This window comes from Uloborus diversus, chromosome 6, assembly GCF_026930045.1.
Source record: "Uloborus diversus isolate 005 chromosome 6, Udiv.v.3.1, whole genome shotgun sequence".
Taxonomy (NCBI): domain Eukaryota; kingdom Metazoa; phylum Arthropoda; class Arachnida; order Araneae; family Uloboridae; genus Uloborus; species Uloborus diversus.
In genome coordinates, this window is record NC_072736.1 from 8,360,926 (window position 1) to 8,433,014 (window position 72,089).

The following is a 72,089-nucleotide window of genomic DNA, read 5'->3' on the forward strand; positions in this document are numbered from 1 at the left end:
TTTTTTTTGAATAAAAAGTTGAATATATTCAACCACCATGCTATTATTTCAGTTATTATTAATTCGTATTTATTTTCCCTTATTTATTTAGAAATTTGTGTTTCGTTTTTTTACCCTGTGGTGAAATTATCAAGATATTAATGTTCTTTTCCAAATAATCAGTGCTCGCTCGTTTGTAATGTTTTATTTTCATACAGGGAAAACACAGGCAATTTTTTTTCCAAAATTGAGTGGCAACCCTGTGAAAGCTTTCGTTTGCCTTGATTGATTATATATACATATATATATATATATCTATTGACATGAGACTGAGCAGCAGAAACTCGGTGAACAGATATTTCACTAAATATAAATCATTTTTTGTAAATGCTTTTTTTTTCCTTTTTAGAAAAGCAGGTTAGTGGAAGACTTCCTGATTCCTGCGCTCAACTACAAGACATATGGTGATCTTTTAATGTGGGATCCTTTAAACCCTTCATGTTTTTTACTCAGTTGGACACACAAAGCTGCTTCTGCTTGGAATCTGGAACAAGCCGCTGTTTTTGCTGTAAGTTGTGCTTTTTACTGGGATCTTTGTGAAATTCAAGAAACTAGCTAGTTTAAAATCTCTCATTAAATTACTTAAGCAAAGGTTAAGTGAAGTTGTTAGCAAACTGAACTAATAGCATAAAAAGTATCCTAAATATTGATCTGTGAATTTTTTGAAAAGGTTTTATGTCGTTATTGTTTTGTGTATCACTTTTACAGTTTTATGTTTTTACTTATAGGCTTGGGATGAAATTAAAGGACGACCAGTACCAAAGAATAGATTGGACTTCGTTTATTCTAAACAACGCATGAGAGCAGCTTTGAAAGCGGCAAAAAATATCGAAGGTGTCAAAGGCTTCGGCGGATATCGCAGATACAAAATTTTAAGTATGTTAAAAAATATTTGAAGTTTAAACTTACTATACTGCCTCAATTTGCAAAAAGAGAAGTTGTCCTAATTTTCCTAAAATTCCTAATTTGTTTAAAAATTCTTAAAGTTCCTAATATTTTGAATCTTGTCCAAAATATCTTAAAATGTTCATTATTTTACCTCGCATTTTGTCAGAAAAGTGAAATGCGAATGAAATTGATTCAATTTTTTCTACTAGTTTTGTTTACTTATATATTAATTTACATCTTGCAAAGTAGCGTACCAAATGGCAAATGGTAGATTTGAAAATTCAAATTTTTAGCCAGTGCCCAATTCACTTTTGAGCCACTTTTATATTCACAGTAACCATTTTGTCAGGGACTTCTATTTTTTAATGAAAGCAACAAGGCAATCTCAAATCACTACAATAAGTGGTATGATATGGCAAAAAGTATTGCATCATATGAGACTAGTTACTACGGCCTTACCCAGTCAACCTCGAAATGGAAAACCCCTGGAACCCCCATTTGTTGCCCCACATTATGGAGTGAATACCATATTTTCCTGCGTATAATCTGCAGCTTATCTGCTAAGAAAGGCAAAGTTTATGAGGTGCGGATTATACGCAACCGCGGATTATCTGTGATTTTTTTTCCCTTAACACCAACGCATTGAACCTCAATATTTTTACAGTAGGATTCACCGATCAAGATCGATCGTTTGATCGATCGTACGCCGACTGAATGTTGTTTATTTTACGAAGCATGCATGTTCTTCGCTGCCTGCCTGTATGTTGGTTATTTTACGTTGCTTGAATGTTCCTCTTGACGATTCAGGTCATGTAAAATAAGCAAGATTACCGTGAAATAGGTAGCCATTTGCACAAGATTAGACTGTTTCTCCTTTGTCTCGACTCTTTGTTTTTCAAGTAATTAGTGTACTATAATCAAGATTTCAAGAAGAAATAATTATAGTTTCGATTATATTCCAGATTAATTTTGATTATGCCTTCAAAGTAATTACTTTTTCACGTTTTTAGTTTAGTTGCTCAAAAGGTATGTTAAATTCAAACTTTATCTTTTTACATCGTATTATCCGCGGATTATACGCCGCCGTGGATTATACAAAGCTTTTTTTTTCTTCAGGCCGATTTTAGGACCTGCGGATTATAGGCCGCCCCGCGGATAATACGCACGAAAAATACGGTACTATACTCAGGATTTTGGTTCATATTCTCAATACTTAGACCTTGTAGTGACTTCCTCTTATACCAAAAAACTGAATCCATTGTCTTTCCAAGTGTTTGAGATATGTTTGAATTAATCGCAGGGCCAGGCTTCTCGATGGCCTGCGCATTTGCATCAAGGACAAGTTATATAAAAAGCATTCATAGTTTTTATTTCTCTTTTGTACACTAGCCCATTTAAACTTTCGTTATAACACAAATGTAGCTTTTTCTGAAAATGCATGAATTTCATGTTTACATAGAATATTTAAAAATTTGTATGTATGTGTGTTGTAGAGGGGAGGAGGGGGAGTGACACCACAAAGTACAGCCCCAGGTTTCACCCATACTAGATGGTACACCATTGATGTATTGATGGTAAAAAGTTATCTCGCAAATAAATTTTTATTGAATTGAAGCAGTCCCACATTGAAACGTTTAAGTTATTTTTGAAAATGTGATTGTGAGATTCAACTCTCTTAAAATGAAACTATAAAAGCTGATTTAAAAATATTTTGGTTTCGTGGTTATGTCTTTAAGTAGTAAGATGTTTATAAATCTTAAGTATGAAGTTAATTTGTCTTTAGCAGCATCCTGATTCTGCTAACCTAAGGTATTCTGCTGATCAAATTTTTTCTCTACAGATTTAGATAATTATGAAGTACAACAGGATTTTGAATTCAAATGCCCAAGTACTGGAGATGAAAATGTTCCCAACAATACACAGCTTGTTTCAAAAGAGGATTTGATTTTTGAAGATTATCATGATACTGCTGGCAGTCCAGAACCACCTGAAACTGAGAAGAGGAAGCAAAATGTAAGGGTTCATAAATATTTTATTGCCTAAGAAGTGAATAATCTTGACCTCATACTTTATTATTAAACCAATTTGCGCAGTTGGAACAAACTTTGGTTTTTGGGTTATTTTCGCATAGAATGACATTTCTTTACAACTAGCAATTTGTGCAATTGTAGAAAGTAATATTATGCTAGAAGCATAAAATAATTTATGTTTTTTTAATGAACCACCTAATACTCCATTTTATAAATGCTGCACTCCGATTTTGTACTTACAGCAAAATCATCAGTAACATTTCCAAAAAATTTGCTCAGAACTCAAGGTTTTGACTTGAAACAAAACTTGCAGTATGAAACAGCATAGCTCATAAGCCTTGTATGCAGTTTTTTTTTTTCATTTATGTTTGCAGGAGGTTGGGTTTCTTTGCGGGGGGGGGGGGGGGGGGGGGGGGGCTCCTGTATCTCCATCAAAATGAAATTCCCTAAATAAAAACTAAATATATTCCAGTGATGAGAATTTTCTGAAAAATCTCTAGTTAAACGATCACAATCGAAAAACAAAATCATACATGAGAATGGAAAGTGTATATGTCCAATCATTTTTGAAACGTAAAAATTTCATTTGTTTTCTTTTTAAAACTTTTGTTTCCCAAAAATGTGGTAAAATCTTTCCAATTTTTTCTGAACTTCATGAACATTTCCGTATTTCAAGGAATGTTCATCATCACTTATAAGAGAAAACAAATTTATACGTCTTTAAAAAAAATTTAAACTTAAAAGTTCTAAATTTCAGGTCCGAAACAGGCTCAGTTTTAAAAACTCCTACATTAGTTTAAAATATCCCTTTTCAAACTTTTGTAGAAATATGAAGAAATTAGTTTTCATGATTTAAGCAGGAAAATTCATAAGCTTTTTTTTTTTTCTTCCAGTCATCAAGAAAGCAGGATCTGTCACCAGAAAAACAGAATTCACGAGAAGTGGCTCCATATCATCGTCACACACGCTCTTTAACACAAAAAATTGTTGAAATTTGTCCTGATTCAGAAGCGACTCTGTTTGAAGAAATAGATGACATGCCAAGGATACGAAAAAAATATCCACCCAAAAGATCTGTGCAACAAGCGGTGAGTGAGATATATGATCCTCTCAATGAAGCCTGTTAGTAATTCTGGAGTATTTAACGTGTGACTCAATTTGAAACACATTTAAGAGAGAGAAAATCCAGGGCTGCAGAATCGGAGAGAAAATGACCAACTCCGACTTCTGGAATTTTAGAGCTTTCAACTCCAACTATGACTCCTACACCCCAAAATCAGTCTGACTTCCACTCTTACTCTGTAGTCCTGGCAGTCACGGACAGAATAACCAACTCCAACTCTTTGGCTATAAAGCCCCCGACTCTTTTCACCTTAAAATCAGGCCGATACCATGAAAGGAACACTGACAAGAATTGGGAGATAGAAAGTGGCTCATTTTTCCAACTATGGATTCTCGTCTAAAAAGCGAGGTTTTTCTTCCTGATTTTTTGAAAAACATATATTTTTTTAAATAATGGTTTCAAATGCTTATATTATGTTTTATTATTGTTTGAAGAACATTTTGTAATGAATTTTTTTGGTATTGTATCATTTTTTTTACATGAAATGTTAATTTCTAAAATATAAGTCTGGAATATTGAACGTCCCATAATTCTTTTAATTTTTCTCCTACAAACTTGAAATTTTATCTATAAAATACCCTTTATCATTGACCCTGTTTACCAAATGTAAACATTTTGGGTCACATATTTCATAATTCCGACTGAAAGAGTTTTAAAGTAGCTCAAATATTTGTATTCTTTGTAATGCACATTTAATGAAAGGTTTTAGAAATTTGTTTTGTTCATGTAATGATTGAAAGCTAATATTTTGTCTTAGCTGCTATTTAAATTTGTTTTGAATTTTCAAAAAGAAAATAAATCAATGAAAACATATTTTTGCAATTTATATTTCTTTTCTCCTCTAACCAGTTTAATGAAGAAATGAACGGTGGTGAAGCTGCAACTGAACCTAAGGAGGATTGCACAATACCAGTAATTACAATTTTTTTTCTGTTAAATTATTTTTTTACAAGATTTTGAAAGTGCAGCATAACTTGGATTTAACAGTACCCGATTTAACGATTTCCCAATTTAATGAAACAGTTTATTGGTCTGGATTTGACTGTATTAAGTGTCTATGCTCCTCAATATAACAATATCCTTGATTTAATGATACATTTTCCCAGTCCCTTGACAATAGTTAAATCGAGTTTATGCTGTAAGTTGCAAGTAGCAAGTTTATAGTCAGTGAAATTCTTTTTTTTTTTTTTTCTTAACATTCTTCATTTTCTGTAAAATGAAAAAAAAAAAGCTTTTTTTCCTATTGAATGTTTTTGTACCAAATGAAATTCAACATCAAAATTTTGCAATGAACTTTTTTTTTTTTGGTTTCTCTATGCTAGTAAAAAATAGAATTGCAATATCAATGCATTGAATGCCATAGAATAACAAGACTTAAATGGAATGTACAACCTAGTGACTGATGTGGCCTTCAACTTGTTAACAGTAACTTACAGTAATTACTGCTTCACCGTTTATGTGTAATTGATTTAGTAGCTTATATAGATTTGCCTTGGTAAAATCTCTTTTTTTCTCCCTGGTAAAGTTAAAAGATTTATTTTGGTATGAACTCACTGAGATACTAAAAGAGGTAGAAATTCTTGGGCAGGACAAGATTAATGTGCTGAACTTCTTTTCATCAGCCCTCATGCCCAAATTTCACCCAAAATTAAAGAAAATAGTTTCTGTTTTATTATAAGATTACCCACTGTACAAGACTTCAAGGAAACTTTTCTAATTAGTTTTTTCATTCCATGCAAATAGTTCTTATTGAATCAAGACTGATTTAACCATCAAAATTCTGTTCAAAAAATATTAGTTTATTGATATTTGATGTTTTTACAAATATTTAATGTTACCACAATGTCACCCTCCCCCTCCTGTAATAATGCTTTCTACAAAGTATTTTTAAATAATGTGAACATGTTTCTATACCTTTCAGAAGAAGAAAAAACCTCCAAGTCCAAAGAAACGAAAAAGACGTATCAGACGCTTCACACCTAAGAAAAAGCCCCCATCTAAGAATTTGAGAAAATGGAAGAGGCCTAAAAAGACTGTCAAAATAAATATCAAAGAGTACTCTGTTAAGAACAGAAAAATTATCAAGAAAGCATCTGCTCCACTTCAATATTCTGTGGTAATTCGCATAATGTGTGTTCATAACGCATAATGTTAACAATGACTTATCTCATCACAAAACTTTTCGAGTAAAATTATATACTGCTAGTACATACTGCCCTTTAAAAGCTTTCAACATTCTTAATTTTTAAAATGATTTTAGCTTCGTAAAAATTTACTTAATAGCCCAAAGTTTTTATTTTGCTCTTTTAACTCTCTGATGGTTTTGAACGTCTTATACCAATTTTATTTGGAATACCAATTTTAGTATGCTATACTACTAATAACTTTTCTTGCAACTCAATTTCACAAAATTCAATAAGTGATTTCACCTAATTCAAAGAACTCCCCCCCCCCCCCAAAAAAAAGACCCTAGTAAAAATACCTGGATGGAATGACACTTGTTATAGTAGAACCCCACTTACCGACTTAATATTTGTTTTCAGCATGAGACCTCAATTTCCAAACCTCAAAATTCAGAAGACCCAAAGTCCAGAACTTTACCCTTAAATTAAAAAAAAAAAAAAAAATCTTAATTTCAATTTTTGTGCATTTTAAATGTTTATAGTACTTACAGATGATTTTTAAGTTTCTTTAATGCCACCTGTCATCAAAGGCGCCCATATAGAGGGGAGGGGGCAAGTGGGGGCTCAAGCCCCCCTTGAAATGAGAACTTTCTTGCTTTTAGCGCTTCTTTCTTTGCAAAAATTTATAAAAATGTCTTTTCTAGCCATTAATGAGTAAGTTTTTAAAAATATCAAATTTTAGCGTGTCTAATCTGTACTGAAATCGGTTTCCACAGGGAAAATATTCTGCTAAACCATGAGGAAAATTTTTGAGCCCCCCCCCCCCCTCTTAAAGTTTTGCATATGGGCGCCCTTGCCTGTCATGAGTAATATTAGTGTTTTGTTTTAAATTGTTATGCAATGTTTTAACAACCTCTTTCCTTTTACAATATTGCTTTTAATTCTATTTTTAGTGTACAACACAAAGCATATTCAGCAAAAATACAAAGCTATTTTCTGTATAAATATGATTTATTTATTGTATTGATTGGCTTATATAACATTCAGTAACAAAAAGCAGCAACTGCTGATTGTACTTAGATGTCAGTTATCTCTAACTTTTTGTTTACTTGAGCATTCAAAAAAATGCTTTCGCTGAGATTGTTCATAACATTTCCTTCTTCTTTTATCAGAAACAAAATTTGGAAAAACGATCCAAATATCAAAGAATTTCACTGTTTCCATTTTTAAAAAAAAATTTTTTATAAAATGAAGCATATCCTGGGCTTAAAAGTCCAGGAAATCTTCGATAAGTTCCCAGGCATTCTGACTTCTTCATAGTCTAGGGTATGTTTTAGCTACATACAAAGCCATGTTTAAGATGGAACTTCTTTATATGAAAACCTTTTTTTTTTTTTTTTTGTAGTTGGAAAATGAATCATTATATTGGAAAACATTAGACCAAATGGCAACTCAAGATGTTAAAGTAAGTTCATTTCAGTATTTGACGCATGTATTTCTCTACCCTATGTATTTTTTTGGATTGCATTAAAATTTTTATTTCTTCTTGCCAGCAAGAGCCAATTGAAAATTTTGTGGTTGGTGTGTCTGAGAAATCGAATCATGAGTCTCCTGTAAGTATTAACTACTTTCATATTTCTTTTACAGCTATTGTCCGTTTTTCACAAGAATGCACTTTGTCCAGACTTCTCGAGCACAGAGTTCAATTTTATGCAAGGGTGATCGATAAACAAATCCCTGTGCTTGTAAACGAGACAACCAGGCAATCTTAACTTTGGCATGCATTTTGCAAAAAAGTCTTAGTATCCTTTACATCACTTGCTTCACTTGTCTGTTGCTATTTTCGTTATTCTTGCATTTTAAAAACTGCTGCTTTGAAACTAAATGCTATAATCCGAATATACTTTCTGATGAAAACAGAGAAATGGAATGATTGGATACCATTTGAGGGGGAGGGAGAGTCCAAGGAAGAGTCAAGTGCCTTCTTGTAGAAAATGGACAATATACTTCATTTCATTTTACAACTATAGGTGCTAAAGTCCCCCTGAGCTTTGCAAAATAAATGTTTTGTATATTTGAAAAATTGTTTTCAAATTTGTGGTCTGAAGTAACATTTTGCTCTTCAACTCTGCTTGAATTTGCTTCAGCCTGGGATTTTTTTCTAAATTAGAAACCCTTATATCTCTTCTAATAAATTGAGAGAACTGGAACAAACTTTATCTTGTGCAAAAAAAAAAAAAAAAAAAAAAAAAAATGCATGGAGTGTTAAGTTCTGTAGGAAATCTTTTGTACCCTTAATTTGCAATTTATAGTGCATTTTAGCTAGAAATATTCATTAAAAAAACTAATTTGAAATTAAAAAAAGTAAAGCATCCCTGAGCCCAAATTAATTTTTGTACAAAAGTTCAAAGCTGTAGATGCTATGTGGTCTCCTGGAGATGGGGCAGCCACAGGCATAATTTCTTTGACAAAATTTTTTGCAGAGACTGCAAAACATTTTTTTTTTTATGTTTCATTTTTTAAAACGTTGGTCGATGAACTTATATGGTTTTTCTTCAGTTTTTTTTTTTCTTTTGGGGGACGGGGGGTGGCATTCAAGCAGCAAGTAATGCAACAAACCAATAAAAGAACCTGCCTAACCAATGAGCAAACTCAAAATCTTGGTCAATGTTGTGGAATTTTAGTTTTTAGTCAAAGTTTTGGGGAAGCTCCTTCATCTTCTGCATTTATTTCATGCTCATCTTCTATTTTATACTCTCTACTTATCACTCCTCCTTTTTTTTTTTCCAAAACTTTCTTTTTTTCTATCTCTTTTTCAAAATTGTTCTCTTCAGAGATTCATTTTCTTTATCCCCTTTTCTGTCCTTTTAGGAGTTGTGTAGAACAGGGGTTTGTAACAGGTTCAGATGAATCATAATTATGACTTTTGATCAGTTCAGTGACTTTGAAAAATTAGCTGAAACATTAGCATTGCCAAATAAATCTAATTATTCTGTGTACCTAATTGCACAGCAGATTGCATGCACGTACAGTTTGACCATAAAAATCGAGGTACCCACACACACTTCTGTGCATAGCAGAAAATAAACAAATTTGTCATCTTGACAATTTTTGAAAATTACCATTATTAAAATCAAATAAGAAGCATTCTTTGATGAAAGCCTTGAAAGTTGCAAAGTTTTTAAAACTTCTGAATATTCATCGTAGTTTTGAACAACTTTGTGGCTTAATCCCAAAACTCTTAAATATTATAGATTTTTGTTTGTATTACTTTACGCTTTTAATTAATTTTTTTAGCAAATCTATGTAACCCACTGAAATAAGGTTATTCTTCTGTTCATTTAAATCATTTATCTCACTATACTATTAAAACAATAAATGCGTATTTTGCAGCATATTACCATTATGATTTTTTAAAATAAAATTATCAACTTTACACTAATACTTGGCTCTGTTTAAAACAATATACAAAGGGGAAAAAATCTGTATACTCCAAAAAAGTTGCTGACCTTTGGTGTAGAAGAAAGTTGCTATTGTTAATTACTCATAAACAAATCTTTCAAACCCCTATTTAAAAAATAATAACAATTAACCCTTTCGTTCCTGGTTGGAGTGTTTAAATTATTATTTTTTATTTATTACGTATTTGTTTATTTTACTTGATTAAAATTGCTTATTTGCTTCATTTTTATGCGTGAGATACAATAGAACTTTTTCTAGATTGCTGTGGCATTTAATAGGGATGCCTGGGAATATAAGTTTAACTGTATCCGTCTAGCAATAAATTCTTAATTGTGTTCAATACAAGAGCAATTGTAGCAGTGTTTGCAAAATGGTAACCATGTTCTAATATTTTACCTAGGTGGAGAATGAACAAATTGTTCCTGAGTCGACTACTATCAAAATCAGTTCAGAGTCCGTTTTAAACAGTAATGTAAAAGTAAGAATTTTTACTCACTATTGCCATAGTTTTATAAATATGTTAGAAATTACTGCTACCCAAAATCATAGGAAAGCTTATTTAAAGAGTTAAGTGATAACAGTTATTTTGGCTTGAGTTCCCAGTATGCTGCCCCCTCCCCTCTGGGGGTAGGAGGGCTTTTAGGTACACTCTGTTTTAGCTAATGTTTTTTTTTTTCTTTTTTTTTTTGACTGTGTCATAGGAAATAACTTTTTAAAACCATTTTTGCTTTGAAAGTAAATTTTGTTGTAAACAAAATGTTCCTATATTTGGAAATAAAATTTGCTGTATTCGTTTTTCTGTTTATGCATGCAATTATTTAGTTTTAAATACTTTTTATAATAAATGTTTAATTGCTGTTAGGATACTCTGTGACGTTAGTCATAGTCAAGTTTAATTAAAAGGTTGTATAAAAATTAATGCATATACATAGAATAATTATGTTGTTTGATAAATTTTTTTCAGGATGAACCAATGGAATTTGTTTCAGAGGAGAATTTTTTTTCTCAGGTAAGTCTTTCAGTTTTTAAAACATACTTTTGTTTTTTCAGTAAGGATTTTTTTTTATTATTATTTGGTTTTCAAAAATGTTATAGTGATAATATTACAAATTATTATTATTTAAAATTCAAGTCTTTTATCAGTAATCACTACCCGGAAATTCCTACAATAAACTTTTTCAGATGTTTCCATTATTTTACTGTATATATTACAATTGTTAAGAAAAATTTGAGCGTGTCTACACAATCCAAACTGTCATGGTAACCTGAGGTTCACAATAGGAGCACTGACATGAAATCCAGAGTTACCCAGCATCAAGACTTATGCACCATAAGTTTGGGGCTGTGAAAAAGTGACGTGACATCCATAGTGTTATGAAATCTGGATTTTTGGATAACAAGTTTTGGCTGTATAGAACTTTTTTCGTTTTTCCATACCATCCCAACTTCATGTTAAAAATCCTTTTTTCGAAATTGGAAAAAATCAGAGTAAACTTTTTTTTATTGAATTTTATTTGTATCACAACTTTAGTTAAAGGACATTTCACTATCAAAGTCATCAAAAATTAGCTAGTTCAGTATGGAAATCATAAAAGTGGCAAATATTGATGAGAAAAAAAGATCCTCTTTGTTTACTTCAGCTAAGAGTTCTTGTAAAATAGGTAAGGTCAGAATATTTTCTTATATTAAACAGAACTTCATTATTTTCAGGAGCCAGATGAAGAATCGGAATATGAATCAGAACCTCCAAGCCCAGCATCCGTAAGTTAATAAAGTTTTATGTTTTTGCTCTATAGAGTTGTTATAACCTTTTCTAGTCATTAAAATTTTTGAATTTTTTCGAAAAAACATTATGTATTTAATTGATTATCTAGACATAAATTTTAATATTTTTTTTAAAAAAATTATGAATTCCTTTCGCTGGGGCGTTGTGTGCCCATTTATTTACACCGCCCACCTTAAGGCATGAAAAAAAAAAACATGTTTATGTATGTAAAAATGAGTTTGATTCTTTCTCGAAAGTATGATTGAATACTTCAGCAAAAATGAAGAAGAATGGTTGACTGTTTTAACACTAGTTAAAAGTTTTGAAGCCTTAAAAAAAAAAACCCATATTTGAGTTCAAAAATTGGAATGATTTGAAAAAAAAATTAGTGCAACAGAAAAAGCGCTTTTTTTTCCTTGGTAGTGCTGCCTTCTATTGATGTAAATTAAAGTCAAAAGAAAAGAATTCAAATCATTTTAATTCGAAAAATACGAAAGGGGGAGGGAAAAAAATAGTGAAAATTTGTCTTCAGGGTGTGACCTCCGCCCCTCAAAAGGATAGCCTAGGCTTTTAAGATTTTAACTTTTCAATAAGTTTCAAGGATAAAAGGAACTTTTTAAGGACTAGTGTGAACTTTTCTTCAACAAGGTTCCATTTGGTTCCAGTTCACATAAGAGCTTCATCATTAGATAATACCTTTTGCACCCCACGCTTCAAAATTAATCTGTAATAGCAATACAGTAAAAACTCTCTAATGAGGACACTAATGGGACAAATGTTTTTGTTCGCAATAGAAGGGTGTCCCCAGGACAGGGGTTTAATATAAAAATTGCCCGCATAAGAGGGGTGTCCGTTAAGAGGGGTCTAGCCCTTAGCGGTAAGACTTACTCTAGCCCTTAGCGGTAAGTTTCAGTTCAAATGACATTTAGGGTAATTATTCAGCTACCTTACGGAAATCTTTTGTGTGTGTTTGTGCATAAGAAAAAACTAGAAAAACTCCCATTGAGTCGGGGTTGGCCAAAACCCAGGTTTTTTTTAAAAAGTCCATGGACCCAGGATTTTTTGGGATTTTTTAAATAAAACCCAATTAAAGCTGGGTTTTTTAAAAGAAATGGGTTTTTTTGTCTTTTTTTTGGGGGGGAAAATGTGGGATACTTGTAGCATATTGTAGCGTAAGTATATGGACAAAGCACAAAACTTGTCTTGGGGTAAAAAAAGCTGGAAAATTCAGCGTTTTCTGAAGAAAAGTATAAAAGACGACAAAACCCAAGAATGGTGGAGTTTCAGATTTTTTAGTTTGCATGATTACCAACAGTTAAGGCAAAGTTACTTCTCGGGTGATAAAATCTATTGTTTGTTTGTTCGTTTTTAATTACTACATTTTTTTATGCATTTTACTTTATTGTATTTCATTTTGTTATGCAAAACTACTGTAGAACCTCAAGTAGTTTAAATCCCTTTTTACTGAATTCCTGCTTAATCAAGACATTTCTTTAAATTTTATGTTGCCTGTTTTTCTATTTCTGTGTACAGAGTAAGACATATTAAACTTTTTCGTAAGATAATGAAAATACTATACATCCTATTCTGTTTTCTGTCCGACCGTTTGTTAAACCTGTTAATTTCTAAAAAATATATCTCGACATTTTGGATTTGTGACATGTTGGTTTGTAGAAAATAATTCACATGAAAGCCTTTTAGCTAGAGTAGTTTCCTCTGTACAATCTACAAATATTAAGAAAATCAGACATGACAGGACTTAGTTAAGATAATTTGAGTTATTTATTGAGACCAGTTAAAGAAAAAAGTTAAATATATTGATTTAAAATCTTTGAAGTATTTTTTTAATGCCGTTAAGAGTTAAGAAATACTATTAAAGTTCAAAATTCAATTTTTATGTCAATTGTCTGTGGTGCAGAACAAACAAAGAAGAAGTTTAAATTGTGAAAGAATTTAAATTAATTTTTTTTAATATTCTCAGAAAATTTAAAAAACCCAAAAGTGGGCTAAATATTGGGGGTTTTTTTTAAATGGGTTTTTCAAAAAAAAAAAACCACATTGGGTCCAAACCAATAAGGATCCAATCCGACCAACCCTGCATTGAGTGCAGGATTAGATACCCCACAGCTCACAACTAAAATCGCTGACCATAACTCAGAGATTCAAACCCAGAACTTTCTCTTTAGAGCCAAATGAGTTGCCGGTGAGCCGGGCACTTGAGCTTATGAGCTCGCTGTTTTGAATATTTTTAATACAATTTAAAGGTTTCTGTCGGTTAATTTCACAAAATATTATTTTCTGAGATCATTTTATTTTTGAAGTTTGCTTTTGATGTTAAATCTTCCTCAGTTTTCCCCCTTAAAGTTAACAAGTCAGCTCTTTTTTGTATAATTTCTAGTGTGTTAACATTGCACATATATAGTGTAAATAAATATGATATTTTTCATAAATTTCTCTATTATTAAACACTATTTTAACTCATTTTGTCAAACTGCATATTTTATCAAGGTCGATTTTTTTTCCCTTTAGGATCCTGATACTTCAGTAAATGCTTCGCTACACCAGGACCTAAAAGGCTCTGTAAGTTTCTTTTGTTCTTTCCTCCATTCAATGTCCTTGCAAATACATTGCAGTGTATTTAGTAGTATTGCTCACAAAATCAGTTTATAACAAACAGGGTTTGATCATTTCTTGTTCTAAAATATTGAAAATATCGGATATTTTTATGTACAGTGCCGTTTAAAAATTTTCAAAGCAATTTTACAGATTTTTTTAATTTTGTCCTTTTTTCTTAATTTATAGAGATTTTTTGTTTGTAAAAGAATAATTGGTTTTCTAATCCTAATTAAAAGGTACTGCCATAGCTTCTCAACCTTTCTACGTCCCGAAGACATCACTGGTGCAGTATATCATATACACGTGGAAAACAACTTCGGCGATTTCAGCACATTGCAGGCGATTGGACCACAATCTTTTAGCATCTGCTTCTGGGTTTTCCTTTACCTGATATAATTTTCTGAATTGTGCACTATGAAAACCCTATTCAGGTGAAATACAAAGCTATTTTTGGCATCCCTTGCCTTAAGCATCCCCCCCCCCCGCCCTTTATTTATCATTTGATTTTCATCCTATATTATATAACACTACCTCATTTTGTAAAATCAAGAATTAAAAATGTATAACTACACACAAATTGAAAACAACTGCATAAACGTGTTTTATGATTACAAGGAACCTTTTTTTCAGTACAGAATAAGTAAGCTTTTTGATGAAAAGACATCTGACAAATGCAATTTTTGTGCAATTGCTGTGGAACTTCGATTTTATGTTATCCGTTTCATTCGTTATCCTGCTTCGGGCATCATTTTCCGCTGGTTCCTAAAAAAAACTACACTGGAAATTTTTAAATGTTCCAGATTTTACATTATTCTTTTTTCAGAATGTCTGTTTAATAGGTTTTTCTTAAAAAAAAATAATAAATAAAATAATTCTTTATCTACAAGACTCATATGAACTTTTTTTTTAGATTTCTATTTTTTTAAGTAAATATTGTTTTATAGCTGTTTGAAGCTACTCTGGTATTCTTTTGCTCACAGGTATGAAAAAAATTTCTCTGATTTTTACCAGTCCTGAGTCAGAAGATGTTGAGAAACAGTAAAGCATGTATCATCTACAAAAAAAAAAAAAAAAATGTAAAATCTTACAAATTTGCAGACAAATGTTTTGGGTTTCAAGGAGCCCCTTTTTCAATGCAGAAAAGCGGTGGCAGTGATAGGGGCTTATAAGTGGGGGGACAAAAAAAATAATAAATGACAACTAAAAGCCATGGGACTTTAAGCAGCAGTAAAAAAAGAGAGAGAGAGAGAGAAAAGAAGTGCAACATTTTTAAAGGGCTGGTTTTGAGAGCAGATAAGGGGAAATTGATGCAAATCTAACAACTTAATTCACGTTTTCCTTAAGATTTTGATGAATTATGTACACAATAACTTTCCTCAAAGACACCATTAGCCATGAATTAGACTTATATTCTTTATCCTAAAGTATTTTGAAATGTCATAATCATTTGGTAATAATTTTATTAAACAAGTCTGGCTTGTTTAAGTAAAACAATTGATTTACTAATATCTAAACAATAAATACATAAACTAAAATGTACAGCTTGTGTTAAATAATATTTCGTAAACAGATATACTAAGTTCAACAAATAATTATATTCCGAGAATTGTGATATTTCTAGTTTTAGTTAGTGGTTGCATCCCCCCTCCTAAATCGCCGCTACTGCAGAAAGGTGAACTTTTGAATGTAAAGACATCCAATTGCAGCCAATAGCTTTTATTTATTTTTAATAATAGTTATCTGCAAATTTGGTGCAATTTAATTTTATCTATATTTTCTTCTTTTTTGCACAAAGGCATTTCTTTATCTCTTCATTTATCATTACTCTTTTTTTGATGTAGAATGTTTATATATATATTTTATAAACTCTTTCTAGAAAGCAGTTCAAAATTAATGGCTCTTGCAATGAATAATATTTTCAATTCTCATGTATTTCAGGGTCATTCGCTCATTCGTGATTTTGTAATACCTGCCCTTGACAATGAAACATATGGAGATCTTTTGAAGTGGGACTCAGATGATCCATCTGTATTTTGGATAAAATGGACGCATAAGGCAAAGTCTTCTTGGTCTAAAAGTGATGCCGCTGTATTCATAGTAAGTGTTGCCATTGTGTTTTTTTATTTTTTGCTATTCAAAAATTCTTGGAAGACCTATTTTTTTATTATTATTATTTATTTTTTAACATGATTCAGATGCTAAAGTGTACAAAAAAAAGTGCCATTGCACTCATAGCCCCCACATGGAGATGCTAGGTTGTGCAACAGCAATAGGACCAGGGAGGAGAAAATTGAGATTAAAGCTATTTGTGGGCATGTATGAGGGCTATCCAGAAAGTAGATTACGTTTTCGTCTGTGTCCGCTAGGGGGCGGGGCTAGCGCGGCCATCTTGGGGTCAAAGCGTTGCGCAGCTCAGTCTGCATCTAGCCGTGCTAGTGAGAGGTTCGTGCTGTGTTCGTTCAGATACTGTGACGGTTTGAAATGTCTGCGTTAATTGAAAATCCCGCGAGCTGCGAGGTGCGCGCAGTAATAAGGTTTCTGACTGCAAAAAACTGTAAACCGATAGAAATCTATCGGCAGCTTTGTGAAGTGTATGGGGACAACATTATCACTGAAGGTGGAGTGCGTCAGTGAGTCATAAGATTTAAAAATGGCCGAACCAATGTTCACGACGAAGATCGAAGTGGGAGACCCAGCATAGTGAACGCCAAACTTCTCGAAAAAGTCGATGCTAAAGTCCGGGAAAATCGAAATTTCACAATAACGGAACTTTCTTTAAGTTTTCCACAAATTTCGCGAAGTTTGGTGCACGAAATCATCAGCGAAAAGCTTGGTTACCACAAGTTTTGTGCAAGATGGATTCCAAAAATCTTGACAGAGGACCAAAAAAATCAGCGAATGGCTGCAGCGTTGAACTTTTTGGACGCTTACCATAAAGATGGTGACTTTTTACTCGATCGCATCGTTACTGGTGACGAAACATGGGTGAAACACGTGAACTGTGAAACGAAATTGCAATCAATGCAGTGGGGGCACACAAGTTCTCCCCAAAAACCCAAGAAATGCATGCAAACAATGTCGGCAAGGAAGATCATGGCGACTGTTTTTTGGGACAGAAAAGGTGTGATTTTGGTGGACTTCCTGGAAAGAGGCACTACAATAAACTCTCAAAGGTATTGCCAAACTCTCCAAAAACTCAGAAGAGCAATTCAAAACAAGCGCAGAGGAATGTTGAGCTCTAAGATCTTGTTGTTTCACGACAACGCCCGGCCCCACACGGCAAATGTCACTCGTAAAGTTCTTGAATCTTTTAAGTGGGAGTTGTTTCCTCATCCACCGTACAGTCCCGACCTGGCACCGAGCGACTTCCACCTATTCCCAGCAATGAAGAAGTGGCTGGCTATGCAGCGTTTTGATGACGACGCACAGCTGCAAGAAGAGGTAACGGAGTGGTTGAAGGCTCAGGCGGCCGAATTTTTCGACGAAGGAATTTCCAAGCTCGTACATCGCTACGATAAATGCCTTAATTTGTATGGTGACTATGTCGAAAAGTAGTATTTGAGTGTGGCTTTCATCTGTATATAATAAAAAAAATTTCCTATACTTTGTTTATTTTTTATTCCAAAACGTAATCTACTTTCTGGATAGCCCTCGTAACATGTCAGCATTGCATTTGCAACCATACGTTCCTGTATATTTGATCTGCATGAAAATTTTTGAGCAATAGTTCTGTCTTTCTTTTCTCTCTCTCTGTATATATATATATATATATATATATATATATATATATATATATATATATATATATATATATATAATAACAAAAGTGAAAAATATTGATAAGACCACACCAAAATCCCATAGAAGCGCAACGTAGCAAAACTAAAAAGCCAAGTAAATGTAAAAAATATGCAAGCCAAAACACAAACATTAAACAATTTATATAAAAAATAATGATGAAAAAAAGGAAAATTGCAAGCAGCTATTTAATAGGAAAACACAAAGTATGAATCCAGAGCTCATCAGCCGTGGAGGATTCAATAAATATGATACGACCAAAAAATTTAACTATGAACTAAAAGAGAGTGTCTAAGCTCCGGTATATGCAATATAGAGTAACATTGGGCAGAACGCACAACATGTTAAACTATAAACAACTAACAAGAACTTAAACCTAAAATTAAAAGCAGGGGATTTTGCCTCGACTAATTAGAAAGGCAAGTTCCGAATAATTAGCCTTACACATAAAAATTGTTAAAACTGGAATTTTGAACGATCCTGAAAACAAATCTGAATTTTAAACTCTCATTGCATCCACTTCTGTAGTAGCCGCTCGTCTTTTTTTTTTTTTTTTTGCAATGTTATTTTAGTGCTTCAATATTACTTATTTTGAATTTACCATTATTTTCAACACTTTTTATATTCTGTGGCAGCGAATTTGCACGTTCTTGATTTCGCCCACCCAAAAAAACGCAGTTCCATTGCATCCGAGTTAGTTTCCATGACTCATAAACACTTTATAATCACATTTATCAAAGTTTATCTTTATTTGTTGAAGGTTTTAGAAAATGAAGATCTGTAGTCAGACCATAGAATACTGAAATAGGGAAATTCCAATACTCTGCCCAACATTCAGTCCGCAAAACTAATTCATTCAATTCAAAGCTACTTTCAATGTCAGGAATCAAACACTATTTTCTAGAATTTCTGAACCTATTAATTTAAACTAATGTATGCATTTGAAAATGTGCAAATAAGTAAACAAGTACATTTGAATCAGAAGGTTTATTCACTGCCTACTGATTTTTTTTCTAATATCTGGTGTAGAAATGTGAATTAACTAAAGAACGTTGCTTTACTTTAAAGAATCAAAATACTGTCAAGTTATGTGGATGATAAATGCACTATTGACATTAAAAGGCAACTTTTAAAGCACATTTATTAAAACTTAGTAATGTCTCATTCAACCTTTGTCGCATTCATTATCATCCTGCCTGTTTATAAAAAGAAAAAAATAGGCCTTTAAGCATCATTATATTCCATTCACTGCATTTTTATTTTATTTAAATTTGTATAAAGATGAATAAGAATAGTTTACATGCAATATATCAGACAGTCCGGTTATCGCATCTATAAATATTGCGTGTAGGTTGGTATATTGCACATAGCACCACTTGGGTGGTAACTTATTGCTAAGAATAGTTTAGTTTTTTAGATGTATGCTGATATTTTTTCAATCACAAGTAAGTGATTCAATGAGGTAGCGACATTCAAGTAGAAGTTCTGCTAGTGCTCATTTCCAAAAATTGGCAGTTTTTATATTAAATAGTACTATTCTCTTCGTGTAACAAGGTCATGAAATTTTTTATGAAGTCATGGAAAAATCTTGGAAAAGTCATGGAATTTTTTCATCCAAATAGAGTATGAACCCTGACTAAAATTATCTTACATTGAGATCTATTTATAACAAAATCAATCCGATATTCAACTTGACAAAATTAATTCCAGTTATCAACGTAAAAGTAAAATAAAAATAATAAGTCCATATCGGAAGAGAATAATCCAAAAACATGCCAGTCAGCCGTTTCCCACGTGTAAAAACCTTCCACACCAGCTATCCATAAAAAATGGTTTGTCAGGGTTGTATCATACATTTACACAGTTAAACGGTTTCAAGAGAATCGAAATGTTCATCGAAGGCTATACTTAAGCAAATGTTTTCAACCAGATTTTTAGGGAAGTTATTATTTAAAAAGTGTATTTTTGAGTACAGAAATTTCTTGATTTAAAGCAGAAATTTTATTGGAACTCTGCAATCTACCGCAAAATTTTACTGTGTGTGTGTGTGTGTGTTTTTTTTTTTTTTCCAAGCCTGAGTAGTGAACACGCGTCACTTGACATAACTTTTATTTTTTAAGGACGCTGCAAAGTCGGGCGACGCAGCTAGTTTTAAGTAATGTTTGGGGGACTTCCGTGGCTTTCCCTTTGTGGTAGAAGCTCCGTCTTCTAAGCCGGAGGTCATGGGTTCGATTCCCACCGGTGCCCTGGGTGTTATTTCTTTCTCTTGTGTTGTAAATCTTTCCTGTGTGTGTCTGGAGGCAAGGCGCTTAGCACGCAGTCCTCTATGTATGTAAAGCTGTTTAGCTTCTAAATAAATAAATAAAATAAAAAAGCAATGCTTGGTGAATGAAATTTTCTAACATTGTTTTTAGATTTTAATTTATTTTTCACAACATATAAATGAGCTTTAAATGTTGATATTTAATTTATGTATTTCTTTTAGGGGTGGGACATATTCAAAGGAAGACGAACTCCGAAAACTCCTTTAGACTTTGTAGACGCCAAACAACGACTACGAGCCGCTTTTAGAAATCTTAAAACTGTTGAACATGTGCAGATGAAAAAGGGATATCGAGGATACAGGATTTTTGGTAAAAAACACATATCTGCTGATTTATATCTACATTGTACATGCATTGATTGTAACCTAAATAACTGCAAAATTTTGAGAGAAGAAAGTTAGTTGCTAAACTTTAATAAAGACATAGAATTTCTTTTTTCCAATTCAAATTTTTATTAATTATTATTTCATGTTAGCTTTAGCCGGTGTTGAATCTGTTAGAGAAAGAAAAATAACAGTTCAGAAGTATCTTAAAGCAGCCCAAGAAATGGAAGAAGCCTACTGTAAAAGCCAAGTAGCTGCAAAACTCAAGTCGAAAGAGTATCTGCTCAGACCAAAATTGAAGACAAAACCTAAATTGAAAGATCATTTGGAAAAGAAAGAAAATGTATGTCTCATTGTTTATTATTATTATTATTTTTTATTTGTGCTTTCAATCAAAACATAAGAAAATAATATTATTGTGAAATTATGTTTAACCAAAAGGAAGAGTTCAAAGACAAATTTTCAAATTTCTGTATATTTTATGTCTCTTTTGGCCGTGATCTTTTATATTATTTCATAATTGACTTTTTTTTAATTTTATTTTGACAGGTTTATTTTGTTTGGCAATCATAATTATTACTTGTGCTAAGGAAAAGATGTTCCGTGTCTTCATTCTGTTTTGTATTTTGTAATGAAGTTATAACTTGTGCCGAAGTATTGACAAAACATTCATGTGCTTTTATGAAATACTAGTAGATAAAATTTTATTTCATATGTATGTATTTGCATCTAAATCTTTGCCTGATACTTTCTTTTTAGGTTATTAAGCATACAGTTTGTTCTAAAATCAGGCAAATTGTGTAAAAAAAATATTTTTATCATGTTGCAAAAAAGAAAGTTTTTTTTTTTTTTTTACCTTATAATAGGACAAGGATAAAATTCAGACTTATGTTGAATTTTCCTTTTGTGAAGATTTCTGTTAATTCATTTCATACTTTTAAATATTCTGACATTTACACTCTCAACTTTTGTGCTTAATTAAACTTCTCTCTAATTAAGATTGTTCCATATTCTATTACTGTTCTAATTATTTTGCTAAACTGTATTTAGTACAAAAGTAAAAATAGAATGGAAAAATAATAAATTAGTCTTTAGAAATTAAATCATGCAAAGTATTTTTTTTTTTTAAGTTTTCAGTAATTGTTCTGCAAAATATACCAAGTAAACTAATCAATATCATCTAAAATCTCACAAATTTTATGTGCTTAATTACTCTGAAACATGTTTTATCCCTTAAGTATGCATATAATTCTGTTGATTTTTTGTTTTATGTATGCATACGCATTAGAATAAATTTTTATGATTATATTATATTTATTTGTAACATTTCAATGTCTGCAAATGAGAAACTAATTCATGTACTGGAGTGACTAGTATTCAATGTACCTGTTTTAGATTTTTTACTCAAAAAATCCAAAATAATTTAATCTAGTTATTGTGGTGGCCTCACTTTTCTTCATTGAGCTGTTTTTGCTATTTCTTCAGATTAAACGAAGCTTTTCTTTTTTCTCTTTTTGGTAGTCCAGTTGTGTATTCATATGAGGAGGAATCCAGTGATAAGAATTACAGAAGTAATTAGAAAAATTATGCATCAGCTGTAGAAAAAATATACGAGTAAATTAAGAGACATGCATGCCCCCACATAATTGTCTAGTTAATTTTAGTGAATGTTGAACCAACTTGTTAACCTAGCTATGAAGGACTACACCCATAGCCATTGAGCCAGTTCTTAGCAATTGTTAATGCCTCACTCTAAAGCAGGATTTCTCAACCTTTTTTGACCGGCAAGAGCTTATGAAAACTAATCGCAGACCAATGATTTTTCTTTTTTTTTCTTTTCTTTTTTGATTTTGTTTATTTACTCTAGGGGGGGGGGGCTTGCATTTGCGAACTGTTAAAAACTTATGATTTTCTTAACAGACCTGTGAGGTACCCCCTACCCCCCACCCACTTTTTTTTCTTGCAAAAGAAAAAAAAGAAAGAAAAGAAACAAACTTTAGACTTGGAGACCGTTACACACTTGTGAAAACATTTTGCCAAAGGCTGAGGTTTTTCTTTTCTTTTTGCAAATAATGAGATTAAATGAATTAATCTAAACAAAACTCTACTTGGTTTTATAGAACTGTTACAAAAAACATTTAAATGTTAAAAATGAGATAAGTAGGTATTCTAACAAATATACATAAGCATCGAACATTGTTGAAAATTTATTGAAAACTACAAAAATCAATCACAAAATTTGCATAAAAAAGGCTGTATACGATATTGTTTTCTGGATTTTTCTTTTTTGGATTTAAAAAAAAAAATCTTCAAAAATCACTGAGGACCGGTCAAATTTTTTTGCGGACTGGCGCCGGACTATTGATTGAGAATCCCTACTTTAAAGAATGGTTCCCGATAAGGGGGGGGGGGGGTGTTCCTTCACTTTTAGAAAAAGGAGCTTGCATTGTAGAATCCAGTTAGCTCAAGATTTTCATTCCACTTTTTGTAGCTATTCTGTAATTTGGCAAGATTGTTGAACAGAAGAATAATATGTTCACTTAACATTTTCAAATAAATTCAACAAACATAAACATGTTTGATATGTGTTCATTTTACATTGAATCTTTATTCGCATTCTTTCTTTGTAGAGTCCTTCTGCTTCTCCAAAGAATTCTTCCGAACTACTTGATAGTTATCATCATCACACGAGGTCCCTAACTAGAAAAATGGTGGAAATTTGTCCAAACCCGAAAGCGAAGCGCCGTGATCAGTTCAATGGTGTCTTTAAAATATCTACATCAGAAGAGGCAAGTGACGGGCTTGTTTAATGTTTTCTTTGTTTCTAATTGGTCATATATTTTAAACAATTTCTGTATTTATTTTTGCAGTTTTTGATGGTAAAACTGTTTTGCCAATCCATACTAAATTTTGTGCCTTAAATGACGTAATGGATGTTTAAGCAATTTATACTCTGCCTTTGTTATCCGGAGTGGTTAAAGTAATATGTTAACTTCCGCAAGAAACTAACATTTTGATAGAAAACTGCATGTACAGTATAACTTAAATTTAACGATTTCCTCAATTTAATGTTACATTTTATTGGTCCTGATTTGACTGCATTGAATGTCTATGCTTCTTGATTTAATGATAATCTTAATTTCACGATAACTTTTTCCAGTCCCTTGGCAATCGTTGAATTGAGGTTATACTGTAGTTGAATTGTATTACATAGTTATCCACTGTAAAATGTTTTTTAACTTAGGAATACAGGTCAAATATTTCTCCTCTTTACTGAACTTGATGAAAATTACATCAGACTTAAGTTAAATTAACATAATACACTTTAACTTTTACCATAATTAAACTAATTTATTGATAATATTTGTTTGAAGAGAAAATAGTCAGTAACACTCAGCCATGTTAATAGCAGTGACACAGCTCTCCCTAACCACCAAAGAGTTTTGGTGTGTTTGCATTAGAAAGGCAGTGTTCCCATTAGAGATGAGCCGGGCTGGAAGCAGGCTTGGGCTTAAGAACTGAACAAAGGTTTCAAGCTCATGCTCATTGGAAAATATTCAATTGTCAATTTCCATACAAACACATGTTGTGGAAGAAGAACATTTGAATCAGTTGATACAGTGACCTCTCACTTATATGCAACCAAAGAGGACAACGGAACTTTCGTGCAAGTTTTCGGTTTCAAGTTTCCAAGTTTTCGGGCTCGGGCTCTCAAACATGACCCCGAACTCATCTCTAGTTCTCACAGGTCCTTGAAAATATTTTATTTCATTGATCTGTTACAAAGGGCTCTTAAAAATGCTTGATTTTGAACCAAAATTCTTAATTATTTTGACAAGGTGCTTTGTTTTAGATTTTTTAAGCAAGTATTTAAAAAATGAACAATGTTCTCCGTTTTTCTCAGTCTTGGTTTTTAAAGAAATTTAAGCGAAATTACTTTTCTTTTCCAGTCACAGCACTTAAAACACAGCAGACAATTGATTTTTCAGTATTTTTTACTGAATTCAGTATTTTTTGAGAGAGCAAAATACTGTATGCAGAAAAAAAGAAAGGGAATCGGAAGTTAAATTCAACATGTTCCAGTTAATTTTATGCATCCAATTAAAATAGTGTGTTTTATAGATACAAAAATGTATGGAAGAGCTTTCAGTTGTAGCAAAATATACTAACAGTGTCGTCTTAGTTCAGTCATACAATTTCAGTGTTTTTCATCCTGTTTGGGTCACATATCTGCGAGACACTATTTGCTGAAGCAGTTGGATATACTCAACACAGACAACTAAGTATAGTATATATAATAATTACATTATTGCATGGCCATATGCAAGGAGGTGGTTTATAGGGTTCTAACCCCCCTGAAATTTTTCACCCAAAGAAATGCTTTCCCTTATTTATTTATTTTATATTTTGGTGACAAAAATAATTTTGTTGTTATTATTATTTCAATTTTATCTGTGAAATGAAATTAGTATGACTGAAAAATTGTACTAACTCGTGTGTTTATGGTAATTATTGAGAAATTCATTTATTATGTAACAATATAGCATTTTGTAAGAACATCCCCTCCTTCCATTTAGATAATCTATTGTAACAAAAATCAATAAAATGTACATGAAACTGAATTTGAGAGAAGCAAAGGGATGTAAGTGGTCAATTTCTTTTCAAGTTTTGAGTAAAACTCGTTTAAAAATAACATCCTAGGTAGGCTTTCGATGAATTTTTTTTCTAAATCCTGCTGTATAGCAGCACCTATCAGGGCTAATAGTACTACATCTTGCTCCAAGACAGAGGAGGGGTTCACCTACCATTTACACTGGTTATCTCAAATTTTTAATTTTGCCACTTACATACATTTGCTTCTCACTGCCTCAATTGTACACTAGTCTAGAAGCAGTTTTTAACCTGTAATCTATCAATCAAAGCTTATCTTAAAAGTGTTTTTTTAATTGGTATAAAATGATATTTTTTTTTCTTTTAATTTTTATTAACAATGTGCAGAAACAGGTTACTTAACTTTTTATACTTCTAATAATCTAATGCTCAATGGATTCATATACACTTCAGGGAAATATGTCATCAGCTTTTAGCTCAATGAAACCAATGTAACAAATTAACTCTTTGAAGTCTGTAATAAGCACTATGATAGAATCTAAAAAATTGCAGTGATTTCAAAAAAAAAACAAAACAAATTACAATATATTTTTTTCACAAACTTTTGCGACTGTTAATGCACCCAAACCTGTTTTTGTGCTTTTTTTTCAATTTATTTATTTATTTATTTTTGTGTGGTGTAAGAAAATTTCGATCACATTGGGACTCAGTAGACAAAATTATTTATAAAACGGGCAAAGTTATTTATAAAACGGATAAAGTTATTTAAAAAATGAACAAATGTTTTTATGTCGTCCTTATCCACCGCACAAAAACAGGTTGGGATGTATTTTGACGTCCCTCTAACACAAGGGCGGATCCAGAAGGTTCTCAAGGAGGGGGCGATTGATTTTTTAACCGGTATCTTGTGAGGTATTTGATTTATACATGTTTGGTGGGGGGGGGGGGGCACAGCGTTTTTATCAAAAACTACTAAAATACAGAGATTTAGCCAAGGAGGTTCCCGAAATTATTTCTTTCCTTTACCGTTGAAAGAGGTATTCAAAGATTGCGTTTTAGAAGTTTAATTTCATAATAATTCCATTCGAATATTTTGACCCCCAATCCCCTCTCCCTAACACCATCGTCGTCTAAAATTCGCTTTTTAAAACTTCAGTTTTGAAAGATTACCAGAGGATAGCCACTATGTGCTCCTAACACCTCCCGAGATGTGTACTATATCTTCTTATCTTTAAGACTTTTTTTTTTTCAAAATGACTAGGCGAAGGCTTCTAAACTTCTAGTATCGCCAAAAATCGTTAAAAAATTACATTTTAGGACTTTAGTTCAGAAAAATTACCGTACAGGGTCCTTCAAGGGAGGGGCGATCGCCCCCATCGCCCCTCCCTTGTATCCGTCCTTGCTCTAACATGGATTTATAAGTGATAATTTATAAAATTAATTTGCACTTAAGATACACATCTGTCCCATAATGGTCTGATAAAGAGTTAAGAGTTTAGCTCTAACAACTTTCAGCTTTTTTTGTGCTTGACCAATAACATGTATGATCATAGTGCGCTATGAATAAAGACAAATGATTGATTATTAAACTAACTGAAGTGCACATATTTGTGTCATGCTTCACTTTCTGTAATTAGCAGATATGACCTAAATTCGAATGATCATAAGAGGTATGTAAATAAGGATTCCTTCAAATCAGCGAAAACCTGAAATTGCCAGAAAATTTAATTTTTATCCAAAAAATCAGGGAAAATGAAAAATCACTTATTTTGTCCAAAACCTAAAAAAAAATTATAAAAGCTGACTTGTGTGGGGAAAACATGTTTTGCATCAAATGTTTTAAGTAGTCTTTTATAGAAATAGTCTTGTAGAAATTTGCTCAAGGACTTAAAGGACTTTATGTTTTGAAATGGGAAGACAAAAAGAAAAAAAACTTCTTTGCATTAATATTTTTAAAGCATTACAAAATTATTAAAATTCTGATATTATAATGCTGTATAGTTTGAATTTGCATATGCTGCACAGAAAAGCACACCTTTAGATTCATAAAAAGAAAGCCACTAATGTAAAAAATCCAGTCTGGAATTTTGTGGGTATTTGTCTGAAAAAAACTGGAAAAGTCGTGGAGTAAAATATTTGAAAGTGAGTGAGAAACCTGATAAATATTAATTTAATAGCTTTTAGTTTTGTACTCGGCAACAATGATATTTAATGGATTTGTTTTTCTGCACAAAAGTAAATGCTTCATTTGTTCAATATTGCAAAGTTAATCAAAATAAATATTTTATTTTTCAGAAAGAAAATATTGCCCAATCTTCAAAAATTCCTAGAACTCCTACTAATGAGCACAAGAAACCTGTTCACGAAATCAATTCATTTGACATATATCACGATATACATCTCATACGCCAAACAAAACCGACTGTCAGGTATGAAGAAACTCATGACACAATCAAAGAAGCACGTCCGGTGAGTAATTTTAACAATAGTTCATCTTATGAAACAGACTCTCCAGCAGATAATTCTGAGGTTTCATCAGAATCGTCTGACTGGGAACCAGGATCAAAACGGAACATTGTTCGTAAACCCAGAATTACGAAACATCCCGTGGATCCAAAAGATTCCCCCCTGATGGCCAAATCTCGAAAGACTTATCAATCATTTCATAGTAAAAGTTCCATGTCAAAACAGAAAGCGCATATCAATTCAAACATCAGCTTACTTTATAAAGCTCTCACATCACTGCATGATGGAGATGAAAATTTTGGGAAAACACGCAATTTAAAACAAAGCAGATCGACATCTTACATTGAGAGCTCTGAGTCGGAGGATGGCTGTGATAGACCCAGGGTTTATTCCAGTGATAATTCCGAGAATACTCGTAAAAAAAGTATTCTTAGCAAGCAAAAGCATGTTAAGAGAAGCAAAGATGCTAAAAATGCTTTTACAGGCTCATCTCAAAAGAGTTTAAATTACTCTGATCAGAATGACGATGATTCCGTGGCTATAGAATCCGAATCTGAATCATTTGGTTCACACTGCAAAAGATACCCTTCCAAGCAATTAAAAAGAGGCAAAAGTTCGGGTTCAAAATCATCCTCAGGTACTGAAACTAGTCCCAAATCTCGAAAGAAACGTAAAAAGAGTAAGGATGTCCCAAACGAGATGTTACTACAAAGGAAATGCGATGTAGATCCATTTTTCCAGTATGAAAATATCATCAAAAGTGAACTTCAAAGAATAAATGCCAACTCTCTCGGCTGTTCCGATTTTTCCGATGCCCTTTCCAGCTTTACCGGCAGTGACTACGTGGATGAATCTCTTGACGATGAAGAAGTGCAAAATTTCATTATGAGAGAGAGAATTAAAGCAGGAATTTTCAACAACAAAAGATCAATTGATTTAAAAAGTGAAAAAGAATTTATCCCCTTGCTTCCCCAGTGTTCTGTATCGCTGGAACAAGACTCGATTACTGATAACAAAGCAAATTCTTCTGTCTCAAATAGCAAAAGAAATCGTAGAAAAAATAGCGGTAAAATAAAGAAAATAAGTAAAAATCCGAAAACGAGTGTTGAACATGAAAATTTAAGTATGAGTGACAGTAATTCAATAAATCCGCAAAGTATTCCTGATTATGAAGATGGTTCCAAAAAGAACCTTTTGATGGAATTTTCTTACTTTGTTGATGAATATAATCGAAAAAATGCACTGGTTGCGAGTGATAGAAATGAAGATCAAAAAAATTGCTCAAATAATAGTCCCTGCGATATTAAAATTGTTGACATTTGTTCCATTCCTGGTGGCAAAGTAAAAACTGTAGATGAAGGACCTGAAGTACCGAACGTGTGTCAAAAGGCTCTTCAAGCTGACATTACTGTTGCTCATGAAAAGTTGGTTGACAGTTCTGTTGCTCATGATGCAAACTCTGAAAGAACTAGTTCATTGCAAACCACTGATGCCTTAAAATCATGTTATGCCAATTCATCGATTGAAGTTGACAGAGGAGCATTAAATTGTAATCGGGATTCGAATTTAAACAAAATGCATGAGTCTTGTTCAATAAGCAATGCTGATCAAGAACTGTCAGACTTAAATCCAAGCGCTGATAGTAGCCCTAAAACTGATAAAATTGACCCACCGAAGGATACTAAGAGGGAGAATCCTGCAAGTTCCAGCCTTGCTGATTTGGGGAACTCTGAAGCAATTGAAAACGATGATGAGTCGGACGTAGAAGTTATAGATTTCTTTGTAAAAGACACTACACTTATTCCTGATGAAAAAGCTGAAGGAAGGAAAGATTCCGTTCCTGACCCATGTGACAGTAAGGAATGCTTAAAGCCAACTAGTGTAACTGCAAAAAGTGATCCCGTGAAACAGAATAATTTCAGTAAATCAGTCGAAGATAATGCTGCAGTCAGTAATGTTCTTCATCATAAAGCCCATACAGAGAAGACAAATTTGGACATAAAAGCCTTGGAATCTAATAGATTCGATCAGGTTAAAAATTTGCAAGTACAACAAACTGAAAGTTCCGAAAGTAAAAATGCATTTACGGCAGCTGGGGAGAAAATTAAAGAATCTCACGTAAATGAACGACTACAAGATAAAATTTGCATTGATGTTTCAAAAGAAGATGATGTGAATCTTTTATTTGTGCAAGAGATTTGCTCTAATTCTCAAGATTTCAAGAATAAGAAATTTCTCTTAGAAACTGAAAAATCTCCAACTCATAGTGAAACTCTAGATGATTGTGAAATTTTGCAACTTCCTTCTGAAACTAATGAGTCGCAAAATCATGTTATTGTTCAGTCTTTGGGTAATGACTTCGAAAGTAGTTCCAAAAATCTTATCAACAAAACAAAAACGCCAATGTGTATGTTTCAAGAAGCACATGAGGCTAAGAGCTTTGAAAGTTTAGAAGATGATTGTCTAATTGTTAATCACTTAAATGTTTGTTCAATGCCCAATGGCGCAAAGTCTGAATTTATCAGTAATCAACAAACAAGAACGCATTTAGAAAATTTTACTAAAACTGGTTTAAATATGGGTGCCTTAGCAAAAGAAAAGTGTGAAAAAACAGGTTGCACAAATAAGAAAAACCCAACCTCAGTGAATGAAGCACTGAATACTAATTCAGAAAGCTCAGATGATGAATGCATGATAGTAAGTGATAAATGTTCAACGTTAATTGATAAGAGTCAGGTATGTAACGAAACAATTGAAAACTGTGCTGTCACATGTAATAATATTCCTGAAATTACCACTAGTTCAGACTGTTCAATGCAAGAAATCTTAAATAGAAGTCCTACAGTTAACAAAGATGCCAAACCAGAAAGTAACCGAACTGAAATTTCGTCTCTAGAGAATGTCGATTCTGATAGTGTTGAAGATGACTGTATAATTTTAAGTGATGTGAGTAATGCATCGCAAAACACAACATCAAAAAATGTGCACCAAGAAAAACAAAATCAGTTCAAAACAGATGAGTCTGCAGTATTTCAGTTATTAAATGCATATAAAAAAGAATGCTTAAACTATCAAAAATTAATTCAAACTGTAAACGTTTCGGATTCCGAAACCAAGTCGGCTATGGAAATACAGGCTGGAAAGTTGGAATTAATTTCACGTTTGGTTGAAAATAGCCTCGGCACACTCAACCCTTGTCTACGTAAACCATCATCTAATTCTTCAACCTCAGTGAGTGAAATTGTCGAAAATTCTAAAGATCAGCTGTTGGCTCGAGACGAACATTCATTTCCAAAATTAATAAGCTTCAGTGATCCGAAATTTCACCTCCATGCCTCAAGCAGATTGAATTCATCTAAGCAGCCTTGTGCAGAAAGCTTTCAAAAGGGTAGCCTAAATTCTGTTTTGACTTTTACAGAATCCTTCGCAGAAGCTAGGACTGAATCCACATGTGAGAGCTCTGATGGAAAACTATCGGAGGTAAATATCTTAGATGCTTAGTTGTGAAAGCATGTTTGGATTTACCTATGTACATAACTTTTGAATGTCGGGAATTTTTCGGTTTAAAAATCTTACTATGCAAATCCTAAAACATTGAAAGTTAAATTTTGCTTATGACCTCAATTCCAGATTTTTTTTTTTTTTTTCATTTTGATATTTAATTCAGCATGAAGCATGATTCTCCTTGCAGTAGGAAATTGTTAGTATTAGGAAGCCTTTTGATATTCAGTCTGGATGATCTGTTAGAAGATATGAAGTAATGGCATGTCTGACTTTCTATGCTCATAGGAGGCTGAGCAAAATATTTCATGAAAATCTGCCTCATTCCTATTTGGCTAATTGGGAAAGAGAAACTGTCATAGGTTTATTCGAGTGCTGGAACCTTAAGTCCGTAGAATTGCCTTGACGATAAAAGGAGTAGTTTTATAAATGTCGATTACGTATATTGAACAATATTCAATGCATTTTATTGGTTTGAAATAGCTCTTCAGTGCCAATAGTCTATTTTTTATGCTGGGACAAATCTCACCCTTTGTTGTTGTAACTTCTTTCAGAGTACACTCTGCTTGTTTTATTTTTAGAAAAAGTACTTTTCAACAGTGAATTGAACTTGCATTTTTTGGATTAGTATGTGTTGAGCACCTCTGAGGAATGCATAAAAACAGCCTGGTGATACAAGCATTGTAAATAATTTATTGAAATTAGAAACTTTTTTAGATTGGAGCTGGCAATATATGAAGTTAAATTGCTGCTGATTCTCTTTACAGAAGCAATGTTCCATGTACTTTTTCCCAATTGGAATCTATGGATTGTAGTCTAATTGTGATGTCATGATGTTATAGTGCAAGATATAATGGATCAACGCATATCTTTGCCTTTAAATGCAGATTGAACTTAGTTGAACTTTTTCCATAAAAGAGTTTTTAAGTTACATTCTCTTTTTCCTTCATGTTTGCTGTAAAACAGCAGCAACATGAATATAATTCTTAAGAAAGAAGAACTTTAGGGTTAGTGGCAAATATAGACTCTAGAATGCATTTAATATTTTGAGGCTAGTACATAAAGATCTGTTCTTACTGTTACCTTCTCAAGCATCATCTTTTTGATTTGGAATAATGGTTGGCTTTCAGATCAGTCACCATATTTCCTTTCAGTGGCTGAAATCATTCTGAGGCGAAATGTTTAGTAGTCTTAAGATTTTTACTAATCAAAAAGTCTTGAGCATTCTTTGAATGGTGAACTAATGAAGGTATTTATTGTTCTTATTTCATATAAAGCAGCACTTTATGATTAAGCATATAGCAATTAAAATCTATTGTGGTTTGTACTTGGTTTTTACGATGTTGGTAGCTTATGGTCTAAGTTGCTTCTGATTGTTCAGAAGCAACTTTATATCTGCCAGTTACAGATATTCTGAGTTTTTTAGCTTTGATTTCAAAACTTGATGCATGATTTTAAATACAAAGGCAAAAGTGACAGCCAGAAATAAGCTCTGGGCTCGGCTAGGATGGTCTTTGTAAGTTTAGTAGTCCGTAATAAAGATCAAATTAGAGTTTTTTTTTTTTTTTGAACAAAAAATGTTGCTTTTGGGCAGGCTTTGCCGATATATATCCTGATATGTATCACAATATATATCCGATATTTATTTTGAAAACATCATGATATTTGATATTTTCGATATTTATTTTTTCAACTATGGTATTTTCAGTAAATGGTAATATTGTTTATTTACTATTAAAAATAACCAAAAATATATGTACTATATTTTTATGATATACTAATACATCATTAATATAAAAAATTAATATAATATTTCTTTTTATTTTATATTCATAAAAATATTAATAATGTAACAATTTTAATTCATATTCAAAAGGCTTAGTTAAATACTAAATGTTGGTTTGAAAAAAAAAGAATGTCTTATGACTGTGCACCAACTAATGCATATTTTTTATTTCAGTGTAATAAAACACTGTAAAAGTAGTTAACAGAAAAAAAAGGAATAAAACAGCTAATGCTAAATTAACTCCATTAAACTTGATTAAAATGTTAAATGATATATTAGATGTAAATAATGAAAAAAACCTTTTATATATATAACTTTAAGTCTACATATTGTAATAATAATATAAGAAAATAGAGTGATTTGAGGATGCATTTACTGTTTTGAAGACCTTAGTTTGTCCAGATTGAATATATCGGATATTTTCGATATTTTTGAAAATATCATGATATTTTCGAACCCTGCTTTTGGAATAAAAAAAAATTTGGACATTTTAACTTAAAAATAGTTTCTTTTTTTCTGTCATGAGATGGAAAAATCTTCAGCTTTCTCCATAACAACAGTTTAAGACACTATATGCCCTTTTTACAGTTTAAGACCCTAAGTTTTGCACTATTTAATAGTGGGGCAACAAAAATTTAAATTTTTAATGTCTGAAAAATTGATATATGATGGAATTTTGTTGACTACTTTTACGGAAATTAGCATCCAAAAATCTAATTAACTATTAGTTTGCAATCACTTTTTGGTTGCAGGCCTGTGTAATGGACCAACTAAAAGGGTAACAATTACAAAAGTAGAGAATTCATTTTAAGTATTGTTAGTTACATGTAATTGAAGCTTTCTTCCCTAGATCTTTGAAATTTTATAAATCCAATCTTGTCTTCTACAAAAAATCTCAAGAGCAGCCCTGTTAGAGACTTTTAAAATGTTTTCAAAAATAGGATCCATTCAACTCAATACTACATTTTGAAAGGTCAATTAATTCATCCATAGACTTTTTAAATTTGATTTTAAGAATATTCTTTAGTATTTGTTTTACAGTTGCTTGAATGGCTGGAACATCTCATAAAAAGCTCTCTTCGTTGCAGCATTCGGTTTCAAGGACAGAAAATAATTACACACTGATAGATCAGGTGAATACGGAGGTTGATCGAAGACATAAATTTATTTTATGTTCCGAAAACTGAAAAGGGCATTAGAGGACCTCTTGACTATGATGTTCCAGCCATTCAAGCAGCTGTGACTCTAGAGTTAAAGAGCACTTATTAAGAGCACCAAATCAAAAAGCACTCTAGATAAATTGGTTGACAGTTCAAAATATTGCATTGGGTTAAATGGGTCATATTTTGAATAATTAAAGTGGACTCTCTCTTTTCTGAACACTCATGGGACCAAACAAAAGTGTTCAGATTATGATGGTTGTCATTATAGAGGGAGACTGAATAATGCATGCATATATATTCTCTTGCATTAATGGACTATGTTCAGTACTTTGCCAAGTGAGCTATGCCAGTTGTTGAGATAGAGGTGCTAAATTTTGGATTAGTAGCAAATGCAATGTCTGATTAAACTCAGTAGGACCTAAACTCTTGCAATTCTTTCATTTTTACTCTTTTAATTTAAAACATTTTATGTTACAAGCTATAAAATATTGCAATACAGTTATCGGTACAATACCTCTAAAAAAGAAGAATTTTAATATCTTTTGGCATTGTGCATGGGTGAAAATTAGTACTCTTAGTAAACAGAAAATACCAGATGGCTCTTGAAAATGCAGCTGTTATGCAAACCATGAATCAAGAAGAAGTGCAGGATAATGCACTTTCTTTTCATCGTGGAACATATTTATTTGTGAATAACTAATTGTAATATTGGTGCTTTAATGCTCACTGCAGATAAAACTCATTCTGAAGTGCTAATATATAGGTATATTTTGAATATTAGCTTCAAAATTTGACATGATCTATATAACGCAATAACCTGTATAACGCAAAGCTCTGGTCACTAGGTCACTTTGAATTAAATTAGCCTTGAATTGTAAATATCAAAAGTTTTTTCTTCTTTTTTTTCTGTGAACTAGGCATTTTTTATTTATTTTTTACTTCTGAGTAAAATAATTGGAACATAGCTGGGCCATTGTTTATGGTTACTTCTAGTAGGTAACACTTTCATGTAAGAATGAAAAATAAAAAGAAAACAAAAGGTTTCGAAATGGAAAAATATTTGCGTTCAAAAGTTACTTTTTCTGGAGAATGACCCTTAAATGAATCGAGCGTTTGTGACTGACCATTTCCCACAAACATGTGATAACATTTGTGCAGTTTTTTTTTTTTTTTTTTTTTGCCTTTGCTTTAGGACAAAGTTTTTTTAATTTTTTTATTTTTAATTTCTAAGTAGTGAAACAAGGGGGAGGCAGAGTACTTCACAATTTTAGTGACTCTTTTCTCAGGAGAAGTCTAACAAAACCGGTGATATGGAGAGAGACATGGAGTGGACTGGACTTCTGTGCTCTCGGCTTTCTCATCGTTAGTGTAAACATTGAAGCAATGCCGAGGACTATAGATAATTTAGACATTCTTTTTTCAATGTCATAAATCTAATTATTACCTATTTTTAGCAATCAATAAGAGATGTATTTTTCGAAGTACATAAGTAAAATCTGAATTTTGTAATAGCTTTTTTATACTCTTTTACAATGAAATTCTTTAAATACTCAGCGAATGGATATTTTGAGTGAAAGGTACACTTCTAATGATATCTCCTTTGACTAAAAATTGAATCACGTTATCTTAAATTTTTGTTAGAATTCCACATAAAAAAAAGAAAAAAGATCTTGCTTTATTGAATCAAAATTTTTTAAAACAAACATGATTCATACAAGCGGCGGTCACTGTAGTAGGATTTTGATAATTTGTCCAATGTGCTCCAACCGCTTATTTTCTTGTTTGAGTGTTTCACTTTCTCTAATTCCTGTGGGGACGAAAATTAATTTTCTCTCACATCCGTTACTCTTTACATTGCTATAAATTCATGCATTGTAAAATCATATTGATAATGGAACTTTTTTGTAGGTGTGATCCAAACACATTACATCCTATATTTTTTCAAAACTCCTATACATTTTTCAACCCAACTCCTACATTTTCCCTTTTAAACTCCTATATAGTTTTCCCCACTTACTATGAGCCCTGCATTCATAATACTGGAATGTTCATATTATATGAGAAGCCTATGGCGTTTTGCCAGCACCATCACAATGTGTTCAGAATAGTGTTCAAATAGTCCACTGTATTAGCTTTAAAATATATTACAACGCTATTTCATTTCATCTTTAAAAAGTTTGAATATTTTTAGATCACTCAGTGCAAATTCAAAAGTCTGCTTACATCCTTTGGCTACTCACTGCCTCAATTCGAATATCAAATGCGTTATAACCCTAGATTACACAATAGGTAGTAGCACACAAGGAGGTTTTTTTTTTTTGGCTGATTTCCTTTTTATCAATTTTCTAATGAAGATTAAGTCAATATGGCTAAACATTTAAAATATTTAAAAAAGAATATAATTCACTGTGTAAAATAAGTTTGTCTTCCAGCATGTTTCATACATAAAATTGTCAGCTTCTGTAGTTTTTCATCAGCTTTCAAGTAATTTGTGCACTTTCTTTCAGCCATGGACAGTACCTAAAGATGCCAAATGTACTGTTTGTCTTAGGCCTGCTAACAGTGCTTGCTTTTACTGTTGTGTTGTGTACTATTGCTCCACAGAGTGTTCAGTAAGTCATTTTTAATTTGTCCATATTTATTTTCAAATGCTGTGTTTAAGAATATCTTTTGTATACTTTCAGTTCTGCTTACATTGATTAAAACTTATTGAAAAAACAAAGTCATGCTAGTTCTTTTCCTTCAAAGGAACTTTTAAAAAGTATAAAGATCCTTAACTGGATTGAAAACAACATTTTTCTGTATTTATTTTATTTATTTATTTTTTTAACGAGTAACATAGAGAGAATAACATGATTTTAAATCAAATCTTTGTTTTTGTAGGTGTGCGTTTTATTGTAATACAAATGATCATCTTAAATTAAATTTTTTTAAAAAACCCCGATTGAGTTACTAATGTAGAATCAAGAGGGAAAATTGAAAAGCCCTATACTATTAAAAATCAATTACAAGTACAGTAAAACCTGTAAAGTTGACCACCTTTGTAAGTTGACCACCTGTCTATGTTGACCGCTTTTGTCAGGAACGGAATTAGTCCTATCTTATATAATGAAGGAAAACCTCTGTAACTTGACCACCTCTTTATCTTGACCACCTGTCTATCTTGACTACTAATGAATACCAAGTTTGGATTGGAGTATTGCAAAAAACCCTTTGTAAGTTGACCACTTGGTTTATTTTTTAAAATTTTATTTAGCAAAATATTTTTTTTATTATTTTTTTTTAAAGCTTTCCAAGAATATTTCTGATGCCAGACCAGCATTTTACCAACTAAATGAAACAGCAGCATAACTAAACCTCCTTTTGAGTTTAACCACATGGGAAAACTACTAAGAACCCTTTTATTCTACAAACTTGTTTTTCTTCTATTGTTAAGCGAAAAATTTGTAATTTTGGATTAGCTATAAATTTTTAGGAACTATTAATATAAAATGAGTAACTTTTCATAAACAATAAGGCTTTTTTTTTTTTTTTTGATCAATTTACTGAAATTTTAAATTTGTACGACACATTATACGTCATTCTGGGAAAATAATCTCTAAAAATATTTGAATAACATCTTAAATTATTGTTTCAAAGTAATGCTAAACAATGAAAGTGAGTTAAACAGAAAGAGTAGGTGTCAATTGCAAGAATTACAAAAGGTGTCAGGGTGCAAGAATTCCAAAAAAAAATAAAAAAAAATCATTACCCCCTTTATAAGTTGACCACCTGTCTAAGTTGACCACCAAAGTACTGCACTGCAAGTGGTCAACTTACACAGGTTTCACTAGCTGTATCTTTAATAGAAAACAATCCTTAGGGATTCTAATGACATGAAAACACAAAAATACGATCACCGAGAAAAAGCAATTTAAAATTTTTCTTTTGCATAAGAACACATAGGGAGCATGGCCTAAAACTACTCATAACTTTTTAAATATTTGAAGTAAAGCGATGAAACTTTTTCCCTGTGTTTGGAACAATTTGTAGTTTTGAAAAAAGCAATAAAATATTTTTTGATCGTTTTATCATTTTTGAGGTACTGTGACCCCTCGAGAGTGTCAAAAAGTTAAAAGCTGAATTTTTGTTTCAATTATTTTAAGTACATAACATCTAGTTAGTCCTGTAAAGCTGACCACCCTTGTAAGGTGACCACCTGTCTAAGTTGACTGCTATTTTCAGGCACAGAATTAGATCTTATCATATAATTCAACCTCTATAAGTTGACCACCTGCTTAAGTTGACCACTAAAGTACTGCACCTCAAGTGGTCAACTTACACAGGTTTTAATGAGCAAGAGAATGCTCAAGACTAATAACTTCTAAATGCAATAACCCAATTAACTGTATGACTAGAAATGCATGATTAAAACTAGTTGAAGACAACTTAAAAATAAAAACCAAATTTATTTGGTCATTTAGTAAAGTTAGTTAAAAATTAAAAACATTTGAAACAACGCGAACTAGAGCTGAGCTATATCAATCTATTATATATCTATTAAAAAGAACCCGCATCGTTGCATAAAAGCAAACGGGAGCTCGAGTCAACCTGCCAGAGAGAAAACACCGAAGAAGTCTCCTTTCTACTCGAAACATTTCCTTTTATCGTAAGTGAACTCATTTGCATGCGGACGCCAAATCACCTGATACACGCCAGCATAGCACCTGGCCAATGAGCATCAGGCACGTGCCGATCTGTTACGATGCATCACCGATTACGTGAAGGTCGTGACGTCATAGATCGGCGACTGCACGTGCGAGATACGTCATCAGGCGTCCGCATTAGAAGAAAGAAAAACATCGTTGAAAATTTCTCAATGATTAGGCAAGTGACTGATATTATGGTGGGATAAGTGGTGAGATGAATTCGTTAATTATTTCATATAAGGGGCGCTAGGCCAACAATGCCCCCCCTCTCACCATCTTATGAACATTATTTTCTTATACATTTAAAGATAATTCATTTCCTAACAAATCTCAATACCAGCTCTAGTTTTACAAAAAGATTTTGAATATAAACATGATTAGTAGATTAGTTAAATACAACAACAAGCAAATTCTTTTATAACAAAATATCACTCAATCCGATTCCAGTCCGTTCAAACTGTTCCATTTTCCAAGTCAGTAACAAGTTGGAAAAAAAAATCAGTCCAATGTCATATAAACACATTCAATCTGCAAAAATTGAAAAACCTTGGCGAGTATACAAATACTTGGTATAAACACATTTGAACAGTACAAATATAAACTGTAAAACGCAAAAAATATATATATATAACTTTAACCCGTTCCCAATAGTTAAAAATAGTTTACTTTTCCCACATTACTACATTTTCAAAAAATTAAATTACTAAAAATATCACAAAAACAATTACATTACAAAAACATTTTCATTGAACTTTATTAGTTCAGATCGAGACAAAGGCTTAGTAAATACATCAGACATGTTATTTTTACTTCTAACAAATTCAACATCAAATATATCTTTATAAATTAAATCGCGTATATAAAAAACTTTACATCAATATGTTTTGTCCTATAATTTTCGATCGGTGATCTCACAAAATCTATTGTAGCTTGATTATCAACTTTTAATACAGATTTAATTTTGTGTTCCTTGTTAATTACCCCCTTATTAACACATTCATCAATGATTCTATCAAACCAAAGAAGTTCTTTGCCGGCCTCTGTCATTGCAATAAACTCTGATTCCATCGTTGATAAACTAATGCACTTTTGTTTAAATGTTCGCCATGAAATCGGCGATTTGTTAATGAAAACAATCTGACCTCCGAGTGAAGTTCTATCGTCTCTGTTAGAGGCGAAATCTGCATCAGAATATGTTACAACTTGAATTTCATTGCATTGTAATTTAAGTTTGTAATTTCTAGTTTTAGAAACATAGCCTAATAATTTTAATAAACCATCCCAATGCTTTATACCGGGGTTATTTTGGAATTGGCTAAAAATGTTTGTAGCGTAACTAATGTCTGGTCTTGTTCTGTTTGCTAGAAACGAAAGACAACCTAACAAATTCCTGTACGGTATTTTTGACATATCTTGTACATCTTGCTCGTTATTTGGACAATCTAGTTTAGTGTATATAATACCTTTACTTATCGGCAATGAGGAGATAGGGATATTGAATTTCTCAAAACGTTCATAAATTTCTTCAATATAGCCAATTTGACTTAATGAAAAACAATTCAAATCCTCCTCAAATTCCACGCCTAGTAATTTTTTAGTTTTACCTAAAATTTTTAGATCAAAGTATTTTTGTAACAAATCTAAAACAGTTTGTATATCATTTTGACTCTTTCCAAATAAAACAATGTCATCTACATACAAAAGTAAAATTACAGAAGATTTATAAATATAGACACAGTTACACCATTCAAATTTACAAAAACCTATTGAAATCAATTTTTCTTCTATTTCGTAAAACCACAATCGTCCACTTTGGTGGAGTCCGTAAATTGCTTTATTTAGCTTACAATATAAATTTTCCATCCCCTTTTCTACAAAACCAGGTGGTTGTTTCATATAAATTGGTTCTGAAATAGGTGCATAAAGGTAAGCATTTTTCACATCACATTGGATGTTTACCCAGTTTAATTTTACCACCAAAAGAGAAAAGAAAAATCTTATAATGCTGAAATTTACAACTGGCGAGTACGTAAGATCATAACTCTCATATTTCAATTGAGAACTCCCTAAAGCTACTAGGCGACTTTTGTATCTCAAAATTTCCCCATTTTCATTTCTTTTGACTGTAAAAACCCAGCGAGAACCAATTGGAGTAGAATCAGGCGGTAATTCGACAAGATTCCACACTTTGCGATCTTGCATCACTTTTAATTCTTCCCGCATTGAACTTATCCAATTGTCTTTTTCCCGCGATTTAAGGGCTTGTTTGTAAGTGTTAGGAATAATGATTTGATGTCCTAGTCATGCTTGAGAAAATTCATTAATTACGTTGCTGTTTACAGAGTTATCAATTTCTCCTTCAGTAGTATTTTTACCTTTAAAGCAAAATATATCTGGCTGATAAACAATATTATTTTTTCTGCAATATTTCTTTACATCATAAATTGATCTCAATCGTTTGTTGGTTCCTTTTTCAAAATAATAGATATCGTTACGAGACCCATCGGGTCTTGGTACGACTTTTCTTTCCCATTTTGCTAATTTTAAACATTTATCACTTTCATCATCTGATGATTCAGTTTCCCCCCGATCTGATTCTTCTGTTTCTGAATGAACTGGTGGTAGTTCGGGAATTTTTAAGATTTCCTCATCAGGAATTTCATCTTCATCTGATTTTGGTACATTTAACCATTCTATGGTGCCCATCACGACTCCACTGCGTTTAGACTCAAATTCGTCTTTGAAAAATTTTCCCTCATTAAATCTGACATTTATGGTCTCTATAATTTTATCATTTTCTGGAATCCAGATTCGATACCCTTTTGTCCGAAATGCATACCCAATTAAAATCCCTTTTTGGGCTTTAAGATCAAGCTTTTGCTGACGTTGCTTCGGCACACTAACGTAGGCTACGCATCCAAATGGTTTCAAATGTCTGATTGAGGGTGATTTTCCCCCATATAGCTCAAAAGGAGTTAGTTTTTGATCTCTATGACGTACGCGGTTCCACGTGTACGTGAAATACAACATGGCTTCAGGCCAAAAGTTTTTACCTATACCACTCTCTTCTAAAATTACCCTAGTACCATCTGCCACAGTTCTGTTAAATACTTCAGCCGCCCCGTTTTGCTCAGGGGTATAACTATTAGTGAATTCATGTTTTATTCCTTCATTTTGACAAAATTTACTTAAAATTGTATTTGAAAATTCCCCTCCATTGTCAGTTCTTATTGCTTTCAGCTTTGTTCCCAGAAATCTCTCTGCCCTTTTAATATGATTAATGAGAATTTCTGCTGCCTGATTTTTATTTTTCAATGGGTACAATGACGTTCTACGGGAATAATCGTCAACAACTGAAAGAAAGTATCGTTCACCTCTTCTACCTTCAATACTCGATGGCCCCCAAATGTCACTATAAATTAATTCTAAAGGTTTCTTTGATCGAATTTCGTCCATTGGTTTGAAAGATACGCGTCTGAACTTTCCTAATTTACAATCTTCACAATTTACTTTATCATTTTTAAAAACTGGTAGACCCCTAGTACATTTATATTCAGCAGTTTTCTTTATATTATCGACATTTACATGAGCAAATCTTTTGTGCCATAATTCTAAGCTTTCAGTACTACTAGCTTCATAATTAACATTTTTATGTACATTTTTTGAAATTACCTTTGGGTTAACAAAATAAATGCCATTAGATAGTTTAGCTTTAAAAATTATTTCGCCCTTATCTGATACAGTTACCAAACCTTTTCCCCCTTTAAAACATGCTCCGGCTTGGTCAAATCTGGGACCAGACAGTAAATTTCTTTGCAAATGCGGCGAATACATCACATTTACTAAATTAATGGTCTTAGGACCGAACTTTAACTTTATCTCTCCAACCCCCTCAATTGGAAAAACATGATTTTGGACTGCTACGGCCATCTTTCGATCATTTACAGGTTCATATTTATGGAAAAAGTTCTTATTATTTGCAAAGTGATGGCTGGCCGCCGAATCAAATGCCCATGATGAAGGATTACAGTCTATCTCGTTAAAGTTCGCTTCCGAAATAAAAAATGTTTTGGAAGGGTACTCACACTTTTTCGGCGATGAGGAGCTGCCTCTTCTGGTGAACTGGTTCCTGTTTCTTCCTCTTGACCTCCTCTGGCCATAACTTGACTTCTTGGAGCTTGTGGATGGACTTCCTCCGCGGTTCCTCTCTGGAAAACCACAATCTTTGCGGATGTGGCCTGTACGTCCGCAATTATAACACGATCTTTTTTCTTTTGGAGCAACGTAGTTGGCGCTAATATTATCCTCGTCCTTCAGCTTTAATCTGCTCTCTTCAGAAATTAAGTCCTGTACTATCGCATCAAAAGAAAAATCCTCGGGTTTCTTTCTCAAAATTGATTGGCAAATGCTGTCATATTCCGATGGAAGATATCTCAAAACTTGAAAATTTAAGTATGACTCCGAAAAATTCTTGTCGATTCCCTTTATCCTCTCATAAATTCGATGAATTCTTGATGCGAAGAGATTAATGGATTCGCCTTGCTCAATTCGACAGTTTGTTAACTCAGTAAAAGTTCTCATATGCACACACCTGTTATCAGGATAAAAGTGTGCTTTTAGACATTCCCACGATTTTTCTGGCGACTCACAATGCTCTATTATTCTTTTGAATTCGCTGTCTACAAACAAATATATTAAAGATAATGCCGCTCGTTCTCTGGCCAAAAACTCACGAACGTCTCTCTCAGTAAACCCTGAATCTTTAGAGACTACTGGCACTGTTTCCTTACCAGTTACAATGTCCCAGGCGTTTTTCTCCATCAGGACAAATTTCATATCTGCTGCCCATGACACATAATTTGTGCCATTTAATTTCTCAATAGTTATCTGGGGATTCGCCATTATTTCGACAGAAAGTCGGAAGACAATATCAATGAGCACTAATAATCTAATTATCATCAGTATGCTCTTGTCGAAAAAAAATCTTCTATACGGCCCCCCCCATCGAAAATTATCACAGGCGTCAAAAACATCATTTCCATCTCCAGTCCTACTGAAAATATAGGCTTTCGAAAACAGAGTCCAGGTTGCCCATAACCTTTTAATGAGCAAGAGAATGCTCAAGACTAATAACTTCTAAATGCAATAACCCAATTAACTGTATGACTAGAAATGCATGATTAAAACTAGTTGAAGACAACTTAAAAATAAAAACCAAATTTATTTGGTCATTTAGTAAAGTTAGTTAAAAATTAAAAACATTTGAAACAACGCGAACTAGAGCTGAGCTATATCAATCTATTATATATCTATTAAAAAGAACCCGCATCGTTGCATAAAAGCAAACGGGAGCTCGAGTCAACCTGCCAGAGAGAAAACACCGAAGAAGTCTCCTTTCTACTCGAAACATTTCCTTTTATCGTAAGTGAACTCATTTGCATGCGGACGCCAAATCACCTGATACACGCCAGCATAGCACCTGGCCAATGAGCATCAGGCACGTGCCGATCTGTTACGATGCATCACCGATTACGTGAAGGTCGTGACGTCATAGATCGGCGACTGCACGTGCGAGATACGTCATCAGGCGTCCGCATTAGAAGAAAGAAAAACATCGTTGAAAATTTCTCAATGATTAGGCAAGTGACTGATATTATGGTGGGATAAGTGGTGAGATGAATTCGTTAATTATTTCATATAAGGGGCACTAGGCCAACAGGTTTCACTGTATTTTATTTGTGAACAAATAGAAACTGGCAACAGATAAAAATTTTAAATCATTGCTTTTAATTTCCTTGTCCGACAACAATGAATTTGGCTACCAATCGCTTGAATCAAGGCTTAGCCTTATTTAAAATCTGCTTTAAAAAATCGTTATAATTCCAATCCTATGTAACATGGAATTTTCAAACACATTCTATCAGGCGCAGAAAAAAATACTCTTTATTTTGATACTAAATTTTAAAAATTTTAAATATGTTTTCACTACAAAAACCACAAAAAACCTTATACAGGGTGGCGACAGATCAGGGAAATCATGGAGATCAGGGAAAAGTCAGGGAAATTTATTAATCAGGGAAAAATCAGGGAAATATCAGCGAATTTCGAAAAAATAACAAAAAATCAGGGAAAATTGAATTTATGAAGAATTTTTTTTTTTTTTTTTTTTGCTTTGCAAAATTAAGTATCTTAATGCCCTATGCATTTTCGGCCAATTATCTGTTCACAAAAAAAGAGTAAAATTAATGAAATGTGATTATACACTGCCGCATATTTGTGCATCTTTTTTCCTCAGTGTCAAAGTATTGAATCTTACTTATTAACCACAGGATAAACTTCCTAAGATTACTTCTGTGTCTGTTAGGTTGTTTATTTCACCTAGCTTGAAATTTCCTTTCACGCTTTCAATGCGAGGTAAAATAAACAACCATACAGGCAAAGAAGCCTTTATTAATGCCTTAGCTCTTTTGCCTTTATTCCATTGTCTCGAAGTGATTAGCGTTACTGTAATCACGATTTCAAGAAGAAATCTTTGGTTTTTTAATTGATACTGATAAAAGCTTAAAAGTTATTACTTCTTCGTTTTTTCTGCTTTTTGTTTCTCTTCCATTTCAAAGTTGTTTGATACAAAAACAATCTAAGATTTTTTTTTGTTACATACTTAAATCATTTGAAATAGAGTTAACTTGTGTACTTAAGTAAATATCTTTATTTTTTATTGTTAAAATGCTGTATTCATTCATTAAAACCTATGTTCTTGATTAGAGAAAAGTTCCCTATGAATGGATGTCAAAAGGTTTCATCTATTTTGCATAAATATGTCAATTAGTTATATAAGAATAACTACATTACTTCTATTCTTTCACTATTATTTGTTATTCTTGCAACAATTATTATACTGTTTGAAAATTTAGTTCAAAATAATTTCAATTACTTTTCAGTTCTACCATAAATACACATATGTTTTTAAGAGTGATTTTAATAGTTTCTTAAAATTCTTATGCTAAGTGGTTTCTGGAAGTAAAGTACCTTTTTATGTAGAAAAATTTAATGTATTGTTTGGTAGTTTTTTTTTTCTAAAAAAAATTGACTTGTGTATATATATATATATATATATATATATATATATATATATATTTAAGTAGCATCTTTTAAAAATATATCTTTAGTTCATCAACTTTACACAACTTAAAACGTTTAAAATACTGCATTTTATACAAACATACAATGGATTTCAAGTAGAGCAAAGAAAGGAAACCATTACCATTGGTAACGTAAATCAGGGAAATTTGGTGAACTTAATCAGGGAAAAGTCAGGGAACTTTTTTTCACAGTTCCTGTCGCCACCCTGTTATAGAGGTTTTTAAATAATATATTCGTTAATTAACGTCATCCAAAGATGCAACCTAGCTAAGAACACTCTCGATCAACTCTCCTTTCAAACAATTATTTTTTCTAAATCGGTCCATCGTTTAGTCACTAGAGTGCCACAGACAGATACACATACACAGACTTGACAAACTTAAAACCCCCTTCCTTTGTGTGTCGGGGGTTAAAAATGGCTTTTCAGATGCAACTCTTGCTTATTCGTAAATTTAATAGCTTTTTTTTCCAGTTATTGCAAATCAATGTTTTTTTTAAATTATTTTTAGTTGTGCAAATAACTTTCAACACATATATCATTAAAAGTCTATGTACTACTAGTCTGTGCATTGGTAATTTTTGTTTCAAACTGCTAACAAGTAAATATATTGTCACCTCAGAGCAACAGCAGGGCTCAAAATTAACAGCGGTTTGTTGATCCGAGATCACAGAGACATTAATTGGACCAGCAGAGTATAAATTTTAGTGGTCCATGGAATCAGTGAAGTTTAAATCCTTCCGAAAGTTGTTAGCTTAAAATTTTTTTGAATCTGTTGAAAAAGTTTGTGCCCTTATTTGCAATGTTTAGATTTTCTTTGTAAGATTAAAAGATGGATTCAGAAATTTTTACAGATTATAACATTGTTTTTACCCCTTATTTTTTGTCGATTGAAAACTGCTAATTGACTCCATTTGTCATTCTACTTTATTTTGTTTTCTTTTCTTTTTAATATTTTATTCTTTGCAACCAGAACACGAAACTGGACCACTAAAGGTTTGTACAAACCAAGAAAATTTTGTAGTTAATGCTTCACCGGACCACTGTCGAATTTTTCAAAATATCTACTCCTTAACAGTGAGGACTTTGCTCAAATGCTACTTACTGTAGTCCTGAGGCAACAAAACAGAAGTTTTTAAAAATGTTCAGCGTGTACAAATTTAAGACATTAATTTTTAATGAAATGTCCAATTGTAATTGTTTGCAAAGCTTTGAATTCATTCTTTTTTTTTTTTTTTTTTTTTTTCCCCTTCTGCAAAATTGTACTTTTCTTCCACCATTACTGTCAAAGTTTTGATAATCTTGTAAACCTTTCAAATATTTCTTTTGAGAAATTGTTGCTATGTTTATAGAATACATTATTAGACAAAAAGTGTAGTAAAATTAGTGTAAGAAAAATTTCTTAAATGTATGTCCTTTATTTCATGTTTAAAACTTGCTTTGCATGAATATACAGCATGTCCCAGCTTAACCTGCGAGACCTCTATTTTTACAACTGTTGGTCCTGGACACATACTTCCGATTGCAAGAATGCTCAAAACAAGGTGCAGAATTGAGATATTGAAAGTTAGAACAGAAAAAGAAAATTAGTGAAAAAGAGTACAAAATCTAACTTTTTATACTGCCACTGGGTCCCCTAACTTATATTTAGGGAAATATTTTCCATTCAAAAATAATTCCAACCAAAAACATTTGTAACATTTGTGACCAAAGCTCAAGAATATATTCCTTTTCAAAATTATAAGGGACCATGTTGAGGATGCGAGTGAAAGTAATTGTCCTTTCAGAAGGATAACAGGTTGACCAAGTAAAAAAACTTATATTTTACTTTGGTATTGAAAAAAACAAATGTTACACTATGATTTGTAAAAACACACGACAAAAGCTTGTACGGTTTGAAAAAACACTCTTTCACACATATACTATTAAGCCACTGTTAGCAGCTATATTGCCTCTCCCCCCCCCCCCTTCCCAAAGAGTCTCTGTCAGACTGTGAGTGTAAAATGGTGTAAATCACAAAACATTGAGTTTCTTATCTTTCAGTGGGGATAATTTCCCTAAATAATGGTTAGGGGACCTAAAGACTGTATAAAAATTTAGATTTTATCACTTATCTCTTTTGCTTCAAGCATTCAATATCTTATCTCTGCACCTTATTTTGACAATTTTTGCTGTTGAAAGTATGCATCTAGGACTAATGGTTGAGAAATTAGAGATCTTTTGCAGGTTAAACGGGGATTTGCTGTATATGTAATATATAAAGATGATTTTTTTAAACCATGGTAAGGAAGCACAAAAGTAGCAAGCTGCATAAATAGTTTTAGGCTGAGAAACAAATTTGCAAATTTTATGATTCTTTGTACTGGGTTGTAGCTCTTGTGAAAAAAATTTCCTCAACAAAAGAAAACCTAACAAAATACTAAGCTACATTTCTTCTCATACACGATTTTTTATGATCAACCATTCAAATAACTCTTAAGAAACAAATCTACGATATTTAACAATTGCAATTGTTGTAATAGTGTAACAATGTTAAACAAGTGTAGGAAGAATGGAGTTATTTACCCTCTGCCTTTTGAAGGATTTACAAGAAAATGTTTTATTACCCAAATTTAAAATCTGATATCTGATTTGCTTTATTACATTTAGCTTACGTTCGACGACCTCGACCGGTAGCTACCAGTCGGTTGATCCACATGACAGCTATGACGTCAGTGGTTACTCTAAACGGTTGCTCACCAACCAATGCTTCATCGAACACTTTCGGTTGATCATCGGTTACTTGCGTACATACGGCGCAGACGAATAACACGCAGGTGAAAAATGCTTATACAGGGTTGCCACGCACCGGGAAAACCTGGAATTGTCAGGAAAAATGAAAATGGCCGAAAATCAGGGAAATGTCAGGGAAAATGAAAAATTGCATATATCCGATCGTTCTTAGCGCGGCCTGCGGTCTATGACGTCAAAAAAAAAACTTTCTGCCTTGTTTTTTTCGCCGCCATTCCCTTCCCATTCGTCGTTTTGTCATTCCCCTCTTTCTTTTTCCCCCTGCAGTTCTTTTTATCAACATCTCTGCCATTGGCACGTGCGCCATAGCAGTCGGCGTGCACCATAGCAGTCAGCGGCGGACATGCGCAGAAGGTACTTCTTTTCTTCCTCGTTTGAGCGGGCTCTGTTTAAGCGCTGCTTGTTTACGTCAGCAGTTCTGAAGTTGTTATGATGCACAGCACGTTGTTTTGTCTGGGAGTGCCGACTGAAGTTTTTAATGAGCTGCAATAATCTTTTCATATTTTATATTATTTCTTTAAATTATTTTAATGTAATCGTATTATTCTAAACAATTTTTGTTCTGTAAAATTTAGTTCATTAGACAATTTTAAACTTAGAAAGTTTCTTTTTTACAGAAGTATCGCTAATCATTTTAGTATTTTGGTAGTGATCTTTTAAGACTTCCAATGCGCTTCTTTCTTTCAAAATAAAAGTAATCCGATTAAAAAAAAATCTGCACATCAGAGAAGTTTCTGATCAATGCTCAAACTTTAACTTTATGACAGGGTGGCCCACAGGAGTGATTATGGCGAAGGCGAAAGTTGCGCCATCATTTTTTTTTTGGGGGGGGGGGGGAGGGATTTTTTAATTATTTATATTTACTTTATTTTTATTCAAATTATTTACTCATATTATTTTACTTTATTATTTTCATCTGTGTGTGTGTATTTTATTGGGGAGCGAGCACACTTTTTTTTCAAAACAATAATAATTAAAAATAAATAAATAGGTAAAAAAAAATAAAAAAAGAGGGTTAAAAATAAAAAAGCGCTAAGGCGTTCTAAGGCGTTCAGAAATATTGGGGGGGGGGGTGCTATTGAACTTGGGGGGGAGGGGAGCACCCCTGTGTTATGAGCCACAAACAGGGGAAATATGTGAAGCTAAAAGGTGCGTGATTTTTTTACAGGCCAAAGTCTAAAAGCGCTTTGAGTTCAATGGATTGGAGGGGTAGAAAGCAATAATTGAAAAAGTTTAGGTTTCATAGGTTTTAGTTCAGATTATTTTAGCAATTAACTTTATTTTTGTGATACAGATGTCACAATTGCTAATTCTGCAGTTCTTTCACTTGATGTAAGGCAGTGGCTCCTCGCTATTGAAAATTAGATATGCTACATTTACATAAATTGTTTATTACAGTGATTTGCTTCACTTGTGTTAGTACATTCGGGGAAGTTCAAAAAATACACTTTAAAAAAAAGGTTTCTCCTAGAAAACAGGACACCACTCAATGTTTTTAGACTTGTGGATAGTAAAATACTGGAGGAATTTTAACTTCCTATTCCAACTGAAAGAGGGTGCTCGACCCCCTCCCTCAAACTTCATAAGTATGAGGAGGGGGTTAAAAAAATTCATTGAACTGAATAAACAATGTTACATACTATAATCTACACGAGTTATATGCATATTCATTGCAATAAAATAATTACAGTGAAACCTGTGTAAGTTGACCACTCGCGGTGCAGTACTTTGGCGGTCAACTTAGACAGGTGGTCAACTTATAAAGGGCGGTAATATTTTATTTTTTATCATTTCTTGCACCATGCATTCCTTTTTTGAGGAATTCACCCTTACTCTTGCTGTTCAACTCACTTTCATTGTTTAACATTATTGAAAGTAAAACAATAATTAAAAATAATATTCAAATAGTTTTGTTAGTTTTTCCTTATTTTTAACTATATCAGACACTTTAGGTTTAGAAATTCCATATATGCCAGCTAGTATTCTCTGGTTTTTCCATTTTCAGTTAATTTTTAATATTTCATACTTTTTATTAATCTCAAGTTCAGCTAACTTTCTTTTGAAGCCCTTTTATGTAAAACTAACAGCACAAAGAGCAACAAGCTCGATTCTCCCAGTTCATAAAGGCAAAATCAAAATATCCTATATCTTAATCCCTTGCACCAGAAACATGTAACTTGACTCATTTGCAAGCCCAGATCTGCGGACCCGCAGCACGAGAGGCCCGCGTCCTTAAAGGGACTAACGGCCCTAGAAATTGAAGAAAAAATAGAAAAACAAAACTAGCATTAAGGCTTATTCACTTTATTAATCGACACTGCTGGCCACTAGGGAGGGGCCCTACCTATTTTGTTGCAGGAGAATCAAAATGTATAGATCCGGGCCTGCTCTTTTTAACACAATTCCTGTGTCACAACGTATTGCAACTGAAAGGAAAGACTTTGAACTTTTCTACTGACAACTATTTTCATTGAACAGAGTACAAAATGCTATCTCAATTAGAGAACAAGTGAAAAACAAGTTTGGAGAATAAAGAGCAGCATTAAGCTTTATGCTGCTATTTAGTTAGTAAAATGCTGTTCTATCATCAAAGCATTAAAAACATTTTTAGAAAGCTATGAAAATAATAATAATTAAAAAAAATAAATAATGAAATAATTTGCTGAAGAAAGTTAAAAAAAAATAAACCAAGTGGTCAACTTACAAAGGGCTTTTTACAATACTCCAAACCAAATTTGGCGAACATTAGTGGTCAAGATAGACAGGTGGTCAAGTTACAGAGGTTTTCCTTCATTATATGAGATAGGACTAATTCCGTTCCTGACAAAAGCGGTCAACATAGACAGGTGGTGAACTTACAAAGGTGGTCAACTTTACAGGTTTTACTGTACTTACATAAAAAAAAAAAAACAGCTGGGGAAATTAAATGTTTCTAAATTTGACTTTTTCTATGCTAGAGCTAATGTTAAATGGAGGGGTCATTGAGCACCCTCCTAAAATTTGAGCAAGAAGCTAAAACTTTTACAGCACAATACTATTAGTAAGTCTAAAAAAAAATAAGGGGTGTCTTGGACTCGAGCCGAGAGAGAAAAAAAAATGGAACCACCCTTAGTACATATTTTTGATTATTTCAGCTTGAATAAATTAAATTTGGTAGCCATTGTTTGTAAAGTTTGAAAATGAGGTAAATTTTATCAAAATTTGAGATGTATATATTAATGTTGCAAGATGAAGGTGGAGATTGATAACCTGGAATTTTCTCAAAACCACCTGGAAATGTCAGGGAATTTCATTCTTGAACTTCTGTGGCAACCCTGTTATAATTGGTCAAAAATGTCACGTGGTTCAATCAACCAGCTTAAGTTGCCGTCGACCGTAGATCAACCAGTGAGGCTCATAGAACGACATTGGTAGCAACCAGTTAACCAGTAGCTCTCAAGAATGCTTCGGTTAGCTGCCGGTTGACTGGTTAAGGCCGTCGAACGCAACCTTAGTATAAACCACGATTTAATATTAAAGAATGAACAATAATTTAAATATTGTCAAAATGAATGTTTAAATTTACAATTCTTTTTTTGGAGCATTTTTTTTTTTTTGTTTAACTCTCCTAACTGTGTACTGAATACATTTTTTCTCTTTTTCAGGAGAGTCCTATCAACAAAACCCATTATGAATTTTGTAAAGATGAATATCTGTCCAAATTGAATGTTATGAAATTGCATCGTCCAATAGCAGAAAAGCAGCCCTGTTTATAGCATTTTGTTTCACATTTTGAGATATACAGAGCAATGAGATGTATATTTCTTTCTTTCTCTCTTTTTTTTAGAAATAAATCTTTTATAATGCTTGTTATGCTTCAGTATATTTAATGTCTGTTGTATTCGTACATCACTACAAAAACATACTTTTGCCCGCAAATATTTGGCACAATAAAATTTTGATTATATAAATCAACTGATCCAATTAAAAACCCTGTATGAGTGTTGTTCCCGACAAGGCAAATCTAATACTTAAATAGTCCTGTAGAGCCAAGTACAGGGGAGGGGGGAAGAAAAGACAGCTGTCGGTCAGGGCACCAGATTTCAAAAAGAATTAAAAACTTTTTTTATTCAAACGTAAACTTTATTATCGAAGAGGCAAGGAAACAGTGGCGTAACTATGTTCTGCACGACCCAGCAACGTGGGGGGGGGGGGGGGGGGTGCAGAGTCAGAAGGGGCCTGAAAAAGTTTGAGCATTATTTTCATTCAGTTTAATTAAATTGAAAAGGCTTGCACTTCTTTCCAATATAAGTAGAGATGGGCTCAAGCAAGATATCAAGGCCTCTAGGCTGAACACTTTTTTGGGCCGTGCTTGTAGTTATACATCACAATTTCTGCAATTTGAGATAAAGGAGTCGGAGTCGAATATCCTAGAATCGGAGTCAGTCATTTGTCCTCCGTATATAAATTTTTGCCAAATCTACGAAATTGGAGTTGAAGTCCGATGCTCCTAAATTCTAGGAGTCTGAGTTTGGTGTCAAGAGCTATTTCCAACAAAATTTGTTTGAAGTAAATCCGCCTTCAAGTACAGAATCTACATTGACTTTCAGTTTCCCCGTAGGCTCTAATGTTAAGGGATTTGAACTGTTCAAAATTGAACGAAAATAGTTCAAATAAAAAAAATGAAATATAGGAGTGAGGTGTCCTCGCCGAGATCTTTCGAACAGAAAAAAAAAATTTCAAATCGGACTATTCATTCAAAAGTTATTAGGGGGGACAGACAGGCCAACAGACATTTTTCCCCATCTCAATACCCTACTTTCCAATTTTTAATTTTTCGATATTTATTTAATTATTTTATATATTTTTGACTTTTTTGTTTTTCGCGATATATTTTTTAAGATGCATTAAGCCTTCTTTCATGCTTATTTTCTTCTTTTTCTGGGAAAGTACGCTAAGAAACAGCAATTTAATATTAAGAAATAGGTTAAAACAGTTTGAGAGGTGTTGAAAAATGGCTGAATCAATTGGGTATGTTGATGAAACAGTTGTACACAGACCCTTTTCCACAATGCAAAACTCGGACTTACCCGACGGGGCTTGGAACACTGCATCCATCATGCTTGTGTTGTTAATTGTTGACTGCCATCGATTTTTTTTTTTTTTTTTTGTATTGGAAATGACAAAAGAAATTAGGTACAATAGTGGAAATTGTTTTGATGGAATATAAATGTGGTTTTTCTCGCCTGTTGGCAAAAAAATATTATTTTATACTTTTACGTCAATTATTGTTCTTACTAAGTTTATTCAAAAATTGTCCCAGCGAAAATATTTACAAAATCTGTTCAATATTATTCAAGGAAATCTATATATATATAAAAATGGAGTTTGGTAAATTTGTTCCCTAAGATCTCAGAAACTACCCGGCAGATTTGGCTGAAACTTTCACCGTTTGTTCAGTTTGGTACTGGGAAGGTTTATAGATTAGTTCGAAAAAAATCCGATTGATAGTTCTCTTTTTATTCCAATTTTAGTCCCAATTTTCGCATAAATGTCCCAATATTGGGGTGGAAAAAAACGTGCACATATTAACATTATATGTCCATCGAAAGCGCCAATTTTTCTGCTGAAGATAGCATCTGTTCGAAGTTTCTAAGTTGTATAAAAAACGAGTTATGATTTTTTTTGTTCCCTGTTCGAAGGCTTTCATCAACCCAAGTCATTATTTAGTGTGTCATCTCAACTCCCAAGAATTGTATTGTTGAACATTTTTGCGTTTCGTCTGACTTTTTGAGGCTTTTCTCAAGTCAAATCTTAAAGTAACGTTTTTCCACAAGATTGGCTAAAAATAAATGGATTTGGCTGATCATTTTACTTTTAATCGGAGCTTACGTAATTAATGGTTTATTATTATTATTTATGTTGATTGGACACTTGCTCACTATATCCAACCAACCAGCAGAAATATCGCCAGAATTTTTTCAGAAAGATTTCAGTAGCTGATGCATTTGGCAGTTTTTTCCACTGTCGCTGTTTTAGATCCCAAAGACTACGTAATAATGTTTCTCAGCTTTCACCATATAAACAAAATATCGCCAATCAAAGATACTAAAAAATAAAAAAAAATACTGTGTAAAAATAATTCAACAACTAAATTAGGCAAATCCATAAACCGCACAAAAACTTCCATTAATTTTTCTTTTTGCACGATTTCAAACAATCGCCATATTTTACTACTTATTTTGGAAACATTTCGGATGAAACCGTTTAGCGCCATTTTATTTTGACCAAAAGTATCTCAGCATCTGGCAACAATATTTCTATAATAAAAATTAGTAAGGAGGGGGATTATTATCGAAAGTGTCCCAAAATGATTCTCGCAAATTTGGTAAGATTTTAAACCGCACCAAGTGTTCACAAAAATTGAAATTTCCCAAAATAACTAAAGCAAGTGTAAGGGGAACACGAGCGGCTACATTTTTAAAAACAGTTCGTACGTCAATAGCCACACAGAGAAGGTTTTAGATTTAAAAAAAAAAAAAAAGTACTAACAGATAAATCTTTTTAAACATGTAAAGTTTAATTTCATATTTCGGAAATTCTTCAAATTTGTATATGCTTAAATGTCGTGCTTTCGTTTCTAATTGAATACTATTTTGTTCTTTATACTTATTGCTATTTAAGTTTAATGAGTAAGGAAGAAGCTCGAATTTTAATCACGTCAAAAAGGTTTGTTTTAAATTTTTTCGCTTAAAACAGAAAACAAGGGCAAGTAGCGATTGTTTCTCATAATTATTACTGACCCAGGCAACGCTGGGTATTTTTGCTAGTTATTCTATAAAGTAGGGATCTTTAACACTGCATCCATGGGGAAATATTTACTTCTAGCAGGTTTTATTCATATCAGCAGGGTGTTTGATTGTTACCTGATTAAGCGGGGCTGACAGTAAATATATGATCAATGCAAAAAGCCACATAAAAATAAAGAATCAGCATTTTAATGAACAAGCTCAATTTATTTACTATTTACATGTGTAAAGATAAAAGGTTGCTATAAACAGTTAATATACCAGATACTTATGGTGAATATGTTGTATAATGAAGAGAAAAAAAATTAGGAACAACAACTTCAGTTCTGCAACGTGATATACATTACAGCAATTTAACTTGATAACATTGAAATGTATACTTGAATAATTAATATTTATGCAGTTAAGGTATCTATACTCCAATTTGCATAAGATAAAAGTCAATGGTTTTATTGTCATCACAATCAACTAATTTGAACATAAATTTTAAATAATATTAGTCCTTCTTTTGAATGCATGTGTCAGCACTTCAAAAGTTTTCCAAAAACAGATAATCTTATCAAACAAATGCAGACTGCAAGTTATTCATTCACTGTATGTATTAGTTTCAAGAATTTTTCAGTGCTTAACCCACATAGTTTCAACACTAAATCAGCACTTTTTTTACAAAAAAAAAAAAAAAATAAATAAATAAATTTTCATTATATTCAATTTTAACTGTATGTTAAAGTTTGAACTTCTAGCCAGGAGTGAATTCCAAAAATTATGGTAAAAGGGCTTTGGTGTTCAGCAGAAAAAAGTGAAATGATTAAAACAATAAATACTGTTGTACTTTTACAATTGTTACAGCTGAAAGGAACCTTTCAATGACAGCAGATTGATTAGAAAGCTTGGTTTGAGAAACAAAGAAAAAGAAAAGAAAATGCCCAAACAAACTTTCAGTCTGTACTGCAAGTGAATACTATCCCACTATGAGTCAAAATAATCTGCAGTGGATGATCTGATATAATTTTCCAGTCTGACCGCATAACCACATGTTAGCTCTTACAAGAACGTTTTTTTTTTTCTTTCATCAGTGAATCATCAATTGCCATTTTATGATTTCTCATTCTTATTGATCAAGTATTTTCACAAAATCAACAAATGTGCTTCTGAAGTAAAGTGTTAGTAAGCGCCTTTTTAAAATGTATGATTGCAATATCATCATTATTACAGTTATTAATGCTTAAATGGTTTTTTTAATCCTAAAAAGGCAGTAAAAGTCTTTTAACAACAATCAAAACAAACTTTTCTTTAATATGCATCTTTAGATGATTTTCTATATCTGAACTACAAACAAAAGTTTTTTCACAATATTTACAAAATAATACATCTTTTTTAGTATGTATTTTCAAGTGTTTTTTCAAATTTGATTTTAGAGACCATGCTTTTCCGCAGATATCACAAGAATATGGCCTTTTTTCAACATGTATTTGCACATGATTTTTCAAGTGTGAACTCTGATAAAAAGCTTTTCTGCAATAATCACAAGAATATGGCCTTTCTTTAGTATGTACCCTCAAGTGTAATTTCAAATTTGAATACTGTGAAAATGTTTTTCTACAATAATCACAAGAATACGGCATTTCCTTAGTATGCGTCCTCAAATGTAATTTCAAACTTGCAGAATAAGAAAACGAATTTCCACAAAAGTCACAAGAATATGGCTTTTCCTTACTATGTATCCTCAAGTGTATTTTCCAGTTTTGACTATAAGTAAATGTTTTTCCACAATAATCACAAGTATATGGCTTTTCTTTAGTGCTCAAATGTATCTTCAAATGATCTTTCAAATTTGATTTTGTACGACATGCTTTTTGGCAAATATCACAAGAATATGGCTTTTCCTCAGTATGTGACCTCAAATGTGATTTCAAACTTGCTTTCAGACGACATGCTTTTCCACAAATATCACAAGAATATGGCTTCTCTTCATTATGTACACTCAAATGTACTTTCAAGTGTGAACTCTGAGAAAATGATTTCCTGCAATAATCACAAGAATATGGCTTTTCTTTAGTATGTGTCCTCAAGTGTGTTCTTAAGTGTGGATTCTGAGAAAAAGTTTTTCCACAATAATCACAAGAATATGGCTTTTCTTTAGTATGTGTCCTCAAATGCATTCGCCAACTTGCAAAATGAGAAAACAAATTTCCGCAATATTCGCAAGAATATGGCTTTTCTTTAGTATGTGTCCTCAAGTGGGACTTCAATTGTTGATTCTCGGAAAATGTTTTTCCACAAAAACCACAAGAATATGGCTTTTCTTTAGTGTGTACCTTCAAGTGCCTTTTCAAGGCACTATTTTCCGAAAATGTTTTTCCGCAATCATTACAAGAATATGGCTTTACTTTATCATTATGTGTCTTCAAATGTGCCTTCATGTGCGCATTCTGGGAAAATGTTTTCCCACAAAGATTACAATTATATGGCTTTTCTTGAGAATGTATCCTCAAATGCAATTTCAAACTTGAATAATGAGTAAACGAATTTCCACAATAATCACAAGAATATGGCTTTTCTTTAGTATGCGTCCTCAAATGTGATTTCAAACTTGAGCTCGCTGCAAACGATTTTTTGCAATAATCACAAGAATATGGCTTTTCTTTAGTATGTCTCCTCAAATGCAATTTCAAATTTGACAACTGAGAAAACCAATTTCCACAATAATCACAAGAATATGGCTTTTCTTTAGTATGTGTCCTCAAGTGTGCTCTCAAGTGTGGATTCTGGGAAAATGTTTTTCCACAATAGTCACAAGAATATGGCTTCTCTTTAGTATGTGTCCTCAAATGCAACTTCAAATTTGCAATACGAGAAAACAAATTTCCACAATAGTCACAAGAATACGACTTTTCCTTAGCATGTGTCCGTAAGTGCTTTTTCAAGGTATCACTCAAAGGAAATGTTTTACCACAGTGGTCACAAGAATATGGCTTTTCCTTCGTATGTACCCTCAAGTGTATGTTCCCGTTTGAACTGCAAGAAAATTTATTCCCACAGCTGTCTAATGAATGTGGCTTTTTGTCAGCATGCATTCTCAAACGTTAATCTGAGAAAATTTACTTTCACAAAGGCAACAGGAAGATGGATTCTCTTTGGCAATCTTCTACTTTATCTGGAAAAAAAAAAGGTTTAAAATGTCTTTTGTGCAAAAAACTCAAGAATTACTTTTCCAGAATGCATCACCAAAAGTCTCAACTTTGAACTGTTACCTAAAGTCTGTTGGAAACACGTACATGGTTCATTTTTACTGTGTATGTTCATATGCCTTTTGAAATTTGTATTCGGAGCAAATGATAGATTACCATACCTGCCAACCCTTCCGGATTTCCCGGAAGTTTTACGGATTTTCATGTCCTTTTCTGTTTTTCCGGTTATGAGCAAAATCTTCCCTATTTTCACGTTTTGTAGAAAAAAATTGTATTTCACCAATTTTGGCGCTAACGATACTTTTGTGGAACGCGGCACCGCGTTTTAGGCTAAGTAGCCAAGAAAGGTTGCAGTAGGAGAATTGCACGAGAAGACATGAGGGAAGATTATGACGTCACTGAGTGATACAGCGCATGACTTCATCGGAATCCAATCGAAGCAAGCATCGCGGCGGGCAACTAGGGGCACAATTTTGGAGCCGATTATCTTCTCGTTCTCTCAGTTCAAGCTGTTTTTGCTTCTTTCTTTTTTTAAGATGAGTACGAGTAAATGTTATTTCCAAACTTTTAAAGAAAGCAATACAAGTAATAGTTACTAAACGAAAGTAAGTTCAATAGATATAAAATTCCTAACTAATATCATATTGTTAAATGTAAAGAGGGTAGGTGTTCTGTTTGATTTTATTTTGCATTAAAATCTTGTGAATAAAAATATTAAAAAATCTTCCGGATTTTTTTCCTCCGAGGTTGGCAGGTATGGATTACTATAATATTGCTTGGCTCAAAGTATAAACTTGTGTGCAGTTTCTTTCAAGAGCTTGCACCAAAAGCAGTTTCACGGTAATCACAAGAATGTGGCTTTGCTGCCATAAATTTTTTTATTGTTTGAATGGGCTAAACAATAACCACCAGAAGTTCACTTTTATTAACCCTGTACATCAATGTTATCTCTCAAAAATAAACGAGTTATGAGACTTCTGTAGTTGGTGTTATTATTTAGATTACTATACAGATTGTTATGAACAGACATAGAGGAAAACTACAAAACCAAAGCTTATTCTTAGTAACCAAACTTAACAATGGATTATTTGCAGTGTAAAACAGGTCACTCTTCTTCTTGCATTGTTTTTTGCATGATTTACACAGCTGTATGCTGTGAATTCTGAAAAGTGAGTTTCACTTGTGCTTCCGTTTAGTTTAGTTAAAATCCATTTTCAGGTTTCCAATCACAATGAAATATGAATTCCCAAGTAATTTCCAAATGATACGATATATTGAAGGCAACTACCTAAATTTGTTTTATCTAATTTCTAAAGTCTCCTCTGTCCAGAATCAGAATGTCCAATGTGGTATGAAATTTCAGGTTCAAACTTGGCACATCCGCAACTTCACCCAACAAAACAGCTGAAAATATTTCATAACATATAATTCCATTAAAAATTATTACTTATGTCAACAGATTTTTTCAAAACATTAAAAAAAGACATTCATTTAAAACATACTCCCTTTTCTTGCATAAGAACTTCTAAAACAAAACTCTCTCTCTCTCTGGAGCAAATGAAATTAAATATAATATTTTTGCTTAAAAAAAAATCCTATACATGAGCGCCCATATGCAAAATTTTAAGGGGAGGGGGGCTCAGACATTTTCCCTAGACACTGATTTCAGTACAAATTAGAGGAATAAAAATTTGACATTTTCAATGACTTATTCCATTAACGGCTGGAGAAGAAAAAAGTACAAAAACAAGAAAGTGCTCATTTCTAGAAGGAGGGGGGGGGGCTTAAGCCCTCACTTGCCGTCCTCCCCTCAATGGGCATTCATGATCCTATATATATATTAGTTTCAAGATCAGCTTCTTTTAAAAATAAAAACACAAAATTTCAACCGCATAGTAAAGTTTGAATTTCTAGTCAGGAGTGAATTACGAAAATTATGGAAAAAGGGCTTTGGGACATTTCCAGAAATTTCTATAATTTGTCACTTTCCCTGACTATTTTAGGTGAGTTTCATTTTCCCTGACAACTCCAGGTTTTCCATATTTTCCAGATGCGTGGCAACCCTGAAGCTTCTCAAAAGGGGTCCAACTTATCCAACAAACCCTATATGCATGTACAGTAAATTCACTAAGTTTTTTTATGCATGTTTCACTTTAACTTTGAAATTAAAGCCAAAAAAAAAAGGAGAAACACAGTTGAAAACATATGCTGTTTAATTCTTAACAGGGGAGGTGCGGTCTCACAGACCGCTCAAAAGTTCATCGGATCACCCCTATTTCATTGTAAGTCCGATTGAATGGTTTTTCCCAATAGTTTTTTGCTTTGTGACCTTGAACACCTCCCTTGCTTATCAGTGCCTTTATTCAAGTGCATCTGATTTAAATTTCATTGTATTCTTTAGAAGCAGTCTGTGGGACCGCACCTCCCCTTCAGTGTTACTATTTTCGACTGTAGTAGATGTTAGGCTCTTGACATTAGAGCCACGGATATAGGTACATTTATCTTAGTCGCATTATGCAGAAGAGATGCAAAATATTCTAGATGAGGTTGAGAGTAGTTTGAAATGTTCACAAACGTTACGCAATGGTGTTCTAGGGACAATAAAGGCTGAATTATTAATTGAAATATGATGCGAAAAACTAATAGTTAAAGGGCGGTCAAAATTTTCTTGTAACTTGATATAATCAATTTTCTTCTAGTACTAAACTGTTCTGTATATATTAAACAACTAAAATGAAATCATTAATAAAAAAAATTAAAATGTGACCCACTTCCCCCAATTAACTCTAATTTGAATTTTGAAACTTTCAATTCAAATTATGTTTTTCGCAATCACGAGTTGCGACAAGACCCTACTGATTAGAGTTATTTTTTCCAGAAATGGCTCCCCCCCCCAAGCATCCCCTCCTCCTGGGTGGTTACGTGTGTATAGTTGTGTGTGTAGGCTTACGTGTGTGCACGTAGGCGTGTGTATGTGCGTAAAGACGTGCGCGCGTAGGGGAGTGTGTATGAGCATGCGTATGTAGGACATGGACGCCACCGCCCAGCAAAAGTGGATTCGGTGGACAGTGCTCAGGACCAGCCGCGCCGCCGCCGGTGGACGGTGGTGCTGCAGCCCTGGTCCAAGCTGAAAAAGGAACCGGAACATCAAGGACTGTCAAATGAGAATAATAAGCAATCGTGATTGCTCAATAATAGAATCACTTTTATTACAAGTAGTTAGTTATTTACTGCAGCATATACGATTTTCTCGAAAAATCTTCAGACTCCAAGCAAAATTTCCTTGGAAAAGGTATATTTTGATTCAAAGTTCAAAAATATTTTCCCCCCGTGCTAATAAAAGTTCAAAGAACATCTGAGGGAAATTACAGAAATGTATCTTAGTTACACGATTTTTAAGAATTTTTTAAATAGAGCGGTCTCTGAAACCTTACGTCCCTTGCTACATCCTACTTTTTTACCTCCCCTGTTACGGGTTAAGGAATGTTGCAGTGTCGGATGTAAATGGTGTGTCAGACGTAGAATTTTTTTTACGTCCGACACCTAGATTTTAATAAAAAATATTCACTTGTTAGAAATTGAAAACAGATTAAATTCTTACTTTGCACACAAAAATACATAATTGTAGCTCTGAAATTATTGGCTTAGCATAATTAATTAAGCCTTTTGGTGTCAGATGTAAAACCCTTAATGTACCCCAGAGGAATTCTTTTACAAATCAAAATGATTTATATTTTTACAGATTTTTGCAACATCATGAGCAATACAGTGTATATTTAAAGAGTTATTCCTCTTAATTCATAATATTAGTATGTATTTTTTGAAAAAAAAAACAGAATTTCTTTGAGAGTCGCCAAATATGGTTTGAAATTACTCAAGATGTAGACCTTAGTTTAACCTTCTTTAACTTATAACTGAAGTCATCAAATTTTAGACAGGCCTTTCAAACTATACAACTCTTTACTTTTAAAATGATATCTCATTTGTTTAGAAATTTTAATTTTGAAAATTTAATCATCTGGTTGAAAATTTAATCATCATGCAATTGCGCAATCTTAGATTCAAAGAAAACACAGTCAAACCTCCCAATAGCGGACACCGTCAGGACCAAAGTTTTTGTCCGTTAACAAGGAGTGTCCGCTATTGGGGAGTCTGAATTTACAATGACATTTTACTTTTGTACTTTAAACCTACAGTTTTTAATTCTAAATGAGTAGTGCGAATATAAGTGAACTTACCCAATACAGTAAAACCTGTTAAGTTGACCACCCTTGTAAGTTGACCACCTGTCGAAGTTGACCGCTTTTTTCAGGCACGGAATTAGCCCTTATCATGTAAATCAACCTCTGTAAGTTGACCACTAAAGCAGGTGGTCAACTTACACAGGTTTCACTGTAAGTAAATAATCCGCTGAATCTTTCGAGAAAATAAAATAGGAAGGCATTTGTAAAGTGTTTCCCCTAGCTGAACAAAACCAGTCAATCAATGTCGTTGATTTTCCGCACCTTTTTTGTTTCAGATGTTGGCAAAGTGTAGCCCAATTGGCTACTTTTCACTTAATCTGGCAATACTGTGTCGATTCCTCATCAGCGTCTGGAGGGAAAGGACGCGGCGCAGACGCTCATCTCCCAAAATCTAGTAGGAGGGGAGGAGGAGGATACTGTTAAGCTGCACGAAAATATTCTTTTGAATGAATTCCTCTCCAATGTAAACTGATTAATCAAGGTACTGTGAAAAAAGGAGAAAGATTTTTTTTTTTTTTTGCTGGAATTTCGTGTATGAAATGGAAACAAAACTTTCATAAGCTTTGACTTAAAAGGCTCTTGTTTTTGGAGAAAATAGGATGTTAATCCTCTTATTGGTACAGGTTAGTCCCAGAACATTGTAAAGGGGTAGAAAATATGCTTGCCACAAAAGCAGTGCTGAGCAGAACCTTACCAGACACAGAAAGTTAAAATGAAACTCGGTTGATATACTGTCTGCTAATGAGGAGTGAAATATATTACATGCCTATCTTGAGGGTCTGGGCATTCAGAAACTGTCTGCTAACCGGGAGTGTCCGTTAAGGGAGGTTTGACTGTATCTGTATTATTGATATAAAGTGGATTGTCAATATTACATTTTTATCTAGAGTAGACTTACTCAAAGGTTATTTAAAAATTCTTAGTCAAATGGTTTGAAATATTATTATCAAAGTAACACCAATGTTTTTAATGGCATCAAGCAGCAAAATGCCCGTTTCAACAAGACAATCTACAGATATTTGGGCTTGTTGGTCAAATGTCAGCATCACTGTGCCAAACAAAACTGTAATCTAAAAGAAGTTCTTAGCATTTTTTTTACCATTATAAAAATGCCTCAAATCTTAATGCTCGAGATTCTGTTCATTGTGCAGCTATTGATGTACTTCTTGTTTGGACAATGATTCCCACTAAAAAAATCATGTTGTGGATAAAATTGAAGAACTTTTAAACAATGGCAAAAGCTCAACAAGTAACCAAAATTAAAGACAAACCCCGACTGAGATACAAATGTAGAATCAAGAGCAAAATAAGAAAATCCTTTTAAAAGTCTTAGACTATTAAAAATCAATTACAAGTATTTTATTTATTAACAAATATTAACTGGCAACAAATAAATATTTTAAATCATTGTGTTTTCTTTCCTGGTCGGCCAACAATGAATTCGGTTAGCAATCGCCTGAGTTAAGGCTTAGGCGCATTTGAAATCGGCTTAAAAAAAGTTAAAATTCAAATTCTATATAACATGGAAGCTCCAAACATATTCTATCAGACGTAGAAATTTTTTTATTTCAATACTAAATTTTTAAGTTTTTGAATACATTTCCACTGCAAAAATCATGAAAAATCTTTTTGAGGTTTTTAATGAATATCTTTATTAATTAATGTCATCTGAAGATGTAACCTAGCCAAGAACACTCTCAATCAACTCTCCTTTCGAATAAATTTTTTTTCCAAAATCAGTCCAGACATTTAGGAGCTAGACAAATACACATACACACAAATACACAGACATGTCAAATTTATAACCGTCTTCCTTTGTGTGTCGGGGATTAAAAAGAACGAAGAAAATAAAGCCAAGCGCTCAGAAGGTTTGAAACAGAAAGAAAACAAATGCAGACTGGCTTTACCGGAACTGTTTGATATTGCTCATGCTAATGCTCTTAATGTGATCCATGTCCAATGTTTTCTCATTTCTCAAAGACAAAAAGGACAACCTGGTAAATTGAATAAAGTTGAGTTGATGCAAAATTGTTGAAGACAGAAACAATGTTCATTAAAACAAAGGATTAGTTTGGATAACATGAAGCAATGAGAAGAAGAAAATACAAGATTGCTATTTGAATGAGTACCAACTCCTTTAGAGTAAAATTAAGATAAATGTGATCTTGTTTGATAGTTAGAGCTGTTATTTAAATGCAGATTGATGTTTATCGTGAAATTTACCCCCTTGCAAAAGAAAAATAGGTAGGAAGAATGTTCTAAATAATGATGTTGTGCTATGACTCTTGATGCAGCAAAGTTGAGTGATAGAAAAGCAGCTGTTGTCTTGATAACGCTTAAAAGAGTAGATTGTGATCCATCGAAATACAACTTAAACAATCCTCTATTTGGCATTTCAGAATGAAAAGCAGAAAGAACGATGCCCAATATTTAAAAAGTAAACTCTCAGTTGATGTTCCTTTAACCGTTCACTTCACACACCGTTCTAAAAGTTTTCCATCAAATCATTTTCACCGAATGGTTTGATGGAAAACTTTTAGAAGACATTCCAAGCAGTGGAACTGTTGACCGAATACCAATCATTGTTTCAGGAAAAGCTATTGAGCAATGTACTTCCGGTACCAAAACTCCAATTGGTAACAGAAGTAATAGCTTCAGTTGTTAGCGAAATCCTAGAATACTGAGAAATTCTCAGTCGATGTTCCTTTAGACGTTCACTTTGATGGAAAACTTTTAGAAGAAGTTGCAGGCAGTGAGACTGTTGACTGAAAACCAATCATTGCTTCAGGAAAAGCTATTGAGCAATTACTTTTGGTACCGAAACTCAATTCGGGAACAAGAGAAGCAATAGCTTTGTTTGCGAAAACCTAAAATCCTGGGAAATAAGTGACTAAGTCAAATGCCTGTGTTTTGATACAATTTCGACAAACACAGGACCACAAAAAGAAGCATGTGTCCTCATTGAGAAAATACTGAGCAGAGAATTACTCCGGATGGCTTGTCGCCATCATATTCTTGAAATAATGCTTGAGGCTGTAGTGGTTAAATCCATTGGATCCGCAACAGGACCTGAAATACTGATATTCAAATGATTTAAACATTTTTGGAGCTCCATCAATCACAGCAGTTTTCAAACTGCCATATCTGATGTTTTTATCCACGAGAAAGTAATCCAAAATGCACCAGATATCATTGCATTTGTCAAGAATCAACTTGACCAGTTCCAACCTCAAGACGACTAAAAAGAACTTTTAAAGTTGACCATCATGTTTCTTGGAGGAATTCCCAAAAGAGGTATACGCTTCAGACCTTCAGGGGGATTACATCGTGCTCGATCGCTGGCAAAGACAATTTATGCTTTTAAAATTTATTTAATTAGAGATCAATTTGAGCTTTCTGAGCAAGAAAAGGTGGCATTGGCGACATATGCTCGTTTGTAGTAAAATGCTATGTAAAGAGTTGGTTTCAAGCAGCAACTGCTTGTTTTACTTCAAAAAAATGATTTGCAACTCTTAAATAGCCTAAAAACTATGAAAGAAGTAATTATGAGTTTGATGGAATGGTATGAGGGTGCAATGAACAAGTTTGTTTGTTATTTGTGGTATCTATCAGAGGAGCTTGTTCTCTTGCATGTTTTGACGATTCTTTTCTTCAAGATATGAAAGGAAAAGATGGTGGACGCTTTAAAAGGAGAGGGAGATAATGAACCCTTAAGAAGAGCTCGAATAGATCCAGAAGCAGTCCTTAAAAAGGGTTTGAATGATTTTGCATCGAGCAACACAATGTGCTTTTTAAAACTTTGACTATATCTTCAGAATTTCTATAAAAAGATGTGACAGAATGGAAAGAAGACAAATCCTACAAGCAAAGTAAAGAAACTGTTAGTTCATCAAAAAATGAAAGAAATGTAATGGAATGTGGATTGGCACTAATGGAAGAATACAATTAACTTCTTACAAAAGAGGAAGAACAAAAGCAGTACTTAATGCTGTTAGTGAAACAGTTCAGAAGCAAGTATCCAGTCTCTAAAAAAAACACCTTATTGTCTTAAAAGGTAATATACTGTGAATTGTTTTTTTATTTATGTTAATTGAAAGAGTTCTTTAAAATCTTAATAAATGTGTTTAGTTATAAATTATAAGAAATGTTTAAAATAATGCTGTTTTACTGACAATGCAAAAATTTTTCTAAAAGTTCAAAAGTTTCAGCTGCAGTAGTGAGCCCTAAAATTTGTCTTAAAAATCTCAAAAAATTACAGTAATTCTTTCTTATATACTAGAATAAAACCAGAGGGTGGCCCATTGAAAATTAACAATTTTATTTTTTAACCTCATATAAGGATCCTATTTTTTACATGTCATTTTGAAAAATGGAAGAAAATGTTTGTACTTGGGGGAAAAAAGTAAACACAGAATTTAAAGTTCAGGATTTGGAAATTTAAAAAATTCCCTTACAAGGGACCTCGTTTATTGACATGATAAAACAGATCCCCCCCCCCCTTATACAGTTGGCTCTCTGTTTAACGACTTTCAAGGGACCACAAAAAATCGTCCTTAAGTAGAAAGCGTCCTTAAATAGAATGCTTTTAACACTATAGTGAACCATCTGGGACCGGGAAAAGCCGTCATTAAATAGAGAAAGTCGTTAAATAGAGCATCATTAAACAGAGAGCCAACTGTATCTCTAGATACGGGATTCACAACATGTTATTATTAGTCGTTAAATATAAGAAACAGCCATTAAGCAGTAAATCTTGCAAGTGTGGATTCTTTATACTTTTAGACTAGTTGCACAAAAAAATATCTTGAAGCACATTTTACAAATTTCTCTAAAAAAATTTAGAAAAACACATCTTTTTTCCTGAAAATTTTTCAAAATAAGTTGTATTGTACATTGCATAAATACTGCAATTCCTGAAATATGTTCTCTATCAGGAAGTCCAACAATGTGCAATTTTTTTCAACACGAAGTGTTTCTCTAAGTCTCTGCCACTGAGAGCCTTTGAGCGTATGTCACACAAAATAAGTTATTGTCAGTAAAAGCCCTCCTGTTGTTTTATATGAGCTTGAAATGTCCTTGAACCGCAATCCTCCCTCAATATCACAAATTGGCTTTCTCGACAGTATGCAGCCTCGCATGTTGTTTCAAACGTGAAAATTGAGTAAATCCTTTTGAACAATATTCACACGAATAGGGTTTTTCGCCGGTATGGACTCTCATGTGTCGTTTTAAAATTGCAGATTGAGGAAATGCTTCGGAACAGTGATCACAAGAATAGGGTTTTTCGCCGGTATGAACTCTCGTATGATTTCTTAAATTTTCTGATGTTGTAAATGTTTTCGGACAAGATTCACACGAATAGGGTTTTTCGCCAGTATGCACTCTTTTATGTCTCCTCAAATTGGCGAGATCAATGAACGCTTCGGAACAAAGTTTGCAGGAATAAGGTTTCTCGCCAGCGTGGATTCTCATATGTTTCTCAAAATCTGAAAATTCTGCAAATGCCTTCCCGCAGCAGCCACACGGATATGGTTTTTCCCCGGTATGGACTCTCATATGCCTTTTAAAGATGCCAACGTGAGAAAATGTCTTCGTACAATACTCACAAGAATATAATTTCTCGCCGGTATGGAATCTCCTATGTTTCGCGAAATTGGAGGGGTCAGAAAACGCTTTTGAGCAATATTCACAACAATAAGGTTTTTCGCCAGTATGCACTCGCGCATGTCTTTTTAAACTGTCAGAGTCAGTAAATGTCTTTGAACAACACTTACACGCATAGAGTTTCTCGCCAGTATGGACTTTTGCATGTCTTTTTAAATGGGAGGGGTCAGTAAATGTTTTTGAACAACACTCACACGAATATTGTTTCTCGCCAATATGGACACTTGTATGTCTTTTTAAATTGGAGGCGTCAGTAAATGCCTTCAAACAATATTCACATGCATATGGTTTCTCACCAGTATGGATCCTCATATGTCTTTTTAAACTTCCAGCAAGGGAAAATGTCTTCATGCAACACTTGCACAAATATGTTTTTTCGCCGGCATGGATGCTTACGTGCCGTTTTAAAAGTGTAGAGCTCGTAAATGTTTCTGAACAATTATTACACGAATAGAGAGATTTGTCAGTAAGGATATTCATGTCCTATTTTAAATATGTAGACAAGATAAAAATATTTTTAAGCTTCAGATGCATAGAGTATTTCCCTGCATTTACTCTTATATGCTATTTTAAGCTAGAAGTTCAAGAGAGGCTTTGAGCAGCATGCAGAGAAATATGGTTTACACTGTAACAGGCTTCAAGCATCAGAAAAAAAGTTGGAACAATGTTCACACAGTTTTACCTCAGTGTGGACCCACTACCCATTTTGTATTTAGAAGTGACAAAATGCTAAATGTCTCAAAATAATTTTCTTTCATGCTTTGCTTTTTACCCACCATGATTTTTTTTTATTCATATACAACTGCCAAGTAGCAAAAATGTGCAAGTAAGAGAATCAAAACTGCTGTAAATATTTACAGATCAAGTCATTAACTGCAAGGAAATGCCTTTAATCAGACACCATAACAGTAGGTTGTTTCCCTGATATAAATTGTCATACTTGCTAGTATGGAAAATGTTGATCCATTAAGATCATAAATATGGTTATGCTTTCTCTTTTGAGCATGTAAATAATAGTGTTAAAGACGCTACACTTGATGAAATTTGGAGTCAAGCAGTCCAGACTAGCTGAAAAGAAATGAAAAGAATAAGTGGATATAGAAGTAAAATAAGTTAAGTAGTATGGGTTATTTTTAAGTGGTGCGTTTAAAGAATATATTTAGAAGATGTAAAAAAAAAAAAAAGAGGATATGATGATGTGCATGAAAATTTTAAATAATAACTATCTACACATACATGTAAGTAAATTTTCTTTGCTACACAGTAAAAGTCGGTTCAGAGTGCATTTGTTTGCTAATTTCTTCCTACTAATGTCGTGTGATGCGCAGGCAAACCTACAGTAGTTTCCTTACCGTTACAGTAATAAATTTTTAAAATAATTCGGGAGTTGGGATGTGGCATGTAAATCCAGTGGCATAGCAACATAAAAATTGGATAAGTACAGATGAATTTTGCGAGGCCCCAGATCGTAACTAAAAATTACATTTGAAGCATATAAAAACTAATACTGCAGTTACTGATAGAGGAAATCCATATGAAGTCAATGAATCAGCTATTGATCTGCTACATAATCAGCTACTTTGAAATCATATTTCAGTATTTTTATTTACCGTATTTTCATACTTATAATCCACGGATTATGTGTCAAAAAAGTGTTAAGTTAATGAGATGCGGATTATACGCAACTGTAGATTATCTGTGATTTTTTTTCCTCAACACCAATGCATTAAACCCCAATATTTACATTAAGAATTTACCTATAGAGAGCGGCCTGTATGTTGCTTATTTTACATAGCTTGAATGTTTCTCTTAAGTAATTCAGGCTATGTAAAATACATAAGTAAACATTGAAAGATGAAGCCTTCATTTGCACAAGACTAGACCGTTTGATCTTTTGCCTTAACTCTTTGTCTTTAAGTAATTAGGGTACTATAATCATGATTTCATCAAGAAATCATTTTTTTTAGATTATTTTTTTGATTATACATTTGATTGCAATAGGGAGGGCAATAGAGATATATAGGTGATTCACCAACGACATATCTTCACAACAGAATTATTAAACTATGCTTTTAAATAACATGAATACTAAATTTAAAGTGAAATGGATATTTTTCAGATGTAAGCAAATTGGTAGCAGCAAGAAGAATATAGTGCAAAGGAAAAACCAAATAATGAATGAATTAGCTTAAAGTTTGGTACATTCCCCAGTCTCTACCAAAGAAGTAGCTACAAAAATGTAATTACTAAAATCCGAAAAAAAAAATCAATATATAAAGAAAATAAAATAAGTAGGTATAGGGTTGCACATGTTAAAATCACTTCACACTTTTAAAATAATTGAAATATTTTCAAGATGCAAAAGGATTGAAATCTGCTGCAATTTTCAACAAAGCACATGCTTCGTTGAACATGCAATGTGGAAAGCTTCCAAAAAATTAATTTTTACTAAATGAGCTATTAATTGGAGTCCCTGGCATTGGTAGACTAGAAAAGGGCGCCATCTATTGAGAAGAAAGTGAAACTTTTTGATGATTGACTGGAAAAACAGCAAAAACGGGGGGAAATCTTAAAAAATGGGAAATTCGGAGATGGAAGGAAAAACGAGAGTCTCCCGTTAAACAGTACAGTTGGCAACTATGCGTTTATAATTTAGTGGCTAAAGTTGTATGTTAAATCAAAATTTTATTGTTGAACACAGTATTATCCATGGATTATACAAAGATTTTATTTTTCTTCAGGCCCATTTCAGGACCTCTGTATTATACTCCATTGCTGATAATGCACAGAAAAATATGGTATTAATTTATTTTGCATGTTACAGGAAATGCTTAAGGAAAATTAAGGATAAAATACTGACGTGTCTCAGCATTCTGAAAAATTCTGGCACAAAAAGATCTTCTCTATGTCTTGAAATAGTATCTCTGTAGTCAATAACTGAAAAGAATTTTTCGAAAAACGTCAAAAATGAAGTTAAAAAATATTTTATTTAATATTTTATTAGGAGCAATATGTTTACCACATCATGTTGAAATACATCTATAAATGATACTTAAGTAAAGCCTTTATTATTAACTAGCACGGTTTAGGTTTTACAGCATCACAGTGGAGTTTTTGCATGAAAATCATGGCCAAAAGTCCAAAATTAAAAATTTACTGATCTTTATGAAAATTTATTCTATGATAGTTGACCAACCGGTGCATCAATCGGCACCTGTTTTGGAAACTTGAGTCACGTACAACTGCTCATAGCCTCGGTAAAAGATGAGATTTCTATAAGAATTTTCGCCTTTTTGTTACGTTTCAGCTTATTTATTACGTTTCAATGTAGATTTTTTGTGGCTTTATAAATGAATGGAATTGAACCAAATCAATTTTATGGGATAAAGAAATGTCTGGGCTTTGTACTAATTATAAATCAAAGTAAATATATTTATTTTCTTTTTGTAAAAAAAAAAAGAAAATTTGGTACAGGAGATTTTTAAACGATTTTTGCCTTAATTTAGAGCTAGAGAAAGATTTTTAAATTGTGTCGGGCTTGGTCGGGCTGTTTTGAAAGATGCAT

At 32.8% G+C, this 72,089-nt stretch overlaps 1 protein-coding gene across 1 annotated transcript; it reads left to right on the forward strand.

The window, feature by feature from the left end:
- Positions 1-462: 462 nt before the first annotated feature.
- Positions 463-52,477, forward strand: LOC129224182 (uncharacterized). Its single transcript, XM_054858601.1, has 19 exons — positions 463-547; positions 768-915; positions 2,768-2,940; positions 3,851-4,045; positions 4,930-4,992; positions 6,002-6,196; positions 7,609-7,668; positions 7,757-7,816; positions 10,066-10,143; positions 10,630-10,674; positions 11,376-11,426; positions 13,960-14,010; positions 15,985-16,143; positions 20,330-20,477; positions 20,644-20,834; positions 23,122-23,280; positions 27,398-31,048; positions 36,526-36,630; positions 52,282-52,477. Exons 2-19 carry the CDS (start codon positions 837-839, stop codon positions 52,390-52,392), a joined length of 5,574 nt encoding a protein of 1,857 aa, XP_054714576.1. The 5' UTR covers positions 463-547; positions 768-836; the 3' UTR covers positions 52,393-52,477.
- Positions 52,478-72,089: the final 19,612 nt, after the last annotated feature.

What these genes read in the sequence shown, in the direction of transcription:
- LOC129224182 (XM_054858601.1), top strand. Translation starts at nt 837, where the DNA reads ATGAGAGCAGCTTTGAAAGCGGCAAAAAATATCGAAGGTGTCAAAGGC. An exon ending in CTCCACTTCAATATTCTGTG is followed by an intron (nt 6,197 to 7,608) that starts GTAATTCGCATA and finishes TTTTTTTTGTAG; the next exon opens with TTGGAAAATGAATCATTATA. An exon ending in ATTTGGAAAAGAAAGAAAAT is followed by an intron (nt 20,835 to 23,121) that starts GTATGTCTCATT and finishes CTTTCTTTGTAG; the next exon opens with AGTCCTTCTGCTTCTCCAAA.